Source organism: Marmota flaviventris, chromosome 6, assembly GCF_047511675.1.
Source record: "Marmota flaviventris isolate mMarFla1 chromosome 6, mMarFla1.hap1, whole genome shotgun sequence".
In the NCBI taxonomy this organism is placed as follows: Eukaryota; Metazoa; Chordata; class Mammalia; order Rodentia; family Sciuridae; genus Marmota; species Marmota flaviventris.
In genome coordinates, this window is record NC_092503.1 from 62,802,397 (window position 1) to 62,863,344 (window position 60,948).

At 35.9% G+C, this 60,948-nt stretch overlaps 2 protein-coding genes across 9 annotated transcripts; one reads left to right on the forward strand and one right to left on the reverse strand.

Annotated features, from left to right (window-relative positions):
• Positions 1 to 19,878: 19,878 nt before the first annotated feature.
• Positions 19,879 to 60,391, forward strand: Ccnc (cyclin C). Of its 7 annotated transcripts, XM_027928113.2 has the most exons (14): positions 19,892 to 20,142; positions 23,855 to 23,961; positions 24,892 to 24,976; positions 25,149 to 25,218; positions 28,124 to 28,175; positions 35,404 to 35,459; positions 36,294 to 36,329; positions 36,991 to 37,082; positions 37,678 to 37,745; positions 40,594 to 40,673; positions 41,549 to 41,667; positions 57,359 to 57,495; positions 59,245 to 59,331; positions 59,984 to 60,391. In XM_027928113.2, exons 1-13 carry the CDS (start codon positions 20,111 to 20,113, stop codon positions 59,259 to 59,261), a joined length of 951 nt encoding a protein of 316 aa, XP_027783914.1. In that variant the 5' UTR covers positions 19,892 to 20,110; the 3' UTR covers positions 59,262 to 59,331; positions 59,984 to 60,391. The 7 variants fall into 7 exon arrangements, with proteins under 7 accessions (XP_071469283.1, XP_027783914.1, XP_027783915.1 ...); XM_071613182.1 differs by lacking the exons at positions 59,245 to 59,331; positions 59,984 to 60,391 and adding an exon at positions 58,285 to 59,233 and having other exon boundaries at positions 19,879 to 20,142; positions 57,359 to 57,431; XM_027928114.2 differs by lacking the exons at positions 59,245 to 59,331; positions 59,984 to 60,391 and adding an exon at positions 58,285 to 58,427.
• Positions 49,583 to 60,079, reverse strand: LOC114086745 (thiosulfate sulfurtransferase/rhodanese-like domain-containing protein 3). Of its 2 annotated transcripts, none has more exons than XM_027928121.2 (4): positions 59,997 to 60,079; positions 51,592 to 51,765; positions 51,350 to 51,509; positions 49,583 to 50,767 (listed from the first exon to the last, which is right to left on the reverse strand). In XM_027928121.2, the coding sequence occupies exons 1-4, from the start codon at positions 60,064 to 60,066 to the stop codon at positions 50,695 to 50,697; spliced, it is 477 nt and encodes a 158-aa protein (XP_027783922.1). In that variant the 5' UTR covers positions 60,067 to 60,079; the 3' UTR covers positions 49,583 to 50,694. The 2 variants fall into 2 exon arrangements, with proteins under 2 accessions (XP_027783922.1, XP_027783923.1); XM_027928122.2 differs by having other exon boundaries at positions 59,927 to 60,008.
• Positions 60,392 to 60,948: the final 557 nt, after the last annotated feature.

Consider the following 60,948-nt stretch of genomic DNA (forward strand, 5'->3'; position numbering starts at 1 on the left):
CATATTCCTCTTCACTCTCATCAACAGAGAAGGACTTAAGGATCATCTTGTTCAACCCTCTCCTCACCATTTTGTAAGAGGAAACCAGTGAGAGGTGCAACCTGCCCTTTGTCTCCCTAGCTTGATCAAAATGGAAGAAGGCGAGAGAAGCAATGTCTCCTTTTCATCCTTGTCCTCTCATGCCTCATCTGGGATGTCTAAGAAGTTGACTATATCCCTAACACCCCTCTGCTGCAAGCAAGAAGGATGCCCTGTATGTACCATCCCCAGTATGGCCACCAGCTCTCCTGTGCAAATGGGGCTGGGCTTGAGTCAATTAGGATAAATCAGGCTCTAAAAGGGCCTTTAGATGCATGCATCTAATTTTAAAAAGAAACTGCTTTGATTCTGGGGTCTGAAACCAAGATAGCATAGTACAGTTTGATTGATCACCTCCTTTGTGCGTCCACTAGTTATTCTCCCATGCTTGGCTGACCTCCCATCTTTAACACAGCCCTACCAAACCCTACCACATCCTAGTGACTAGGCAACTCTTAGAAGTCACTTTTAATTCAACCAACAAAACCAAGTATCTCAGAACCAAAGGAACATCTAGAGTTTCTAGATAACTTAATAAAAATCCAAACCAGTGCAGTGTAGTGCACACCTATTGTCCCAGCTACTCAGGAAGCAGGGACAGGAGATTTGTTTAAACCCAGGAGTTCATGGCCAACCTGAGCAACATGGGGATAAACAATCTCAAAAAAAAAAAAAAAAATCCAAATAGATGTAAGATGCAAGTCAAATGAAGTAAATAGAACTCTTCTGGGTTGCTTAATTAAAATAAATAATTCCAAAGACAGTTTAATCTGATACAGATATTGGAACATCTAAAAGATATAGTTTTTTGATTCTGTTCTCTTATCTAGTATACTGGTATTTGAGTTCCCCTCAACATTTTATTGATACCACAAGTGAGTATTTCTCTGTCATTAGGACAAATAAACTCTACCTCCCCAAAGGGGAGAAAATCCACAAGATCATGTTAAAGCTACCAGAGAGCTGGCATAAATCCAGGACATGTTATTATTTCTAATAATATCTCTCTGTAGAAAAAGTTTTTGGGTAGTCTCCAAGATCTTGGTGTATTTAAGGAAAAAACATCTTAAAGGCTTCACTTGAGAGTAGTGAAATTATTAAAGGGTCATAAAAAGTGATAAATGTTTATATAATAATTAGAAGACAAAGACATATGCTACATTTTCTTGAACTTTACCCCATTTTAAGCAACCGTAGCTATTCAGCCAAGAATAAATAGCCAATGAAACTGTGTAAGATTATTGATATTTAAATCTGGATAACATTGCCCACAAAATTCTAATTTTGATTATTTTAGATGATGAAAATGATGACAGTGGAGAATTAACTAGACTCCACAGAATATTTACAAGAAAAATATAGTGAGTACAATATATGTGTTGAACCCAGAAACCATTCTGATTTCTTTTATCCTATCTATATACTGGAGAACAAGTTTTCAAAACCTTCCTGTTAATAGAATAAAAGGCCAATAAGGTAACTTGTGAAAAAGAAAACCAAATCTTATTTTGACCTCAAGAAGAAAGCTTCACCCTTTGCAAATTGGAAAGAATTGTGAACTAAGAATAGTTGATTTATTTAAAATTCCAATCTCAGCTTTTCGATTATTGGCACAGAAGGCAGTAACATGAAAGTTAAAATTGAGACTATGTCCCTTTTTCATACTTCTAAATCCACTTAAGATTAAGACTATTTAAATCTGGCAAGCTGATTTCATTTAGAAATAATATTTGTACAAAAATGGTTCTGGTCTAGGAGGAAAGATATTTTGCTCTCAGCATCATGAACTTATTTTTTCCTAAACACTTTCTGAATGAAGCATTATTTTCTACCTTGCTTAGTAGAATTGTTTCATCAAAAGGAGATCAAAGAAGGTTTAGCTTAATTATATGATTTAAGAAGAGCCTGTACTTCAACTACTGAAAAGTCCTGTCCTATGGAATGTTTCTGCCCAACTTCTCAAATGAAGGCGATTAGACCTCCACAAAGAATTAAGAAACCTTGAGTGTTTATTTGAATAATCTGACAACAGTTTCTGTAACCTAAATATGGAACGTGGACATTTTGCTTTGCTTCTTCCTTTTGCACAGTGAGGATTGAGGTAGGAGGGGGGATATTACTGGGAGAAGATAAGAGGCTCAGTTTTTAATAAGTTGGTTTCAACTAATTTTTCTGATGTTTTGCTTCCTGTGCTTGCAATTAATTTACCTTTCAGCATTGTTCAGTCTTTTAAAAACTGGTTTGATATTTATTTATTTATTTGTTTGTTTGTTTGTTTATTTATTTATTTATTTTAAGAGAGAGAGAATTTTTAATATTTATTTTTTATTTTTCAGCGGACACAACATCTTTGTTTGTATGTGGTGCTGAGGATCGAACCTGGGCCGCACGCATGCCAGGTAAGCACGCTACCACTTGAGCCACATCCCCAGCCCTGGTTTGATATTTATAACAAATTATAATTCTACCTCCCTTTCTGAAAATATATGCGAACAATTGATTCTCCGTTCTGGAAATACTAAATGTTACAATGAATGCTGGGAACTCGAAAGATTTCTGTTTCTGGAGCAATGCAATTAGTCGGCTTTTACAGTGATCAAATGACTCAACCCTGACAAGAAATGATTGCTCAGGTCATAAGATTTTACTTCATTTCATCAAAGTGACGCTCAAATTCAGAAAGCTGCACACAAAGCGCCCTTTGTCAAACACAAGAGGTGAGAAAGGAATTAAGTGTGAAACTCCATTAGTTTTTCCACTCTGTTCCTCTGCCCTAGTGAGAAACCATCTGACGGGTGGGGGCGGGGGTGGGGGAGAAGCAGACTGGAGTGTCTGGAATCTCTAAGGGCCTGTTCTAGGAGCTGGGGTGACTTGATGCTTGGACCAGAGAATCCAAGGCTTTACCGGACCACCGAGCTCAGGTGCAGGCTAGCGTCTGACCCTTATGCCCAAAAATCTGGGAAAGAGAGGAGCCCCAGCCTCCTCCTGGGCCTGGAAAGCACGAAGCTCCGGGGTCCCTTTCCTTTCCTCTTGGGCATGGACTGTGTAGGCCAGTTAACTCGTTTTCCTGCCTACTCCCCAGTCTCCACCACAATCCTGCCCCGGAACTTTGCCTCTTCCCTGTGATCATTTCCCCAGACGCTCCACAAGGCGCTTTACTATTGAGTTACATCCCCAGTCCTTTTAATTTGTTTATTCATTTTTTTTTTTTTTAATTTTGAGGGAGGGTCTTGCTAAATTGCTTAGGGCCTCACTAATTTGCTGAGGTTGTTCTTGCGATCCTCCTACCTAGGCCTCCAGAGTCGCTGGAATTACAGGCGTGCCACCACGACTGGCTCACTTAAGTCTTCTTCAAGATCGGCTTCCCATCCGTTCCCTTGTCCTGAGAGCCCAGCGGACAAGGCACTCCTGGAAAGCCTCACTCAGTCACAGAGCGGGTCCTAAACTCCGAGTACCCGCGCGCCTCGGGCGGGTTCCAGGAGTGCTCTGGGACCTAGGGCAGGCAAAGCTGGGCGACGACCTCTGAATTTCTTCTTATCCCTAGTCCCACACCATAGCTTCACACTGGTGCTCAGCGCCCTACTCAATGTTCCTACACTGCCTCGCACCCCTGACCGAGCGCCGCTTACTTGCTGGGAGCAATTGCTCAACCAGCTAGACCTTGCGGTAATTCGATACTTGGGGAAGGGGTGAGGGGCAAAGCGGGAAGAAGGTGGGAGAGGAGGACCCAAAATCCCAGAGAGGCGGGTGCCTGCTGTGACTGCACCCGGTTGGCATGGGGCTCCAAAGACAAGAAGCCTTCCAAAATAATTTCTTTAAATGCTTTTTTTCTGGTAATTAAGATATAAAATAACAAGAGAAGCAAGAGCTCACATTCATCTCTAGGAGTGTGTTAATGGGCCTTTTCCTGTGAGCGGGCTCTATTTCATTTATTCACCCATCATTCATGCTTTCCAAGAATACATAAAGATTGCTTTTTATGGGGCAGCTCTACGCAGTTTGACAAGCATCATTCTATACCTTAGCAGGCCCTTCAAATATGGTCTTCCACGTTTTCAGAAGCACTGCAAGGTAACTGTTATATAGTCTTCAAAATGTCTGAAGAACTTGGTGACTGACAGAGATACTGTCACGCACAGAGAAAGACTAGCTATTTCACTGGCACTGTCCCAGGGCTCAATGCAACAGTAAAGCCAAGGTTTTGATGCTCTGAAGAAAATGGACCAATTCCAGAGCTTGTGGAAGTCCCTCACTGCCTTGAGGAAGACCCAGAAGACTACCAAGGACCATTTTTTATAATGGTTGCTTCTTTCAGGAAAATTTGAGGCTGGGGATGTGGCAAGGTGGTAGAGAGCTTGCCTAGCAAATCCAGGGTCCTGGGTTCAATACCTACCTCCCAAAGAGATTCAAATGTCCAAAATGAACTCTGCTTAGTCAGAGAGTTACAGTTTCAGCTGAACTAAATGTGCGATGGAGGTAAGTATTCATACCCTATGGAAAAGTACAGAAAATTGATGACTGTGATTGTAAAAGATAGCAATGGGCTTCTGTGCACATTTGAGCAAATTAATTCTTTATATGAAAGAATTAATTTCATATAAAGAAAGCATGCTTATCAAAAATGAAGGCTTTTTTTTCTTTTAGAAAATATTGTAGGTGAAAATGTCAAAATTGTCAGTTGAGGGGCTGGGGTGCCTAGCATGTGTGAGGCACTGGGTTCCATTCTCAGCACCACATATAAACAAATAAATAAAGGTCCATCAATAACTAAAAAAAAATTTAAAAAAAGAAAAAGAATTTGTCAGTTGAACTATCTGGTGAACTTAACCTTAAATAAAACACAAGTAACAGGATGGAGCAATATCCTCCGTTTATCCTCCCCCCCCCCCCCCCCCCATTTCACCACACAACAATGGCAGGGCTGGCAGTGTTTGGAAATGTCAGGCAAAGGTAATCCGGGTTCAGAGCTCTTTACTTAAGTAAAAAATGGTGAGTACTTTCCCACAGCGTCCCAATCCGGGCTGGCAAAGGCTGACCTCGAGAGCAGAGGACACAGCCCTGTCCTTTTCAGGGGATGCAGCTCTTCCGTGGTGGTCATGCTTCCTGCTCCAGGGCTCTCGCAGCAGTTTAGTGTTTAAAGTACAGTAGGAATGTCAAGCGCTCCCCGCCCCCCACCTCTCTCTCTCTCTGAAGTTTCGGTTGAAACCAGCCTCTGGGCACCAGACATTTCTGGTTCCATCTCAACACGAATCTTGGAGAGGGGGCGGCAGTCCGATCTTGCCTCAGCCCACCGAGGTGAAAACACCTTACAGGGGGCCTTTCAGTCTCCCGGCACCCGCTTGCAGGGGGCGGGCAGCCCTCGATACCACAGTGCCCCATCTGTCCAGGAGGTTTCCCTCTGTGCGCTTTCCTGGAGTTTCAATCCCCGGACTAGAGCGGAGTAGGTGAAGTCGAGAGGAAGCAGCGACCCCGAGGGAAGAAGTTTGTTTCTTTTTTGAGGTTGGGCTGCAGTTCTGGTTTTCAGGCTGGAGCCTCAAGGGGGCGGGGGAGGGGGCTTTGCTTCACTCTATGAAGTCCCACAGGCCTGAGCCGCAGCTGGGCAAATACAGTTGACAGGTGTGTGCAGTCGAACCCTGGGGCACAGGGATGCGGCTAGGAGCCAGGGCTGAATGCCTAGGACGCGTCCGTTGGGAGAAATCATCTGGCATTAAAGTCTCTCCCTGGTGTATTGCTGGCTCCGCAGATCCACCCGCGCAGCAGCAGCCCCGGGGAGGCCAACCCAGCCGCGCCTGACTTTGTAGACGCGGACGCCACCCAGCGCTCGCCTAGAGGTGGTCTCAGCCGGACTTCGTCTTCAGGATTAGAGAAAGCACTTGGCGCACTGATTTTAGGTGTAGACTGTCTGTCTCACAAGGAAGCGCGGTGGACTCTCCTTCTCGATTCCTAGAGCGATTTTTGTCACACAGCAATGCACAGTAAAATGCTGGCTCTTTCACTTAACAAATTGTTTGTTGAGCTTTCACCATGCCAGGCCTCATACAGCCATGAAATCAGCCTCTGACTTCAGGAAGCATACATTTCCAGATGATTGAAAATAAAAATGAAAACGAAACAACAACAACAACAAAAAGAGTTATCAAGAAAAGCTGTGGGATAGATGTCAATTATGGGCCAGTATCCTAGTGGTCACCTCAAAAAGGATAGGAGAGGGAAAACAGGGCAGGGAATTAGAATTAAAACCCTCACCACTCCCTCTGTGAGAATAAGAGTCAGTCCCGTCCCCCAGCCCAGCACCTCTCCCTACCCCTTACTTATGTCTCTCTCTGTGGAGAGTGGGTGGAGGCATATGGGGGGGAAGAGGGGTGACAGATAAGGAGAGAAGAGGGGAGAAGGTAAGGCATGAAAGCATGATTGGAGGGATTTCCTACGGTGATCTGCTCTGTGTTCTACAGAGGAATTACCTACTTTGTAATGGTTATTCTATATATTTCATCTTGGCCTACAGAGGAAGGTATGTCTTTTACAATAAATAAAACCTGTCATTCCAGTCCTGTGAAAGAGGACCCAAAGAATACAAAACTTAAAAAGTGGAGGGAATGAGAAGGGGCACCCAGACAGTCCAATGACTAAAAACAAACAAAAAGAAAGGTAGGGCTAACATCATGTCCTATTTTCCCTTCTCACAAAGCAGCATTATGACTTTGAGACATATGAACTTTTCTGTTTTTTTTTTTTGTTGTTGTTGTTGTTGTTGAGAGCCACAGCTGAAGTGGCCCCAGCAAACTTCCAGTTGATTGGCTCCTCTGCAATGATGCTCATTGGGTTGTTTCCCCGCCCTTTCAGACCAGTGAGCTGCTCATTGGGGGACTCTTTTGGCTCTGCCCATGCGACCCAGTCAATCGGCATGAAGAGCGGGAGGAGTGGGGGTTGAGAGGCTCGCTGGAAGCCGGTGGTGGCAGTTGGGCTCTGAGGGAATTCCTGAAGAGCTCCTGTGGTGCAGTGTGTGTGTGTCTTCTAAAAATAAAGTTCGTTTCTGCTTGACAAGTGGCTCCTGAATTGTGCCCAGCCAGACTGCGGCATTTTTTACTTAGGTAAAAGATTGCCAAAGGAATAAGAATAATAAAATAAATATATTTCGACAATCTCATTCTAAAATGAGAAGTGTGTAATAATACCAGTTACCCAATGCCTCTTACTTCCTCTTACATGGTTTTAGCTTCTGATTTTCGTAAGACCATGTTGGGTCTGGATAAGAGAAAAAGGATGGAGCTTTCTTTGAACAGGATTCCCCTGAGTCTAGCCTCTAAGTGGTATACTTTCTTCTCTTGGATATTTTGGAAAGGAAGCTGATTTATTCAGGTGCTAGGGTAATGGAATCCAATGAAAATATTGGGAAAATAGATCCAGAGAGGTAGAACCAAACTGGGATTCCCAAGATATTATTCAGTCTTATTCTGGAATGTTGAGCTAGGTTTCCTCTATGATCAAGTCTGTGTAATAGAGGTTGAACTAGTTTTTACAAGTTATGGTTCCCTTTCCAATGCACCTCCTTGAACTTGGCATTTGAAACTATAAAACCTTTCATTTGTTCAACAAATTACATTTTTTTCCTTACATGGTTCAAACCTTGGGAATCAGTCCCAGCAGATATTATATTATCCTGATCTAAAAACTAAGCATCAGATAAATAATTTGTACAGGCCACATGGTTAGTTAAATAAAAGAGCCTTTGTTAGCAACTGGGTCTGACACTTAGGTCAACTGTTCTGTCCACTATTTCTAAACAGTATAATTGCATTTCAGAAAAGAAAAAATTTTTAATTACCTAATAAGTATTTACTGAAGACCTCCTAGTACATTAGTACCTTGGAAGGACCTATGGCAGTGTGATATTTATTGGTACTTACTATGTTCTACATCGATGCACACCTAGTATGTTCCTTCTTGGCACTGTCAATATAGTACAGAAATCATGAACACTCCAGGCATATAGACTGGAATTGCTTCCTGTTTTAAACCTCATCAATAAAGGGAATGTAATAATAATACCTACTTAGAACTAAGACTGTAGCTCAGTGGCAGAGCACTTGCCTAGCATGTGTGAGGAACCGGGTTCAATCCTTAGCACCACATAAAAATAAATAAAGGCATTCTGTCCATCTACAAGAATTTTTTTTTAAAAAATAATATCTACATAATAGACTTGTTACTAGGACTAAATCAAATTTTACATGTAATCATTTTTAACTATGGTAACCTTTCAGGAATCTGATATTGCAAGTTTGAAGCCAGCCTCAGTAACTTAGCAAGGACCTAAGCAACTTAGCAAGACCCGGTCTTTTTAAAATAGATACTGTCTTTTAAAAAATATAAAGGGCTGGGGATGTAGCTTAGTGGTTAAGTGCCTCTGGATTCAATCCCTGGTACCATAAATAAATAAATAAAGCTCTAGGATTGGTGTATAGCTTCGTGGTAGAGTATGTGGTTATCATGTGTGAGTCTCTGGGGGGAGTCAATCTCCAGCATAAATAATAAGCAAATAAATACATAAATAAACCCTGGATAAGGTGATACTACTTACCAAATTAAATATCTTTTTGCAACATGACTGAACCATGGCTTTCAAACTACAGAAAATTTTTATTTATTTTTCCATATTTTTAATAATGCATTATGATTATACATAATAGAGGGATTTTTACATATTTGTTCATGCATACTACATAACAGTAAAATTTGGCCAACATCATTCCCCAGTATTTCCCCTTTGCTTGTCCTCCTCCCCACTGGTCCCTATCATCTACTATCAAGGAGAAATTTTAAATCAGTGCATTCAAGGTGCTTCTCTTATTAGTCATATATGCCTATTTCTCTTGTTCCAGTGTTACTTTTACAGAGGAAGATCCACCTGCAGAAGGGAAGTAACCCTCGGGTATCTATGATCACTGGTTGTAGTTCTTGCAATCTTGTGAAGAATTTCACGTGAATCTCAAATAGTAGCAGGCAGGAGTTGATTAGAAGGAAAAGGAAAAAGGGGAAACACTTTCAAAAGAGAAAGGGAGAAAAATGGGTGCTCTCAGAGAGGAAAGGGACTCGTACCCCTCCTACCTTCCAGTTTTATTGGGAGTTGCAGGAGAAGTTTCTAGAATGTACCATCCAGATCCACCTTTCATCTTTTGACTAACAACAGGATTACATCAAGTCCCCACTGCAGCATTGGAGAGTTTACTATTATAATTACATGCTAAAGATCCAAGGCAATTCTGGGTGACTTTGGCCCATGCTGACCAGTTCTAGTTAGAACTTGTTCTTATAGACTTTATGTTTGAGGGCACTATGCTTCTAAACATCCTGTCTCCCCGAATCTGGTCTGTGTAAAGGTTACAGACGTCCCTCCTTTAGGGTTGCTTGTGTTTTTCTTATAAGCAAGGATTATAAGATGGGCCAGCATTTTTCTTGATAACAGGTTGAAGAATGTAGCATACCCTATTGACTTAGGCCAGAATGAGGCCAGAGTGGTCTCAGATAAATTACTTCTTAAAAGGAAGCATATGGGGGTCAGCACAGTAGGCCCAGTCTATAGAGTTATCTCCTCATGTTCCCACTACTCAGGTCTGTCAAATAAATAATTTCCATAAGACCACTTGAAGTCTTCAACTGTACTCTATATGCCTTGATTTCCTTCTCCAATGGCATCAAAAAGAGGAGGAAAAAAGGAAAGAAAAATATGTCAAGTTTCCTCCATTTTCCCATTCTTATTTACCCACTGTTTTAATTAATTGATTGATTAAGTAATGAATCAATCTACTTATTGGTACTAGGGTTTAAACCCAGGGGAACTTTACCACTGAACTACACCCCCAGTTCTTTATTTTGAGACAAGACCTCAATCATTTCCTGAGGGTCTCACTAAGTTGCTGAGACTGGCCTCAAACTTGAGATCTTCCTGTCAACATGACTTCATTGTGGATGGTAGTAACCGAGATTACTTTCAGGTAATATTTGTCTCATGTTTTCACTATAAAGTTACAATTTTTCTGCTTCCCCCATCTGTTCTTTGGAAGTAAGACACTGAATTCAGCCTATACTCAAGGAGGGATGGATCAAGTTCCAATTCATGGAGGAAGGAGTATTTATAATAGTTATCTACAGGGAAATATTCCAAGGTGTGGATTCCAAAAACAGCAAGACAAGCCCAACTCTATGCATACTGTTTTCTCTATATGCATATTAATAATAAAGTTTAATTTATAAATTAGGCACAGAGTTTAACTATGATAATTAATACAATTATTAATAGAACAATATGACAATATACACTAGTAAAGTTATGTGAATGTGGTTTCTCTTGAAAGAGTCAAGATGAGGGCTGGGGATGTGGCTCAAGTGGTAGCGCGCTTGCCTGGCATGTGTGAGGCCCGGGTTCAATCCCCAGGGTTCAATCCTCAGCACCACGTACAAACAAAGATGTTGTGTCTGCCGAAAACTAAAAACTAAATATTAAAAAAAAAGAGTCAAGATGAATGTAAGAATGTTTGAACTGTGATCAACCACAAGTAATTGAAACCATGGAAAGTGAAACTGTGGATAAGAGACCACTGTATATGTATTATTTGAAAGTCTTTAGGAAGGAAGATTCATCTCTTTTTACCCATTTTAATTTATTTATTCAAGAAATCCATATATATTAATATGAATTTAGGTATATTTATTTTATTATTTGGCTTATAATACTACAGTATTTTGTATGGTAATGGTTAATTTTATGTGTCAACTTGGCTTGATTAAGGAATGCCTAGATAACTGGCAAAACACTATTTCTGATGTGTCTATGAAGGCATTTCTGAAAAAGATTAACATTTGACTCATTAGATGGAGCAAAGATAATAATCCTAATTTATGAGGGTGGGTCTCATCTCATCATATTTTAAAGGTTCAAAGAGAACAAAAAAGCAAAACAAGGGTAAATTCCCTTTGTCTTCTGGAGCTGGGATATCCATCTTCTCTTGCCCTTGGACATCCATATATGTTATTCTCAGGACTTCAGGCTTGAAGTAGAACTGGCTTTCCTGGGTCTCTGGCTGCAGACAGAAGACTGGGGTACTTTTTAGCTTCTAAAATCAAGTGAAACTTTACAAATTTCCTGTTCATTATGTTTCTCAGGAGAGCTCTGACTGATATAGTTTATGTTGCTCTAATTGTTCCAGTTTAAGCTATTGGGATCTCTTTCAAGTGTCCTTTTGAAACATTCCCATTCTTTGGTTTTTTGATCACTTCTTTTCTTACTTTCTGGCAGTATAAGATATATCAGACTTACCTTATATTTCCTCTGTCCAGCCTTAGAATTAACCTTTTCTGGGTGATGCTCAAGACAGGGACGAAAAAGTATGTGTGCCCCATGGTACTGGTCAACAGAGAAAGGAGTGTGATCCCAAAGGAAACTTGTGGTTTAGGAAAAATTAAGGGTCCTGGCCTCTCTTAAGGTGGACCTCTTAGATGGAAACAGAAAGGCCTTGCTGGAGGAATGCTATCCAAGTGGGTATGGAAGTGAGGTGGGAGTCATTGGATTGAAGAGAAAGGAGGGAGGGAAAGCCTTCTCACCAGCCCCTGTTCCAGCTGCACCCACCCAGGACTCCTGTCCCTCTCCTTTCTCAAATAAAGAATTTAAAATAAAAAATTATTTTTCTTCAGACATTCCTAGGTGTTTGTTTGTTTGTTTGTTTTTATTGAAAAATGGTATTTAGAAACCAAGATTTGGATGTGAGTGTGCTCATTGCAATAGGGGTATCATTACTTTTAGTCCCTCTCAGCAGATAGCATTAGGAAATATATATGTGTATACCAACACACCTATAAATATTTCTATATTTACTGTGTATATGCTATGGTCTGAATATTTCTGTCACTGTAAAACTTATATGTTGAAATCTAATCCCCAATGTAGCATTAAGTGGGACTTTGGGGAGAGGATTAAGTCACAAGAGTTCCATCCTCATGAATGGGATTAGTGCCCCCATAAAAGATGTCTGAAAGAGCTTGTTCACCCCTTACACAATGTGAGAACATGACTGGAGTGTGCCATCTGTGTGCCATCTGTGAAGCAGAGCATGAGCTCTCACTAGACATTGAATCTGCTGGTGCTTTGATCTTGGACTTTTCTACTTGAGCAATGAATTTCTGTGTTTATAAATTATTTATTCTAAGGCATTTTGTTATAGTGGCTAGACCAAGACAGCATCTATCTATCTATCTATCTATCTATAAAAATTAGTTTATTATATAATCTCAACTCCAATCTATTTCCATGATTTATTCTGTTCTTCCTCCCTTCTTTCTGTGATAGTGAGAAACCTGACTTCCATTATCTACTTACTATACAAGTAAAGCAGGCAGAGAATTATTTATCCATACTTCTGTGAGAAATTTAAAAATTAGGGTACAGTATTTATACACAGTTGTTTTTTGTCTTCAGCATTAAAATTTCCCATAGAGTACTTTTTGTTTTGTTTTTTTGGTACTGGGGATTGAGCCCAGGGGCACTCAGCACTCAACCACTGAGTCACATCCCCAGGTCCTATTTTTTTTTTCTTTTGTATTTTTTATTGAGAGGCGGGGTTTCACTGAGTTGCTTAGTGCCTGGCTAAGTTGCGGAGGCTGGGTTTGAACTTGGGATCCTCCTGCCTCAGTCTCCTGAGCCACTGGGATTACAGGTGCACACCACTGTGCTGGCCCATAAAATACATTTTAAAATCAAATACAAATACAGAAAGTGACCCCACAAAAAATTTGCCCCAAATTTCAAACCCTAACAGTGACTCCGTTGAGTCTATCCCACTAATCCTATTATCTTTTTATTTTATTTATTTGTTTTTGTGGTGCTGAGGATCAAACCACCTAGGCATCACACATGATAAATATGCATTCTACCACTGAGTTACACCCTCACCCCTCCTATCACACATATCCTTCCACTTATGCCTCCTTGCTCAAACATAATAAGCACAAAATGTGTGTATATATTTTTACGTGTATTTGTTTTATAGAAGACATTTGGTCTTGAGGTAGAGTCTGAGAAATGGAACATTTTAGAAGCACCCCACATACCTCCCAAGTACAGTTAAGGTTAAGGATCACTGACCATTCTAAGAAAAGCATGATTTTTCTGATCAGGGCTGCCCCCCTACATGTGTGGGATGCCAGAAAAATTTTTTATGTATGAGGCCCCTATATAAACAAACAAACAAAAGAAATAAGGAGAGAAGGGAGGTAGAGTGGAAATAAAGTTGAAAGTTCATGTTGTAGAGAAATACTAAGCAACGTACAAACTAAAGTTACAATAGTAGAGACTTGTAGTAGACAGAAAATACCCCAAATGAGGAGATAGCATAGGCCAGTTGAAACAAAAACCAAGAAATATACAGAAATATTCTTCATTTCTGGACTCTTTTCCAATCATAATTCTATTGCCAATCATATTTCTATTTATAGTGAATTATAAATTTATGGAACTAACTTTGCAACCTAAAGAAGCTAATAATAACATATAGGTTTGAAATAAGAATAAATGAAAAGGAAAGAAACTGTCCAGTGTTCCAGGGATAATGGATATAAAGAGGGTATCTAGTCCATGTATAGATGGTGAGATCTTCTCTGAACATCATTTTGAAGAGAAAAATGTATCAAAGTCAGATTTCAATAATTTGGGAAGAATACTGAGCAGATGGATTCCCCAGGGTCTGGAGATCTGGCCTTTATTTTTACAGACTCAAAAAAAAAAATGAGCTATTAGTTTACCAGGTCTACATTATCTCCTAGATGTGAATTTACATTAATCAAGCCCACAGAAACTCATATATTAAAAAACAAGTATGAATTTATTGATTTATAAGGATAATAATGATTGCCAAACTTACCAACTACTTTTGTTCACTGCTCAAAATGTTATGCTTCTATAGTCAAATCCATGTGAGAAGCTGAAATATTATGGGAAGAGTTCTTGGTTCTTGGTATATAAAATTAGATCAATAGAAATTGAAGTCCATCCTATCAAATTATAAAAACCATTTCTGTTTTAAGAATATTCCTACCGGGGGCTCTGGCTGTAGCTCAGCGGTAGCATACTTGCCTGGCATGTGTGAGGCACTGGGTTTGATTCTCAGCATCATGTATAAATAAATAAAGGTCTATCAACAACTAATATATATATATGCATATATATGTGTGTGTGTGTGTGTATATATATATATATATATATATATATATATATATATATATATATATTTCTACTGGGAGGCTGAGACAGGAGAATCGCAAGTTCAAAGCCAGCCTCAGCAACAGCATGGCAGTAAGCTGGGGGTGTGGCTCCATGGTTGAGTACCCCCTTAGTTAAGTCCCTGGTACCAAAAAAAAAAAAAAAAAAGAATATCCCTATTGAAGAACCTAGATGCTTGTCTGTGGAGCCGAGCACTGAACAATCTGGACCTTTTGTAGTCAAAGTAATGATTTCCTAAAATGTCCACATCCTCATCCCCAGAACCTATGAATATGTTCTATTACATGGCAAGGAGTAATTAGGGTTCCAAATAAAATTAAGTTTGCTAACCAACGGAATTTAAAATAAGATTATCCTAGATTATTCAGGCGGACTCAGTGTAATGATCACAAAGTTACTTTTAAGTATGGAAGAGGGAGGTGTAAGAGTCAATGTCATAGTAATGCAATGAGAGAAAGATGCTTCCAGCCATTTCTGGCATTGAAGATGGAAAGAGGCCAAGAGTCAAGGAATGTGGGAACCTCTAGAAGCTGGAAAATCCAGAGAACCACTTTATCCTCCAGAAACTTTAGAACTGAACAGACATGTTGACACCTTGTAACCCATTTAGGATTTCTGACCTCTAGAACTGTAAGATAATAAATTTGTGTTGGTTTAAGCCACAAAATTTGTAGTAATTTGTAATAGCAATAGTACAAAAGTAACATCTTGCCAAAATTTGATTTTTCTTACCTCCACTTATAGATTCCATAAATTTCCCTTTCTTAAATTCCATCTTTTAAAAAGCAAAATAATACAATAATTAGGTGCAATATTTTAGTTACAGTCACAATCCAAATAGACTTCCCTATATGAATCACCTTGACTGAATTGCAGATGTTCACCAATTGTGTGGACGTTCCGTGTTCTCGGGAATCTTCTTAGTAATGAACCATATTTTAGTCCTGGGATCTTCTGACAATAAGAATCCTGGGCTCTAGTTCTAAGGTTTCTAATTCATGCATTTTATTCTCTCAAAGGCCATTTTGGACTAAGAACAAAAGGTGAATTCTAGAATCCCCTAAATTCTCTGGGGACTCCAAATCTGGGAGTATATAGGGCAGAAAAAATGCCCAATGGCATGTGTAAAGTTGGCACATTGCAAATCAACATATTTGATTATTTTCTTTGCAGACTACAATTCTGTTATAGTGTCAAAGGTTTGTGGTACGACAGAGCAAATATTTTTTCCCCAAGGTAAGCAGTATCTCTAAAAACAAAGTTCTTCATGATCTACATTATAGAGTCTAGACTTGTTGTAAATAATAAAGAGCTAAAAGTTGTTGAGGTCTTACCATGTACCAGGCACTATTTAAATTTCATTTAATGTTCATTTAAATCTTACAGCATCCACATGACTTACTTAGGTACTATGATTTTCCCTGTTTCACAGATGAAGAACTGAGGTTCAGAATAGCTAAATATTTTAAATCAAGGTTAGACACCTAACCTGTGGCAAAATTATTATTTGAACCCAGTCAGTCTAGTCTAGAGAATGAGTTCTTTTTTTTCCTCCATGTAATTATTTGTTGTTTTTAGATATATATGACAGTAGGATGTATTTTGACATATTATACATACATGGAGTTCAACTCATTACGATTTCGATCTCATTCTTGTGGTTGAACATAATGTGGAGTTACACTGGTCATGTATTCATATATGAGCATAGGCAAGTTATGTCTAATCTATCCTGTCTTTTCTATTCCCCTCCCATTCCCTTCCCTTCATTCCCCATTGTCTAATCCAATTAACTTCTATATTTCCATTCCCTCTCCTCCCTTGTTATGGGTTAGCATCCATATATCAGAGAGAACATTCTGCCTTTGGGTTTTGGGGATTGGCTTATTTCACTTAGCGTGATGTTTCCAGTTCCATCCATTTACCGGCAAATGCCATAAAGTCATTATTTTTTTATGGCTGAGTAATATTTCATGGTATATATATATACACACCACATTTTCTTTGTCTATTTATCTGTTGAAGGGAACATAGGTTGGTTCCATATTTGGCTATTGTGAATTTAATTGTTGTAAACATTGATGTGGCTGCATCACTGCAATATGCTGATTTTAAGTCCTATAAGCTGAGGAGTGAGATAACTGGGTCTAGTGGTAGTTCCTTTCTAAGTTTTCTTAGGAATCTCCATACTTCTTTCCAGACTGGTTGCACCAATATGCCATCCCACCGGCAATGTAAAAGTGAACATTTTCCGCCATATTCTCATCAACATTTATTGCTACTTGTTTTCTTGATAATTTTTATTCTGACTGGAGTGTGATGGAGTCTCAGTGTAGTTTTAATTTGCATTTCTCTAATTGCTAGAAATGTTTAACATTTTTATTTTCTTTCTTTCTTTTTTTTTTTTTTTTTTTTTGGTCATTCGTATTTCTTTTTCTGTGAAGTGCCTCTTCAGTCTTTGCCCAATTATTGATTGGGTTATTTGGGTTTCAAAAACTCAAAAGTTTTTTTCAAGTTCTTTGTATATCCTGAAGATTAGTATAAAGACTGAATTCTTCACTAGTACACTTTACCACAATTTAGGGGTTTAGTCATCTTCAAAAAAATATAGGTATCCAGGAATAAAGAGAGGAACAATGAATGACTAAGTAGAGGAGGGGATATTTTTTACAATAAAGACTAAAAGTACCAACAAAATAATTAAGATCATAGTTTAATTAAAAATGAGAAGACAGTTTCTAACAATAGTTTTTCAGAGAAGTAATTTATACCACACCTGGAATAAATAGTCTTGATAGTTCTATTAAAGCTGTATAGCTGGGTGCAAATTTATTGCACTAAGAATCAGAAGGACTGGATTCTAACTGTGCTTGTTGCTCTCAAAGTCACTTGATAAGGACACTATAAATGTATTCATGCTGTTGGTGAAAGCACTTGAAGAAGAAAAAGGATAAATGTTTTCTTGTCACAAGAGGATAAACACTAGTAAGAATTATTAGGAATTTATTGAACACATCTCTGTTTAAAAAGGAAAAGGTAGATTGAAAATTGGAAAGGATAATATTGATTTATTTATTGTTTAAATTATGTGGATAGAAAGGGTTGAAAAATAATACTCCTAACATTATAAAGAAAAGGTTGAAAATCTGGTCAAAAAAGCAAATCTGTATGGCTCATCAATTCTTTTGCACATAGAATTTAGTTTACAACTTTGTAATTTGCTCTAACAAAGCTATCCTTAAATAATGTTAACTTTTGGGGGGGTTAAATAAGTTTAATTCATCCTATATTTACTGAATGAAGAGTGATTTACTTCAAGGGTAATTTACCCTGTAACTAAGGAAGCCTAAGCCTCAGGTCCCTAACCTGCAAGGTCCCTGCGGGTATTGGGTGCTGCTGGGCATTTACTTTTCTGGATGGAAAGTAGAGCAACAACATTGTAAATAGAAGTTCTATGTTGGACTTCTGGTAAAATGTCTAAAAAAATCTCCCAGAAAGATTTTTTCATAATTCTAATAATTTGCTGTGGTTTCTTTGTGTGTGTGTGTGTGTGTGTGTGTGGTTTTTTTTTTTTTTTTTTTGTACTGGAGATTAAACTCAGAAGTACTCTACCACCAAGCTAGAGCCCTTTTTAAAATTTTAGACAGGAATTTTTATACAGGGTCTTGCTAAATTGCTGAGGCTGGCCTTGAACTCAAGATCCTCCTGTCTCTGGAGAACCTGGGATTACAGGCATGCACTACAGCACTAAGCTGTCACCCTTTCAACCTAGTTTTGTATCTGTAACATTACATTAAAGCACACCAGTTCCTCAAGTGTGATGGCAAATGCCTGTAATCCCAGCTAATCAGGAAGCTGAGACGAAAGGATTGTAAATTCAAGGCCAGCCTGGGCAACTTAGCAAGACTTTGTCTTAAAATAAAAAATAAAAAGGGTTGGGGATGTAGCTCAGTGCTTGCCTAGCATGTGCAAGATCCTGGGTTCAATTCCCAGTAGCACAAACAAACAAACACACACACACCAAACAAAACGAAATGAAACAAAACCCCACACTTTCTCTAATTACGTAAGAATAAGTTTCAAATTCCAGTATTTTCTGTGCCTACTCTGTGTTATGCCCTGAACTAATGAGGATACAGAGATGAATAAGCTGTTTTGTGGAAGAAAGAGTGCAGAATTAGGCATCAAACAGAATTAAGTACAATGACAGAAAAAAATTGTAATTGGAACACATAAACACTAGTAATTTCTCACAGAATCCTCATCTTCTGGATGATGCCAGGCTGACAAAACAAAAACCAAAAAAAAAAACCCCAAAAAATAGAGTTGGAGAAATCTTAAACCTCTGAGAAGAGCCCATAGACTGCAGTTCATTAAGATAATGTCTTTCAAACATTTTGACTATAATCTGCAGTGTTCACAAATATATATTCCCCCACATTTCTCAGCATCCCTGGTAATTAAGTTGGAGGCAGGTGTGTATTCTGGTCAATGTGTCATAAGGATTGTGGTTTCTTCTTCAACGCTTCTGATTAAGAGCCAGTTAAGTCCTCTGTGCTCTCTCTAGAAAGATTTTAAGTTGGAAGCAAAGATTATCAAGATGGAATCAAAGAAGGCAAACCAACTTTATGGGAATTCATAGGAGTGATATAAATGTAAAATACTTTAATGTTAAGCTATGAATATCAGCAATAAGAATGGAGAGTTGTTGCCTTACTTCAGCCTATTCTAGCTCATCAAGACTAATTCACCTAATAATAAATGCATTCGCATCTTGACACAATATTTGTACAACTTAATCAAATTAAAATATACTCTTGCTATTTCTGACATATCTAATAATTCTGTTCCATTTCATTTAGGAAAACGGTTATCTCATTTGGTTAACCATATCCTAATTGATTTCCACCTATCTGAGAAAACTATTGTACAAAACTGCCTCAGAATTCTTCCATGAACAAACTTTAGGTGTTTCCATTTAGAAAAAAATGTTTTAAATGCAATATTACAATGATAACAGAAAGGGAAAACGCAGAAACATTACTTCGTCTTGTACATGTGCATATGTGTTCATAACATGTTTTAGATATTGTGCAAAACTTGCTGTGGCACTGAAACACTGTTGCTCTGAAACTGCTTTCATCACTCTGAAAGAACTCCATTAAGAATACGCCAAGCTTTGTGCTATCAGGAACGCCACTAACATCACTTGATCCAAAATCGTCTTCATTTCTTTCTTTCCAATTGCAGGAAAAAGAAGTGATACCACAAAATCTTATATTTTATTACAATAACAGAATGCTGTTTTGGAGGTCAGGACGATGAAATAACGAGACCTCAAACCAGGACGCTCATTCCAAGGCACAGCAGTCACACAATCCACTTCAAAGGAGAGAAGTCGAGGCCCTGCCGGCTCTTGGCCGAAATCGTCATAAGGTCTCGCGAGAGCTTTCCCACCACCGCGAGCCCACGGAATCACTAGTTCCGGTCTCCTATCTTAGCACTCACGCTTCTCTCCTTCCTCCTCTACTGCTAGCCGCGCCGGAACTTTTGTTGGTAGGAACGGGTTTATACAATTGAGTGTTGCTGGCCGGCATCGAGGAGAATTGGGTGCCGTCCTCTTCCTGTCGCCGTCGTAGCGGCGGAGCGGAGCCGAGCTGATCTGATCCAGGAGCGCGGTTATCCGACCGGCTGGGTCTATGGTCGCTCCGCGAGCCGCTCCGCCGGCTGGTGCTTTTTTATCAGGGCAAACTGTGTTCCATGGCAGGGAACTTTTGGCAGAGCTCCCACTAGTAAGTGATATTCCATGTTCTCGCCCGGGGCGGTTGTTAGTGGGAGGTGAGGACGGGGCCTTGGACTCTCCTGGGCCTGGAACCCAGCCCACGTCCCAAGCGCTGATGAGGGGTGCCCCTCGAGGTGCCCCCGAGAGGCCGCAGAACCAGAAGTGAAATGCACGGTATTGAGGCGACTCTCCTCCCTACACATGCCGAGTTTCTTGGGCGCGGGGCGGTGGTGGATCTGTGAGCAGGAAGGATGGAGAAAGGGGTTCAATATCCTGGAAAAAAGATTCAGGAGTTTTCATTTCGGGTTCTTGGGTTATCTAGGCCTGAGCGTGAGATGAGGTGGGCACAGATATGTGAGGTGTGACTCAGTTTACGGTTGTGAGATTGCCGGTTCCGCATAGTTGTGGCTTGTTTTTGCCTAGGATGCGTTCAGGGAAATGGCTCTTTTGTCATTTACCTATTTTGATTGGTTTTAATATTCCGAGGAGAGGAGGAAGTCAGGCTTGTTTCTGCTTGCTAACCGTTTGCTGCCTTTACAGTAATGCCTTCATGGAGTTTTACCCTCACAAGGTATAGGCCTCTCAAAATTTATTCATTTCTTTGCCGTTTATTTTATATTTTGTTTTAAAAGCAGGCTTTCCATTGATTTTTGTTTACCTGTACATTTAGCCTTTTTCATGTATAGGTTTTTGTTTGTTGGTCACCGTGGACGAGTTGGAGTAATAGTAAAAATATTTACCTCTAAATATATTTGTTTAAGTAGGCAAGAAGGTGCTTGATGGGACTAATTAAACATGGACTAGACTTTAACACCATTTAGTTGAAAGATGAACAGAACTTGATAAAGAAAATATCCTAGTGTGAATAATTTTAATGCCAAGAGCATTAATAGCTAATTTAAATTTTTATTTTGAGTAGGATCGGTTCCTGTTATTCACCGATTTTTTATGTTTGTGTGAGGAAAAAAAAGAAACAGTGGACTTAAACCTGTTTTCCCAAAAGCGTGTCCTTTCTTGCGGTAACATCATTCTGGGGATATGAAGTGCCATAGAAGCTTTCATATGGGCCATATCACTTTTATATTGTATTGCTTTTACTTCTGAAATATTTACTTGGACAGTTGAAATAGAAAGTTCAAATAGTGGAGAAGAAATATTATGATAAACTTTGAAAGAACCTGAGAAATTGACCGATAGCTGCCTGTTGATTGTCAGAGGTTTTTCAGTTTTTTAAACAAAGATCTTGCCTCCCCTTTTAAGAGCATTTTTGTTATGCTTTCACTTACTGTTATTATTCTAAACCATTTTTTTTTCACTTTTCAAATACAAAATTATAAAATTAAATGGGCTTTTCAATAACTATCCTTGCCTCCCAATTTGAATTGACCCAGAGGAAGGGGCTGCTTGGCTTTACTCAAATCCTTTGAGAATCATGGAATTCCTGATCTACCCAAGGTAATAAGTAGGAAAGATATGACAGTTCTTTGAAAAAATGAACAGGGCTGTGGTAGAGGACTTGCCTAATATGCACAAGGCCCTGGGTCCTGTCCCGAGCACAAAAGCAAACAACCACCAGAAAAAAACAAAACAAAACAAAAAAAACCCCAAAGGTCATTGTTTTATGTGAATATGGTGAGAACGGAAAACAGGTATGAAGCATGCTGTATTTCAAGTTTTCTTATTTTACATTAATGTCAGGTTTTTTCGCAGTTGCATGTGAAAATAATTGTGAATCTTACATGTGCTCTTTGATGAAATGGGAGTACTTATAAGTCTTCTAGGTTTATTTTGCAAAGTACTGTGAGAAAAACTATTAAAATATTTGTTAGTGAAATTTATCTTAAAAAAATACAATGACTGTAGAGTTGAAATTATTGCACAAGTCATAGTATATTTTAGAAAGTTGAATTAGAAAAACACATTGTAACCAAAACACAATGAAAGTAGAAGGTCATCAGATTTGCTAGTTGATTGAATGAATGAACAGGTAACAAAAATTAAAATTACAAAATCAACAGCTACCTTATTGTAGCAGAGAGAAAACTTAACCGTAATAATTATACCTAAAAAAAATATGAGATCAACATATATGTGATGTAGTCAAAGCCCAATTTTTTAGAAAATCAACATTTTCCACTCCTGCATAAATGGGAAAGAATATAAATCGCCTTTAAAAATACTGTATTATAAAAGGAACTGTGAAATAAGCCAAAAATACAGAAAGACTTAATAAAATAATATTGAAATCAGTTTATTAAAAGGAAAAAAATGATGAGTTGGTTCTTTAGGAGAACCAAAAGAGAAGAAGGCTAAATCACTGCTAATTAAATCAAAGGAAAAAGAGATGGTAGAAAATTAAGAATGGGAAAAGTAAATAAACTCAGAGTACTTTTGGGTTATTGCTGTGGTAATAAATTTGAAAGCCGAACCAAATTAAGAAAATTACCAGACAGATATCCTTAAAAAACACATTGTTATTTCATGGGTAAATTCTTTCCAATTTTCAAGAGCATCTGCTGTTGAATTTGTTCCAGTTAATGAAGAAAGAAGGAAAGCTATCCAGTTTTCTTTATGAAGCCATGATCTCAATGATAGAAAAATCTAGCAAGGGTGCCTTGCTTTTGCTGAGTCTGGCTTTGAACTTGAGATCCTCCTGCCTCAGTCTCCTGAGCCACTGGATTATAGGTGTGAGCCATCATGCCTAGCCCATTGGCTCTATTTCTAGGAAATTATTTCAAATATATTATTAGCCAAATATGCAAAGATGAATTATAAAGGTATTATTTGAGGGCTGGGGATGTGGTTCAAGCAGTAACGCGCTCGCCTGGCATGCGCAGGGTGCTGGGTTCGATCCTCAGCACCACATAAAAATAAAATAAAAGATGTTGTGTCCACCAAAAACTGAAAAATAAATATTAAAAAAAAAATTCTCCCTCTCTTTCTTCTCTCTCTCTCTCTTTAAAAAAAAAAAACATATTAGTTGAACCATTATTTGTAATAGTGAAAAATAATTTCCTTATATATATGTTAGTAGGGATTAAATAAATACTGATCCTTCCTTAAGGCTGTTAAAAAGATGCTGAATGACAAGTTCTTTGACTTATAAAGACTCCCTGTATATACTGAGCGACAAAAGCAGGTTGTAGAATATATTGTTTTTATTCATGTCAGTTTCATATCTGGTTAAATAGTTTGCTTGACTAGGTAAGAAGAGGGAGCTATAAATGTAATTATGAAACAGCTTTTAACGTGATTGGAATTTGTGAAGTGGGGAAATTAAATATCTTCTTCAATCAGGAACAACTGAGAAAAGCTATACTTCGTCAAATCTAAGGCACCATCAGTTGGTGCAAAATAGTTGTACCATTATTTTGTGTTTTACCAAGAAAGAGTGAGTACACATGCTACCAATTAAAAGACATCACTGATTCTAAGATTCATCTTGATATCAATTTTAGAACCAATGAAATAGAATATAAACTAGTGATAGAAAGATTGAGGAGGATGAGGGAAAAGATGAGAGCAGAATATTTTTCGGGGCATATTTATGTTTTTGAGATAATTTTTACTAGTTTGCATTTCAGGAAATTGTCTTTTAGGATTACTTCTTGCACTTTGTACTGCTCAGAATATGTGTAGCCTCTTTAGTCTTAAAATGACTATGATTTTCTGTGACTTTGTTTATTTTCTACAGCATGTTTTAATATCTTTATTCCTTCTAGTTTGCAATGGATTTTGGATAAACAAGATCTGTTGAAGGAGCGCCAAAAGGACTTAAAATTTCTCTCAGAAGAAGAATATTGGAAACTACAGATTTTTTTTACAAATGGTAAAAATTTTTTAAATTGGTTGAAATATTAGTTACCTTTGAATAAGAATGTTTTTGTATGATAATTTATGATGAACTGTCATAATCTGTACTTAAACATTTTTATTTATATATGTATTCTTACAACTTACTCATTTATCTTTTTATTGATCTGAATAAAGTTTTTGTGAACTATATGTCAGAGACACTGGACAATTTGAAAGTGTTAGTAATCTCCTTAAGCTTTTATAAAGCAACCCACTTTAAGGTTGGCTAAAGCAAAGTACTTTGAGGATAAATGATTCTTGGAATTGGCATCCTGTATTTGTCATTTTTACCTTAGAACTTTGCTTTGGAGGAAAGAGGATTTACTCAGAAGACCTGTAGTATGTCTTGGTATATTTTTGTCACATATTCTTTCTAATCCTCCATTGTTTTGAGGATTCATTATGGATTTTTTTGGTAAAGTATATAAAATGATAGTAATAATGAGTTTGATAGGTAACTTATTTTTTCGTATTTATTATAATGTGAATGTGAAAAGCATCAAAAATATTTAGAATTAAGAGGAGGATTGTCAACCATTTGGCTTCTTTACTGCAAGACCAACTTTTGCAGTGGGACAATTTCTCTTTTTAGTTTATGCATAATGCTCTTTTTTTTAAACAAATTAACGTGTATAAATTTTTCTTTTGTTAAAAGTGAGTGTAGGGGCTAGGGATATGGCTCAAGCGGTAGCGCGCTCGCCTGGCGTGCGTGAGGCCCGGGTTCGATCCTCAGCACCACATACAAACAAAGATGTTGTGTCCGCCGAAAACTAAAAAATAAATAAATATTAAAAAAAAAAAGTGAGTGTAGTTGTGAATTAAACACGTGGAAGTTACTGTTTAAGGTTAATATTATTACAAATAAGGGCAGATGGTACATTTAAAACTCTTTTATTATTTTTAGTTATTCAGGCATTAGGTGAACATCTTAAATTAAGACAGCAAGTTATTGCCACTGCTACAGTCTATTTCAAGAGATTCTATGCCAGGTAAGACTGTTTTATTTTAAGAATATGTTATACCTATTTGTAACTCCTGTCTAATGTTGAGGAGCTTCAGTATAAATGAATCAGTTGTTTGCAATAGAGTTAAATTGTGATTCCCCCTACCCCCTGTGTTTTCTAAGTGGGTAATATTTAACTTTGTTTTATCATATTTTAGGTATTCTCTGAAAAGTATAGATCCTGTATTGATGGCTCCGACATGTGTCTTTTTGGCATCCAAAGTAGAGGTATAAAACAATTTCTGTTCTCTGTCAAAGTGTTATTCAAGTATATTGGTTAATCTTCCCCAGTTTTTACATTGCCTATGTAAGGATGATAATAGATGGTAATTTATGCAAAATATTTTGTACAAAATCGAAATATATGCAAATCTTATCTTTATTTTATGTATTTACTTAACTCTTATATAGCACTTCTTATATTTTAAGGGCTTTGTAAGTTTTTTTTTTTTTTTTTTTTTTTACAAATTCTGACTAAATCTTCATAACAAACTGTAGAATATATAGTAATAGTGTCTGCATTTTATGAAAGAGAGGACTGAGTCATAGAGACAAGTGCCATAGCTTGTCTACTATAACCTGAGAATGTCTCTTCTCCTTACCCATATACTTCTTACTGTCTTTCTTCTCTGCCTTCTGATGTTTGGCTTCCTGTCAAGCCATAGAGAAAACAAAAGGAAAAGCGAGAATTAGGAGATGTTACAGCTGTATAGATTCTAACAAGTAAAAGTTTGAATAATGAGGGTAGAAAAATTAGGTGAGAGAAGAAAGATAGGAACTTGTAGGTGAGATTGAATTTCTGCCCAATTTATATAGTTTTCTTTTCTTTTCTTTTTTTTTTTTAGGTGAGGGCATGGTAGTGGCTGGGGATTGAATCCAGGGCTTCCACATGCTAGACAAGAATTAAAAAGTAGCCACAGTCCCACTTTTAGGTATTTTTGAGTTCAGCTTTCAAGCTATAGTTCAGGCAATTGCAGCAGGTTTTACAAAAACTGCTTGTTTTTCATAACTAATCCATGCAATCATTTTTTAAAAAATATTTATTGTTTAGTTGTAGGTGAATATAATATCTTTATTTCATTTTTATATGGTGCTGAGGATCGAACCTTTTTATATGGTGCTGAGTGTCTCATATATACCAGGCAAGTGCTCTACCACTGAACCACAACCCTAGCCCCGTGTAATCTTTAGTATTACAAAACTTTTGTATTATATTTCTATTTTGACTGGCTTTTTAGAATAGGAATTATGTTCTTGAGAACTGTGATTTTAACCTAGTAAGTTTGCATTCCTTTTGTACCCATTTTGATTGAGTTTTGTTTTAGCCATTATTTAAGATTATCCATGCTCTCTTTCTCTTGCACGCCTGTAATCCCAGCAACTCATGAGGCTGAGGCAGGAGGATCACAAGTTTGAGGCAGCCTTGGCAACTTAGTGGGAGCCTATCTCAAAATAAAAAGGGCTGGGGATGTGGAGGCTTAACAGTATTAGAAATAATATTAAGAAAAGCATTTTAAGGTATAAGGTCTTTTGATTGTGAAAGATTTTCAAGTGTCAGAATTAACTTTGTTTTTGAGTTGTTTAATGGAAAAGAAAGTTTATAAAAGGCCTTTTATTATTGGGTAGTTTTCCCGAATATTATTATGTAATATTTGACTTTGTTTAGAAATGACCATCTAATATTTAATTTTATATATCTTAAACACAACCATTCTGGGGTGCTAAGATAAAAGTCTGTATAAACTTCCACTCTTGTAGATTAATTTTGGGGTTTTAATTTGTTAAATATCTTTTTTTTTACTTGGGGTTGCGGGGGTAGCTCAGTGGTAGAGCACCTAGTTGTAGCGTGTGGAAGGCCCTGGGTTCAATCTCCCCAGTACCACAAAACAAAAATAAAAACAACAATTTTTGTTATTTGATTTACTAAGCAGAAGTCTGTTATATGACTTACTGAGTAAAAGTTTGTGCTTTAAGAATTTTGGAAAATTAGTTATTCCTGGAGGTGGTACAGGGGGAAATGTATCTTTTCAAATATGGTTGCAGCATGTTTTCACTCTTTACTATGATCAAATCTTTCTGTATTTTGCCCAGTTTTATAGCAGTTGTATACAAGTGGTGTTTAAGAGGATGTTTTAGACTCTTAATTTTTTTATTTTCACTTACCATGATTGAAGTTTAAATGTAAATACAAAAATAGACACACATATATTTCCCCCTATACACGCTAAGGATGCGAGTTGAAGATAATTTGAACAGTTTTTAGTTTCTTTTGTTGGATATGAAGCCAATTCTTGACTTTTTTTGGTGTTAAGATGAAGTGAAGGCTTTAGAATCTTATAAGTTTTATTTGAAATTAAATGGGAGAATGTATGTAAAATAGATCATCTGATAAATTTTAGTTGTTTTTATGGTGGTGGTATGTTAGGTTGAAAGAGGAAATGGGAACTAATCTTGGAAGTCTTATACTATATCATTCTTGTTTTTCTATTCCAAAAAGGATGATAGGTGCTTGTTTGGTATTTGGGGTTTTTTTTTGGGCGGGGGGGGGGGCGAGCAGTGATATTCAAGTTTATCTTACTTAAGAAATTTGATTTTTTTAAAAGATAACTTAATTAATTAATTAATTAGTTAGTTAATTATGTGGTGCTGAGAATCTAACCCAGTGCCTCACACATGCTAGGCAAGCAAGTGCTCTACCACTGAGCCACAACCCCAGCCCAAGAGAATTGACATTTATTACTAAATGGCATGACCTTTCTGTTTGTTATCAGGTTCAATCGAATAGAAAGCATACTTAATATTTATTCTTGCAGTTAAGTATAGAATCTAAAAGTTGTCCTGGAAACAAACCTAAGTGCAAAAAAAAGTGGCATTGTCACTTTGGGGCTTGGTTTCTTATTTGGTATTTTTACTGAGATTAAATTATAAAATTATTTAAAAATTTGTCTTGTGATGATCTCAAGGAAAGTTAATATATTTAGAAATTTAAAATATTTTGTGCCTCAAGTAGGTATAAGATGGACAGACTATAAACATGGGGACAGCTTGGAAATACTGTTTTAAATAGACCTCAGGTTTGCTTAGGTCTACTGGGTTAATATGTACCTGATCTCATCTACTTTTCTTTCTCTAGGAATTTGGAGTAGTCTCAAATACAAGATTGATTGCTGCTGCTACTTCTGTATGTAAGTGCAAAAGTATAATCTGCTTTTAGGATGTAATTCTAAAAAAAAAAAAAAAAAAAAAAACTCTCCATAGTATATAGATTTTTTTTAGTTTATAAAATATATGAAAGATGAGTTGGGTTTATTAACAACTCCTGAGTGTGCCTTTATGACTCACATATTTGTAAAAAAAAAAAATTTAAAAAGATGTTTTTGTTTACATTATTATTTCTAGGACATTTCTTTAATGTTAAAAATGAATAGTAAACTGGGCACAGTGGTGCACGCCTATAATCCCAGCAGCTTGGGAGGCTGAGTCAGGAGGAGGATTGCAAATTCAAAGCCAGCCTCAGCAATTTAGCAAGGCCCTAAGCATCTCAGTGAGACCCTGTCTCTAAATAAAATACAAAAAAAGGACTGGGGATATGGCTCAGTGGTTAAGTGCCCCTGGATTCAATCCCTGGTACAAAAAAAGAAAAAGAATAGTAATTATTAATCCATAAATATCAACCCAATGGCTCTTTTATAAAAAGATTAAAGAAAAAAATTATTTCCTAATTTATTGTATTTTAGGGTTTCCTAAGGATTAGCCATTATTTCATTCTTGTGGATAGAATAAACTATTCTTTTAACAACTGTAATGTGTATATTTGCTGGGAATTACATCTTTTCAGGCCTCCAAATCACAAAACATGGTACAAAGCCAGGTACACACATATAATCCCAGTGGCTTGGAAGGCTGATGCAGGAAGATCACAAGTTCAAAGCCAGCCTCAGCAATTTAACGAGGCCCTAAGCAATTCAGTGAGACCCTGGGATGAATGCCCATATGGAAAGTTTTGCCATTAGCCTTTTCCCACTGCACACATTCAGTATTTATCACATATTTCTTCCTGTAAACTTGGACTACTTTGCCAATCTGCTAACTTTTATAGCATCCCTGCACAACCTAAACTTCGTCTCCTTTCAGATGGACGTAGATCAAACATTGTACTTTTGTCTCAGGTCTTTGGAAAGAGGGGAAGACGTAATCTTCCTGTGAATGTGGGAAGGTGCATTGAAATGCCTTTTATGGTTCTTGATTCTGTCAGAAGTCACAATAGGATTGAACTTCATTTTGGCTGCTGCCACTTAAGCGATGGCTGCAAAAGGGAAGAGATATCTTTATTCTTTTTTTTTTTTTTAAATTTTTAATATTTTTATTTTTTAGTTATCGGCGGACACAACATCTTTGTTTGTATGTGGTGCTGAGGATCGAACCCGGGCCGCACGCATGCCAGGCGAGCGCGCTACCGCTTGAGCCACATCCCCAGCCCCATAGATATCTTTATTCTTAAGGGTAAAAGATTAGTAATTAATTTTGCAAAAAAGTTTAATATACCATATATGTCATTGATGAAGTATTACATTGCCTTTTTGGAAACTTGTTTTTCATAGAAAGGCTTGAAAATATATTCATAAAAAGTTTGGTTATCAATGAATAGGTAAATCCTATAGTAGACTATTTCACAAGTTTTTTAGTGTATTATTACATAAGCCCAGACGACTTGGGTTTCAGATTTTTACCTCTGTGATAAATCCTCCAAAGTCTTTTTCTTCATCTGCAATGTGAAGATATTATCTTTGTTATAGGTTGTTGTGAGTCTCAAATGAATTAGTATCTATAAAACTTGGAACAATGCCTTAATTGTATTATTTTGCTGGGGTTACCCTAACAAAATACCACAGTCGGTGGCTCAAACAGCGAAAATTAATTTTTTCATGGTTCCGGAGGCTGGAAGTCCAAAATTAAGGTGCCAACAGATTTGGTTTCTCCTGGAATCACTTGGCTTGGTTTGCAGATAGTCACCTTCTGGCTATTCTTACATGGCCCCTTCTCTGGGCACAAACACCCCAGTTGTGACTTCCTCATCATGTAGGGACAAGCCCCACTCTTATGACCTCATTTAACCTTAATCGCCTCTTTAAAAGACCTTTTTTTCCAAATGTAATCCCATTCTGAGTATTGGGGGTTAGGCTTCAACATAAAAATTTTGGAGGGACGGAGTTTATAACACTTAGTAAACTTTACTAGCAGTTGTCATCATCAATAACAGCATCATTATCTCTGGAAACATTGCCAGGTGCAGTGGTGAGTATCAAAATAAATACAAGGAATTTAAGGACAAGATAATAAGGTGTGCATGTAAAGTATTAACACAGAAGAATATAAGTGGTATAAGGGAGTTATAGGGGAGTTAACAGAGAATACTGTGTTTTGAGTGTTAGAGGAATGAATCTAAATAACATAATTTAAAGAAGAAAGAATTTGAACCTGCAGAAATGTAGGAGAAAAGCAGTCTAGGAACAGTGCATAGTTTCCTCAAAAATAGAAATTGCTAGCAAGTTACATTCAGTAAATGGTGAGTAAGGAAATAGTGGGGGGAAAATCCTTATCTGGCTATTATCAGTTAATAAAGGACCTTCAGTGATAGAGGAAGGGATCTACACTTTGTTTTGGTGATAGTTGTTGTTTTTCTTCCGTATTAGGGATTAAACCCAGGGAAGCTTAACCACTGAGCAACATACCCAGCCCCTTTTATTTTTTATTTTGAAATATGATCTTGCCAAGGTGCTTAGGGCTCATTAAATTGCTGAGATTGGCTTTTTAAAAAAATATTTATTCTTAAGTTTTATGTGGACACAGTATCTTTATTTTACATTTATGTGGCGCTGAGGATTGAACCCAGTGCCTCGTGCATACTAGGTGAGCACTCTACCACTGAGGCACAACCCCAGTCCCCTGAGGTTGGCTTTGAACTTGCAATCCTCCTGCCTTAGCCTTCTGCCTCAGATTACAGGTGTGTGTAATCCCAATGCCATCACACCTGACATTTGTTGTATCTTTAAAAGCTTTATTTATTTTTAAACTTAAATGTGATGCCAGAATTGTGCATTGGGAAAATTGTATAGAATTAGTTAAGATGAATTGGAGGAGGAGGTGGGTAGAATGAGACAGACAAAATTTAAAGTTGTTCGCATTATAACATGGATGAACCTTGAAGATATGATAAGTGACAAATATCAATCACAAAAAGACGAATACTCTGATCCTACTTATATTAGGCTCTTGGAATATTAAAAATAATAAAGATTAAAAGTAGAATGGTAGTTTCTACTGTCCAGAGAGAGTGGAGAATAAGGAATTATTGTTTAATGGGCACAGTGTTTCAGTTTTACAAAATGAAGAATTCTGGAGATGCATGGTGGTATGGTTATATAACAATATGAATATATTTAATGCCACTGAAGTAGATACTTCTGAAAAGAATTAAATTGATATTGGATATTCTAAATGTAAATGTATTAGTAAAACATCCTCTTAAAATGTAAGAACAGTGGAAGAAATTTAGAATTTGACACATTTTAAGAAAAAGACTTGTATAGTGGCTTGTGCTGTATAGAGAAAGCTGTGAATCAAAGAAAGTCATATCTTTGGAAGTGTTATCAGACACTAGAGATAGAGGTAATTGCAAGGAATTAAGAATTTAGTTGGTTCTGAGAAGGAAAATCTTACTGCATTGTATATGAAACAGATTAACCTTAGTGAAGAGTGGATGCTTATCTAAGTTACTGTGGAAATGAATAGATTCTATAAGACTGAATGCAGTAGGATCTGCACATACACATTGTATTTTAGCTGATAAAATTGTAACTCAGACATAGAAGTTACCCGTTCTGATAGTGCTATGCATGCATACTAGAATTGAAAATGTATGACATGTTGAGAGCCAGATTTCTCACTATCCGAGTGAGAATTTGCAGATGAGTAAGAGGAGAAGACCAGAATGGTCCATGTGGTAAAGATCAGAAATGGAAACATGAGTATGAAATAATGTTTACCTTGATATAGACACAGATAGTTACATGTATAAATATTTATAGATAAATGTATATACACGGATTAATAGGTGTATTTCTTGGCTCTGTCAGTTGAGATGGTCTACATGCAATGAAATCCCAGTAGCAGTAAGCTCAGTTAATACCCACATCTTGATTTCTAATAACCATTTTCCAGTAAAAGGGACCAGGGCTCTAGGAGAAATGGCTGGTTCTAGGATTGCAGCAGGATGTACAAGATGGACCTGAAATGTCTCAAGTGTCAGGAAGTAAGGAAGTATTCAAAACCAAAACCTGCATTGGTGGGACTTTGTCAAAAGGACAAAGGAACCCAACTGAAGGAATTCCCAGGAGCCAAAGCTAGAATATTTTGAGCAACAACAGAAGTAATGAATTATAACTCTATAAAATGAGTTTATACTGATATAAATAGAAGTCTGAATAAATCAAATAGAGGGAAGAGACAAATATTCCCTTCAGAAAAATTAAAATAATTTATGTAGCCACTTCTTTCTCAAGTAAGGGAAACATAATGTATTATGGAAATTGAGAAAAGAAGTAACTTTATAGTGCAGAAATCTGACAGAATACCAGCCACATGCTCAAGATGGTAGCAACAGTAATAAAGTACACTAATGGTATGGACCATTGATGTGTTGTGATGAAAACAGTACTTCTGTGGTCTTCTTTCAGAAATCCATAACCTGTGCTGGGGTTGTGGCTCAGCGGTAGAGCACTCGCCTAGCATGTGCGAGGCCCTGGGTTCGATCCTCAGCACTGCATAAAAATAAATAAATAAAGGTATTGTGTCCAACTACAACTAAAAAAATATTTTTTTTTCAAAAGAAATCCATAACCTCATTATGAGGAAAACATTAGACACATTCAAATAGAGGGTGATCTAAATATTTCACTAGTACTCCTAAAAACCATCAAAGTCATCAAAACAAGGAAAGTTTGGAAAAGTCTTGTAATTAAACTGAGTCTAACGAGACATGATGACTAAAATTAATGGACATATTTTGGATGAGTTCCTGGAACAGAAAAAGACATTAAGTGAAAACTAAGATCTGAATAAGCTATGGAATTTAATTAATACTAATGTGTTGGTGTTGAGTCATTAATTATAAAATAAGTGAACTATACTAATGTAAGGTGTTAATATTAGGGTCAACTGGTCCACAGGGCATCATAGTCTGCTCAGCTGTTATAAGAAAATTCCATAGACTGCATGGCTTTAATAACACATTTCTCAAAATTCTCAAGTCTTAGTAGTTCAAGATCATAGTGCTAACCTTGATCAATTCTTTGAATGGTCATGATTCCATGTTATAGATACCTTTTTTTTTTTTTATAAGAACACCAATCCTGTTATGCTGCCTACATATAAACTTAATTACTTCCCAAAGGCCTTACTTTGAAATATCATCACACTGGAAATTAAGGCTTCAACATACGAATTTGCAGGGGTAGGGGGTCACAAAAACATTCAGTCCATAACAGGGAACTCTGTACCATGTAATCACTATTTCTTTTTCTGTATACGTAAAACCTTTCTTTAAAAAAAAAAAGTCTAGTGAAAAAAAAAAAGGTAGAGGAATTTAATTAGGTAGAGTTTGTTTTCTTTTTAGGGAAACTTGAGCATGTTATCAAGTGATGAGACAGATTTACTGAAAGAGGAAAGGTTAAAGATGGGAGTAAAATAGTAGGAATGATCAATTGAATGAACAATGAACAAATCAATGAATAAAACATGTACAAATTATAGGGATAATAAAATAGAGGAAGGATTCATTTTTCTATTCATTGGAAGAATAGGATTAGAAGCTAGAAAATCAGGCCAGGCAGAGGGGTGCCTACCTATAATCCCAGCAACTTGAGAGGCTGAGGCAGGAGGATCACAATTTGAGGCCTGCCTCAGCAATATAGTGAAATCCTGTCTCAAAATAAAATTCCCCAGTCCTGGGAAAAGGACTGGGGATGCTCAGTGGTAGAGTGTCCTTGGGTTCAATTCCTAGTACTTGCAAAAAGGGGTAGAGGGAAGGTGTTATAAAACTCAGAAACATTATTCATTTTTAGAATTAATTAAAGGAAAGGGGAAGATATAATTTTCCTAATATCAATTTTAAATGGTTCTAGGTTTTATGCTTTAGTAGATATTACATATCTAAATTAACTGTAGGATACTTAATTTACAAAACAAATCTTTCTGTAAATATAGTACATAAAATAAGTATTTCCTTTTAATTTCAATGAGGCCATCTTTTTGGAAATATCGTACATAAAATAAGTAGATTTCCTTTTAATCTCAGTGAAGTCACTTGTACAAAACATTCTAGAACCTATCAATAGATTCTTTTTTTAATATATATATTTTTTTCATTGTAGGTGGACACAGTACCCTTATTTTATTTATTTGTATGTGGTTGGTGCTAATGGTAAAATCCAGGGCCTCACACATGCTAGGCAAGCGTTCTACTGCTGAGCCTCAACCCCAGCTCTATCAATAGATTCTTGATGGAATTATATGTTGCGTTATAATGACTTGAATACAATTTTTCACAAATAGTACATAAATGTGTACAGCTCACACCATTTTGAGGAGATAGGGGATCAGTGGTTAACAATGTTTTTTCATGTGCATTTTTTAGTGACTTTTTAGTAACAATTTTTAGCAATAACTCTAGGTGTGTCATATGAAAAAGTCCTAGAGACTTTTGTATATGTATGTAATATTTTTATTAAAATACATCTTTGATAAATCCTTAGTTATTTTGAAAAGTTCAAAAGGTACAGATGAGTAAAAAGAAAAATCCTTAAGTCTCAGAGATGAACATTGCTGATAGGTTTTTGGTGAAATATATTTATAACTTTCTATCCCCTTTCCCTTCCCTTTTCCTTTTCTTTTTCTCCTCCCTCCCTCCCTCCCTTCCTTTTCTCTCTCTCTCCCTTTCTTCATATATGTAACCCCTGTGTTCCCTCTAAGCCAAATCACTGGAGAACACAACAGTTCCATTCTGGAACTAGCAAGACTTTAGAAATGACAAAAGCCAGTGATTGTTTTTCTCAATCTTTTATTTTTTTAAACAGAACCATTTCTTGGTATGTTAATATAAAATTGAAGCTCTCTGATTGTAGTATTGGAAGTATAAATGAGGGCTTAGGGCTTCCCAAAGATACTCAGTCTTTCCCCTCCCTTGATGACAAAAATCTAGGTCCTTAAGCATTGCCTAGAGTGCTTACTGATAATGATTTAGTCCTACTCTCTTAAGATTCTGTACTCTTTTAGCACAATTAAAAGAATGTTGGTTTAATTAGCTTTGACATTTTCTCCATTTAAACTGTTTTTCTCTTTGTTTGTATTCTGCAGTAAAAACTAGATTTTCATATGCCTTTCCAAAGGAATTTCCTTATAGGATGAACCATGTAAGTATATTATGCAAAGTAATCACTTGTTAAAACTGTATATAAACAAACTGAATTTACTAGCCTTTTAGAAATATCAGTTTCAAATATAATATTCCACAAGAATATAGACATTATTTTAAATTAAAGATCAGTAGTTGATCTTTTTAAAAACATTTCATAGAAGTGGTTATCAACCATTTCTGCCCATTGGATTACCTTGGGAACCTTTTAATACTGATGTTGGGTCCTCTCCAGACTGACTAAATCAGAATTTTCAGGCTTAGAGTTCCTGGCATTAGTATTTTTTAAAAAACTTCCAGGTGAGTGATACTAATGTGCATCTGGGGTTGATAACTACTATAATGGATCAGTATTAAATTATATTTGATAAGTTATATTTTTAAAAGATTAATATTTGTCATTTTAATAAGCATGTCTGCCATTTTCCACCTTGCAAGGGAATTGTTCATTCTACTTGGTATTTTTTTTAATTAAATAGAGATAATCTCATTTTGCATTTGTTGAGTAGAAAGGATATTTTAATAGAAGTGAGCTAGGGATACAGCTCAATGATAGAATGTTTGCTTATTAGCGTATGTGAGACCCTGGGTTCAATCTATAGCACCGAAAACAAACAAACAAAATGCTTGCAAGAGGCTGGCTTTTCCTTATAAGGATTTAAATGCTTTATAATTATAGTTGCATGAATTATGCAATAGTAAAAAGTAATTTTATTATATATATTCTAATATAAGCTGTGTTTATTTTCTGTTTTGTAAAAATGTGTGACAAATTACTATAAACTAAGCAGACTTATGTAATTAGGTTTCTTGTTGACTTTTTTTAAAACAGATATTAGAATGTGAATTCTATCTTTTAGAACTAATGGTAAGTAGTTTTTTCCTTTGGTTAATAGAGGAACAGTTATTTTCAAGTTTAATGAAGTCAAATTACTTACAGAAATTATTTATAGGCAGGTACATTTTAAAGTCATCTAAGTGATTTGTGATTTTGAAATCATAGTAACATTACCTGTTTTCTCTCTGAAGCCTGTAAAATAATTTGTATATCCTAGTCTGGATGGAAAAGTTATTCTGTAGTAACTATAACAAAAGGATTACAAGCAAACAAGTCAGGACATTAAACCACTGTAAATTATGTGCACAACTTGTGTATGTGTGTGGTATAATTTAAAAGATAGATTATGTCTTCGGCAGAATTCTCCTCCAATTGGGAATCATGGATTTATAGGCTAATAAGAGGTTTCAGTGTGTTGCAGATGTGACACTTTGAGTCTCTAAGGGAATGAATGGATGCTGACTGACTGCCAACCGATATACCAAGGTATATTCCAGAGAGAGCACTGCCTTCATACTGTAGTAGAGTTTAGGGCTGCTATACTGCTTGCTAAGAGAACAAAAGAGAAGCAAGCATGAGTTACAGAAATTCACTTTGAAATACACTATTAAAAATTAGTTGGGTAATGATAAAGTTTTTGTGTTGTAATAAATCTGTTTTTATACATACACATTTTTTAAACTGTTTCTAGGATTGTTGCTTGATAGTGTATCATCCTTATAGACCTTTGCTCCAGTATGTGCAGGACATGGGCCAAGAAGACATGTTGCTTCCCCTTGCATGGTAATTAGAACAGAAGTTATTAATAGTGTAACATGTTATTAGATAGGAAGATTGCCAACTAAATATGAAATTTGATATTTTTGAAGACATTAAACTAGTGCCCCAAGGTATTTTATGTTAAGCAAAATATCTGCTTGTTGAACTTTAATAACTCTGGTGGTGATTAAAATGATGAGTGCTAAAATGATAAGCATCTTAAATTTTAACTGTTTATTAACTAGTTATAATTTGATTTTATGTTTTTAACATAAAATTTAAGAATGAATTTATCTTTAAAATAATCAGTATACTTTTTGGTAGTGTTCATTTTATTTCTGATTTTTTAAAAATTAGAAGAACATGTTTATAATTTTTTGGAGGGCTCAACGTTCAAAATATGTTTTATTCACTTATTAAATGTACTAATACATACTTAATTGTCACACTCTTGAGTCAATCTTTTTGCTTAAATGTTTTATCTTACTAGCTGTGTTCAGTAATAGAAAAGGGAAATATGTGTGTACAAAGATGGGAAATCTGTCCCTCTCTGGGTGGAAATGTACAATCAGATGAAATAATTCTACTTTCATTAATAATATGATTTACATTTCTATAGGAGGATAGTGAATGATACCTACAGAACGGATCTTTGCCTACTATATCCTCCTTTCATGATAGCTTTAGGTATGTAAGCATGGTGTGCCCTTATTAATTAAATTGTTATAAATCTATTTAAATAGTCATCCTAAAATAAATTTCACCCTATTATACTTTATGTTTTTAAGTTTCCATGAAATAATAGACTAATCTTTGCATGTGAACTTTCAATAATATGAACTGTAACTGTCACAAATCAGGGTTATAGTCCTCCCGCCCCCACCCCTTTTTTTGGTGAGTTTTTATCAAATCATTTAAAACAATTTTAATCAGTGTCTAAATAGAATACTTTTGTTTGGTGGGAAAAGTTCAGAATTAAGCCTGCTAATATTAGTTGTAAGTCTTATAAAATAACTATACCAGATTTTCATTTCCTGAGCCCAGTTAAGTACTCAGAGTTAAACAAAGGAGCATCTAGCTGTCTTGGTAGATGGAGAAGTTACTGCACTCTCTTCCATTATCCATGGAAGAGAGTGCAGTAATGGATTAGAACACAGTCTTTTGAGTTAGATAGTCCTGGGTTTAAACTTTGCTTCCTTTATAATTGAGGGGAAATTGTTTAACTTTCTGAGTTTGTTTCCTTAATTATAAAAAGGAGAGTAAAAACTTCAGGGTGCTAAAAACTTCAGAGTCATTTAAGAGTTAAATGTGATAGCTTATAGAGCACCAAATAATGCCTGCTATATCCTAGGTACTTGTTCCTTTTTGTCCTCCTGTTGATTTCTATGACTATCCTCTTAACCCCTCCCCCTCATACACACCATTCTTTTATCATTCCGGAATTATTTTTACTGTTTTCTCTTTTTTTCAAGTATTCCTTAAATATTGATATTAAAAGTCACCTTTTATCAGGGATGACAGGTTATATTTATTCTTCTGTATCACTGATGACTCTTATACAGTACTGGACTGGGGCGGGGGGGGGATTCTGAAGTTGTATCCAGTCAGTGGGAAGAAGTGCTGGGATATATAGATTAGGAAGGAAGGGATAACAGGACACATGCCATGTCTTTGCCAAACCTGTGATCTTTGTACTTGCTGGCTGAGGCCCAGGGCTTCTGTAGTCTTTTATATGCTGAAACATTTCAATTTCTTTATTTGAGATCTTGCTCCTGAGCAGTTCTTTATATCCATCAACCATATACATAACTCCACTTGACATCTAACTGGCACTTCAGACTCATGATCAGGAGCTCATTGCCTTGTTCTCAGATATCCTCTTCCATTTAATGTTTTTGCTAGCTTGGTAAATAGCAATAGGTATTTGCCTTTGTTGGAAACCCAGCAGTTAGATTCTTTCATTTCCCTCAGTAGCTACATCCAGCAGGTTATCAGTACCTTTCATGCCTTCCTTTCAATTATCTGTCCCTTATATAATATTATAACCATTTTCTCATTTTCAACTAGTTTACCACAGCAGTTTCCTAACTGATTGGTCTCCAGCATTCTTGTGCTCAGAGATCAGAGAGCCAATCTATTCTCCATTCTGTTGAACTACACTGATGGTTCTCAATGGGGAATAATTTTGCCTCCCAGAGGATTCATCAATGTCTGGAGATTGTTTTATTGTCATACCAAGGTGGGATACTACTGTCATCTAGTGAGCAGAAGCCAGAGGTGGTGCTTAGCGTCCTAGAGTGCACAAGACAGTTTCAAAGAATAATCCAACCCAAACAACAGTAGTTCCAAGGTTGAGAAACCCTGAGCTAGAATAAGCTTATTAAAATGTAGAATCTCTCCCAGTTGCTGAATAAAATCTGTAGCCTCTCTATCACTTATGGATAAGCCATTCTCTCCCTTTACTCTGAGATTGGCTCAGATATCACCTTTGTAGTGACACCGCACCTCCCCATTCTCTCAATATTGCCTCAGTCTGGGTGTATGGTGCCTTCTCTGTCTCTGATTTACATGCTCCCCTCTCATGGCATTTCCCACTCTTTTAAGTAACTGTTTTTATTATTATTTTAGTCCTTTGATTTCTCAATTCCTTTTGGACCTAAGCCCTACTCTAGCATCATTTGACTTGGAACAACTAATATATCAGTTCACATTTGAATGGCTGTTTTTTGTGTATTGGGTATGGAATCCAATGCTCACAAATGGTCTGTATGCACTCTTACCACTGAGCTACTTGACCATCTGCTTGAATGGCTGTTTACCCAGAATGTTATTCTTAGCAAAGTCAAACGGTAACCTAAACAGGGAATATAACTTTTAACAAGCTGGGGTGGGATCAGGATAGACAGTCTGTGCAGTAGAAATTGTTTCAGTCAAAACTATGACATACGTCATTGTCTTTGAGCTCTTTTACTATCTTTGTTAGTTTTAATTTTATGTAATGTATATAATTGTATATGATGTGTCCCATTTTTTTATAATCCCTATTTGATTACAACAGTGAATTCTGCACCAGTGTGCTCAGTTGTTAAATAACATCTATCATGTGATAAGACTTTAAAAAGCCAAAATAAAAAAATAGTAGAGGCAATGTTGCTTTTAATTTAAATATAATCAACATTGTTGAAACATCAGTATATTGATTATTTTTGTCAAACTGACCTTTGTGACTATTTTGTACTGCTGTTCAGATTCCTGTTTTAATCTCATTAGATGATTTTTCCTCTCTAATGTGCCCTTTCAGAGCATCTGCACCAAGTAGTAAACCGAAAGGAGCAGATGTCAAGAACCTTAGTGTAGTCTAGTAAATTTTTCTGTCTATATCAAATTAAATTGATGAGATAGTTAGTAGTATTAAATATAGCTTTGTGAGGTTTAAAAACAGTTTTAGAAAATATACGTATGTGAAATTTGTGAAAATCTTTAGTTATGTGACCATGTTTGTAGTTAAGCATGAGCAATTGTCTTTTCATTTCAGCTTGCCTACATGTTGCCTGTGTTGTACAGCAAAAAGATGCCAGACAGTGGTTTGCTGAGCTTTCTGTGGATATGGAAAAGGTATTTAAAATTTTTTGAATTTCAACATTTTAAAATTCATGTCTTATTTTTACTTTCCTTCAGCTTAAAACCTTATGATGCTCACCAGGGTAAGAAGATTGTTGATTAAATATTAAGAAATACATGCTTGATGAAAGGTTGATATTAGTTTTTTTTAAGTTATATTTATCTTTCTGGCTTTAGGTTAAATAGAATGGTAAACTTTTGGCGTGATTTGTTGCAGAGTAGCCTCTAACTTCCAGGATTATCTAAAAAGCTACCTAGTGATCACTAAACACTACCAGGAACTTCTGTAAAACAGCACATTGGTGGCAAAGCCCTATTTTCTACCTTTTCTGCTCAAGTGTTGAAAGCATTACAATTAATCCAACTTTAACTCTGTGTGGGTAGAGAAAAAAGAGCTAAACTTGGCAACTAGATATGACATAATACAGTTGCAGTTTTAGGTCATCTTAACTGATATGTAGAGTAGTTAACAAAACAATGTCTTATGTGTAATACCTCCCCTTAAATTGTTTGAGAAAATTGATATTAAAGGAATACTCAATAGTGGTATATTCCTTCATGATTTCAACCTTTACTGTTTGTACCTTGCTAGTTTGTTTTGGTTTAAGAGGACAGAAATCAACTAGATATGAGGATGGATAGGGCATACATGTTGAAAGGAAAGCGGCTATAAAGCCTAAATAACAGTGTAGTGAAAAATACTGTTATCAAATTTGTTAGGATTATCTACCCTGAATTCTCAAGGACACAGACTCATCTTTTTACCATTTTTGAAGGGTGCCTCATATGTGATGTCTGTTCTTTATAGGTACTAAATATTGCTTTTTTTTTTTTTTGCCACTGAGAACTTTTCAAATATTTTCTTGTAGATTTTGGAAATAATCAGGGTTATTTTAAAGCTATATGAACAGTGGAAGAATTTTGATGAGAGAAAAGAGATGGCAACTATTCTTAGTAAGATGCCAAAACCAAAACCACCTCCAAACAGGTACTTTGTAAACTTTTAATTATTGACTTAATTATATATATATATATATATATATATATTGTACTCATTTATCTTTTTCTTTCTTAGATTTTTGTTTTGTATCTTTTTCTTAACACTTCTATCAAAATTTCTTGATTCATCCTATTTTTTTTAATTTGTAATTTGAGACTCTCATTTTAAAAATACATTAATCTGATCTACTTAATAACTTTTCCAAATGCAGTGGAGGTCTGTTACAGGTATCCCTCAACATATAGCCACATACTGTACATAAATTTAAACAGAACAGTATTAGACAAAGTCATCTGAAATTCAGTGATAAGGAATTCTGCAGTCAGTTTGACTAAGTAACATTCCTCTTCTCCACTTACTGGCTATTATTCTATTTTATGAATTTCAGTAGCAGTTTTTTAAAATTTTGATAAATGATCTGATATGATAAAGATAAGAATTTTGGTTTTTGAGTGATCCTATGAACCACAGCACACAACATACCTTTTCTAAATATTAATCACCTGTGCTAAAGAGTTTTTCTTTTCTTTTTTTTTTTTTTTTTTTAATAGGATCTGTTTGTTTAGTTCTTTGATTCAGCCCTCACAATATATCAGGCCAGATTATTTGAGGTAGGAAGAAAGGTGAGGAGGAAAATAAATGCTACCCATCTTAATAATTTATTTAGAAAGATAATTTGTATAACAGTAAGATAGATTTATAGATTGCTACTGATGAAATGTTACAGTCTGGAAAAAAAAAAATGATACTTATAACAAGGAGCTGTTCAAGGCAGTCATTCAAACAGCTACCTTTGGATGCATTTTTTGCAGAAATTCCCTGAGTGATTCTCCACTAGTGGCAGGGCCTGAAGCTGCAAGATGATGGTGGACAAGATAAGGCAGTAATCCTATTGCCACAGTTACTGGTATTTTCAGCTTTAGTTCTTTTTAAATATTTAGCATTTTCCAGGAAATTACTGAATTTTTTCTGACTTACAAGGTTTGTTGTAATTACATCTGATTTTATTATGCCATTGAACAGCAGATTTTTAGAAAAAAAATTTTTTTTATTTTCCTAAATAGTAGAAATAGGATTTTATATGTAAGATTTAATTTTGTAGGACTTTTGTTCAGAAGTTGTGATCTCTATGTTGAGTGATACCTGTAATAACAATGATATCCCATACCCTAATTTAAATTTTTTGAGTGTATATGAACACTAACTTCCATACTGCTTGTAATGTGTGAGAGTACAAAGTGCATAAGAATAAAAACATAAAACCAAATGTTAGTCTTCTGGATTTTAATTTTTCCACATCTGTGTCTTAATCAGAAATGTCTTTGTACAGTTATGCTGCAGATTCAGAAATTAATAGGCTTATCAGGGTGTTGAAAATGAATCTTTTAATTAGTATAAAATCTCTTTCTTCCCCATTTGAACAGTGAAGGAGAGCAGGGTCCAAATGGAAGTCAGAACTCTAGCTACAGTCAATCTTAAAACATTCCGAAGAATTCCGTAGTGGACCACTTGGAAATAAACCATTGGACAGATTTCAGTAATGTCTTCAGTGGAATACAAATGAAAATGAATAGCTTGTTTCTGTCAAGCATATTGGGAATTGATTTTATTTTTGCAAAATAAGTTTTTTCTTTACCTAATTTGATTCTAGTACATAATTGATAAAAATCTCTTAATTATAAAAGTTTGGAAAGGTTCTATGGGGACCTACAGACAGACATACATAGACATTTCATGATTAATAGCTTTTGATTAGTGTATTTCTTAATTTGGATGAAAGACATTGTAGCTTTTTATTAAGCCAGAGAACATGAAACATAATTTGTTTAAAATTCTGTGGTCATTGAGGGACCAAAAAAAGGACATAAAGTCAATATATGAGGGTTCCCCCCCCCTCTGGAAGTTAAACTTTAAAACTGTATTTAAGGAATAAAATCTTACAAAATCCTGGAAGATTTTGATAATGATGTTGATAATTTCAGGGAAATTAATCAAGTACCTATTGATTTTAAAATGTATTTTATTCAGTAGTTTGGGTGTCTTGCCATGGAAGATACTAGCCCGGCCTATCAGAAAAGTGCAATATGTATAGGATACTTTGACATTTTAAAAGCTATATTAATTCCGTAACCATTTTGAAATGCTGGGCAAACTTTTTTTAAAAAGTGAATCATACATGAAGTTATTTGCAATTAATTCAATTAATGAGACATTTTGAAAGTTTAGTTGGATAAAATACCATAATGAGGTTGAAATTTTGATAAATTTTTAATGTTGATTTTTAATCTGCTGTGAAAAAAATTTTTTTATAAGATACGTGCCCTAGTTTAATTTTGTGTCTTCATGTGGATTTACAGATTTACTGCAGGTATCCTGAGCCAGGAATACAATCAGGTTTCAGGCCAGTTTGAAACTGGCTATTCTTAATTTTCATGAGTGTAGGACCATCAGATTCAATGTTATGTCAGTGGACTGTGCTGTCTGTGGAACTTAATAAATTAATCATTTTCTTCAGACCTGAAGGAGAGTGATAAAACTTGGAGTCATAGGATATTAATGTACAATTTAAGGATTAACAAATTTTCTATAAATAAATTGTGAACTATGGATTATTAAATGTTGACTTCCTTCCTAGTATAAGACTGCAAGAATAAAAGTAAATTCTTCAGCTATATTGACCAGTGTCTTGAATTCATCTTTTTGAATTTACCTTTTGTTTTCTGAAAATCCTTCTTTGATAAGTATTAAAGTCTTCTATATTTTATCAAGGGGATGATTTCAAATGGTTTATAAACAGACTTTAAGTCCTATTTTCTTAGGGAGAGTATTAGATGAGACAGAAAGGGAGACAATGTATAAAATCAGTACCAATGATCAGCATGGATCTCCTAAGCTTATGGTAGGGTAAAAAATAAGAAAACAAACTCTCCTCAGGTCTGAAGGAATTAATGTTGGGTTTGGGATGGCTGGGCAGAGTGATTATTTATCACAATAATTAACTGTAAAGTTTTCCTTTAAACTTAACCTATCTTAAAAAGTTTACTTTTAAAATTAATACATATGCCTCAGTTTTGTTTGCAGCCTCTTATTGTGGAAAACTTAAAACAATATACAAGAACAGATAGAGCAGTATAGTGAATGTCCATGTACCTGTCACACAGCTTCAGCAATTATTAATTCATAGCCAATTTCATTTTATCTAAACTTCAAGCTGTCTTCAGTTTGCATATTATTTTGAAGCAAATCCCAGATATTGTATCATTTCATTTCATCTATAAATATTTTAGGACCTACTCCTAAGAGATAATGGTTCTTTTAAAAAACTGTACAGTATCATGCTATATAGAATTAGTAAAAATGGTTATCAAATACTCAGTTCAAATTTTCAGTTATCTCATAAATATCACAAAAATATTAATTGATTATAGTCAGGATTTAAATAAGGACTACACATTGCAATTCATTGATAAATTCTTTAAGTTGTTTTAAATTTATAAGTTCTTCATCTCACTTTAAAAATTCCCCTTTTTTGTTTTAATTGTCTACTAAAAGTTTCTCATGACATGAATTTTGTTGATTAAATCCTTTACATGCCATTTAACATGTTTTCTCCTATGTATTTTATATAAATTGGTAATTGAATCTAAAGACTTGATTACATTCAGGTTCTTTTTTGGGGTATAGACTACTGTATAAGATGGTAGTCTTCCATCAGGAGGCATGTAATGGCTATTTGTTTCTTCCTGTAATTTACCAACCACTGAAGATATGTATGGTTTAAAAAAAATCAGTTATTATTATAGGATACACTGTCCAGTATGATAGCCACTAGTGCCTATGGCTATTGAACATTTGAAATGTGGCTAATCTGAATCAAGATGTGCTGTAATTGTAAAAAATACATGTTATATTTCAAGTATTTAGTACAAAACAGAAGAATGTAAAATTTCAGTAATTTGTTTTATAAAGATTACATTTTAAATGATAATATTTTGGATACATAGGATTAAATAAAACATTTTAAAAATTAATTTCAATGTTTCTTTAATTTTTTAATATAAAAAATTTTAAATTACATATTCATAAAATCACATAATGATTTGGACAGTTGCATTGGACAGTTTCTTTACCATATAAGGAAAATGTTAATTTCCTGTCCCATTTCACCCACATTTCATTCCTACTCTCCACACTTTAACTTCTCTGCTATTTATTTTGATATTTCTAAGTGACAGGCATTTGATATTGCATTGTTGTAGTTACTGTGTGCCAAGTATATTGTATTCCCTCTGTTTATTAAGTCAATTCTCAGAGCAGTTTTACTTTAGAAATGAGGAGATTCAGAAACAGGAGGGTTAAAGATGTAAATGCCGGAGCTTAGGTTCTTGTTTTTAAAACCTGGGTGTCTGAGCTTCAGATACTTTATGGCCTCCTCTGCTTAGCCTTCTCTCTTTTTTTTAATTCAGTTTTTTTTCAATTGTAAATATTATCTATTAACTTCCTGCTACAGAAGATGAAGATTTTGCTTTCTCATCCATCTCCCTTTGTTCTTCCCTTTTTCCAACCTGTTCCTGTACTGGGACTTCTCCTATCATGTAATTATACAATTTTTGGTAAATTCATATTTAATATATATTAGGCATACTTAGATAATGTCATTTATATTACTCTGATTAAATTTCTTTTAAAATATTTTGTCTTTCTAGAACTAGTGACTGATTAACTCGGTTATAATACGTTTGCTTTACTTTATCTTTCTGTTAATTTATCCCAGAACCATTTGTTACTATTCTTTTATTCCCCAAAATCACTCATGTGGAAATATTTTTCCTGAGCCCTTCATTCTCCAGTCTGGACTGATTACATTGTAGGCGAAAGTAGCACCATTATAATCATAGAACTGATCTATTGGGACTTCCCTTTTTTTTTCTCTTGTATGGTTAGATATCTAAGTCTTTTATGTAGCACCTTGTTCTTGTTTGAGAGTTCAATGTGTTTTTGTTATTATAAGGATATTTAGGGTTTTTGGTTCTTTTGAAATTTTCTTTGATCCCTGTATTAACACCATTTCCCTGAAGTTCCTTTTTTCTATATGATTTGTTCATAATCTTTCATGTTAGAATGCCTTATTTGTCTGAGGATCCTTTATATTAGAGGGGAACAGAGGAAGATGATTGGAAGGTCTCTGTACACAGGTAGGACTTTTCAGTGGTGGGCTTCATTGTAACGTAAAGGATCAACAAAACATTTTCATGGGCCATCTTCTCACCCCACCATCATTTTCTGGTTTTTCTTTGACGGATCAGTTTTTCCAGGTAGGAATCTTCTAGCTTTCTATCTCAGGTGGAGGAAGCTGAATTGTCTGAGATTTTGGAGACAAGATAACTAGCAAGGAGCTAGTTATCTCATTGTTCAATATTCAGAATTTTAGTTTACTTTCCTGTTTTCTCTAAGGGGTTACACTGCCATTCCTGTACCCAGATATTCAGCTGAAAGTTTGACCTATGTTCTCTACCCATAAATGCTAAGTGAACGCCAACAGCAACCCAAAATATCAGCTACCTAGAACCAGATACCATATGGTACAGATTCTCACAGAAATAATAATGATGATTATAAAAAGAGTTTTAAATATTCAGCACCTATTATCTGATACATTTGAATCAGACTCTATTATTATAATGCCTTTAAACATTCCTCCTTTTTCCTTCCTTATGTTGCTCCTGGAGAAACCCATAGCACTGAAAAGTGGTGATGACACTATTTTGCAGTCCTTATAGATATTGAACAGTATTTTTTACCAAATGGTGAGAATAACATTCAAGTTTTTCATTTGTCTTTGATAATGTAAAATTCTTCACAAAGTAGCTGCTGATCATACCTCCATGCAGTATTCTCATGTCATATACATTCTAAATAGCAAAAAGATACATTACCACAGAATCTAAGAGACCCTGCTGAGATCATAAACAGGTAAGAAAGGCAGTGTGAATAAAAGAAACCTGAATCACTGACTCAGAATTCTGTCAATTTTTGCCACGTTTTCTAGGATTTCTCCCTTCTCTTCCATTCTAAGAGTGCTGTAGGGTACATATGGCACTTAAATATATAATCTAGCTTTTCTCTAAAACTTTCAATCTATCCTTGTATTATCAAAGTAAGAGTGATATACTCCCGTGGTTGAAATAAAACAGTTACTTGTTGAGTGGTATATTAAATCATGTTATATTTTTACATTTGAGGTCTTTGATACCACAGACCTCAATAATGGTTTTACTCATTTATCTATTTTTCTTGTGGTATTTTGGGTTGAATTCCAGGACCTCGTGCATGATAGCAAATGCTTTATCACTGAGCTACATCTTCAGCACTTTTAAAAAATTGTATTTTAAGGCAGGGTCTTGGTAAGTTGGCCTTGAACTTGAGATCCTCCTGCCTCACCTCCAAAGTAGCTGGGATTAAAGTGTTAACAATATTGTTAGTGCTTATGTGCCCCTTCCTCTGCCTTCAATGAAAATATCCTAAATTTTGGTATTTTCATAATTTACTCACATTATATATGCCTATATACCTAAGTAATATTATTTTGTATGTTTTAAAATTATGTTGCACAGTGTTTATTTTTTTTTTCCTCAACATTGTGAGAGTCATCCATATTAATACCTATACCTCTATTTTTTTTTCATTTTAACTAATCTTGTCATAAGCTGTGTCTGATCTGCTAAAACCATTTACCATCTGTTAGGTGTTTAATTTCAGTTATTGTATTTTTAAGTTCTAGAATTTTAACTTGATACTTTCTTGTCTCCATTCTCTGATAAATTTTTCCTTTTATCTAAGCTATTAAGTATCTTAATCGTATTTTAAAGTCTGTCTGAAAATTCTAATATATGATAGATCTTCTGTGAAAAGTATTATCTTTATTTTTTTTTCCTTAAATCATGAGCTCCTACTTAATTGTAGGCACCAGTTAAGTTTTGATAGAATTCTGAACATTGTTTATGAAAAATTATAGGGATAATTTGTGACTCTAACTCAGTCAACTACAAACCACACCCATAGGCCAAATCTGGCCTGCCCACTTGTTTTTGTCTGGCCTTGAGCTAAAAATGTATTATTTTTAAATGGTTGAAAAATTATCTAAAGAATAATAATATTTAGCAACACATGAAACTTACATAAAATTCAAACCTAAGGGCCCATACAAAGTTTTTAATAGAATATAATTACACTTAAAATATTAATGTGTTATCTGTGGCTGCTTTTGTTGTGATACAATAGCAGAGTTGAGTAGTTGCTGTACAAACCTAATGACCATGAGCCTACAATATTCTAAACTATTGCCAACCCCTACTCTCACTAGAAAATATTTCTCTCCAGACAAGTTCTACTTCTGATAGGTCCTTAGGGTATCAGGAAGATCACCTTAATTCATTCAGGATTTAATGGATTCAAAGTTTATCTTAAGCTTTTGTGACGGCTGGTCAATTTCTGGCTCACCTATAGTTGGTAGTTCTAACTAAAAGGTTAGAACAGGTTCCTGTTCCTTGTTAGGTCCAGTACTTCAGTGTTGGTTCATTCTCAATAACTTTCCTTCTCCTTGAGATCATAACTTCAAATCCTTGTTGCCTCCAAAATTAACGCCTTTAAACGGACCATATATATTTGTGTATGTGTGTGTGTGTGCGCGTGCACATGCATATGTGCCTTTTCCAACTTTCCTGATTCTTGTAGGGAGTTTAGTCTGTAAGAAACTAGACTGACATTGTCAAAGTTCAAGGTATCACATCTCCAGATTCTGCAAATCTTTCTGTCTCATTTAGGACAGATCAAATCCTTATAGTTAGTCCTAAAGCCTTACATGCTCTGAATGACTACATGGATGAGAGGGTCAGAAGCGGCATAAATAAGAAAGTAGGTTTATTTGCCATCAGTGCACTAGCACCTAACAAGTATAGGACTTAATATTCCAAAGATATACACCCATGGTGTTGGGAGTCACTTATATTTAGACATTTTTATATATTTTCATTATTTTTTAAGTATAATTACTAATAGAAAAACACATTTTTGTCCTTGCTTCAATGAGTTTTGTCAAACACGTATACTTATACCTATGTATACAGTACCTCAGTCGAGGTACAGAACATTTCTGTCACCCTTGGAAGTTCATTCCTTGCCTTTTCCAGTTAAATCTACCCTCCACAGAAGTAATCACTGTTTTGATTTTTATCCCCATATTAATCATTAATTTTTAAATGGCAAATTATAACACTACTATGAGTTGCTGGGTGTTACTGACATTTTCATTATTCATATTTTACCTGCTTATCTACATTTGTTTTTTTCTCCCTGCCTTTTATGTGGTTCTAGGGACCAAATCGAAGGCCTCTCACATTCCAGATAAGTTACCCTACCACTGAGCTATGTCTGCAGCCTTTTTTTTTTTTTTTAAATTTTATTTTAAAGTAAGGTCTAGCTAAACAGCCTATGCTGGCCTTGAATTTGGGATCTACCTGCCTCAGCACCCCCAGTAGCTGGGATTATAGACCATGTACCACCATACCCAAATTGACCCCAGATTCTTTTTTTTTGTTGTTAAGGTCAAATCTGCCTCTTAATGTAGTATTTTAGTTTAAAGCTTCTCTGATGAAAAAAAGTTATACTAACATTAATAGTCACATGCAGTACAGGTATGTAATGTCTAATACAGGTAACTTGGTCTTTTAGAATAATACTGAACTATCCTGAATTAGTAAAAATTAACTTCTAGAATCCAAACTCATATTTCCATGGCAAGTCATATACATTATTCTTAATCCTCAGTAGCCCTTGAAAGTGGATGGGGGGAGTGGTATTCTCAATTTACAGATGAGAAAAAGACTGCACAAGTTGTTGATATATATAATCCCCTTAGAATTAACCAACTGCTTCCAGAAATACATTTTTCTTTTGCTCATTGAAGTACTCCAGGTTGCAGGTACACAAGGAAACAGCCAATTTGTATTCCAAAACTCAATTTCCTTTTTTGTTTTCTGAAAATTCATAGGTTTCCCATTCCTTCCATCCTCCAGCATAGTGTTGAGCCCTGAAAACACAGCAAAGAGTGAATATTCTCTCTTGTTTTATAACAGGGTTTGATAGAAATTTCAGAAATAATGTAATGGAACTCATATTAGACTCTCCAGACTATTTAAAAAATTGTGTCACTTTTGAGTAAGATGAAAAGATAGAGGCTCTTTATCTTGCTATCCTGCACTTACTGACAGTAATTATAAGGAAAAAGAATTTGTTTGATGCTAGGGGATCAAATGCAGGGCCTATGCATGCTAGGCACTTATCTAGAACATTGATCTACTCCTCAAAGTGTCTGTTTCAATAAATGTGTATGAAACATTGCAGTATGTTGAGGGTTTTTTTTTTTGTGTGTGTGTACCAGGGATTGAACTCAGGGGCACTCATCCACTGAGCCACACCCCCAGCCCTGTTTTGTTTTTTATTTAGAGGTAGGATCTCACTGAGTTGTTTAGCACCTCGCCATTGCTGAGGCTGGCTTTGAACTCATAATCCTCTTGCCTCAGCCTCCTGAGCCGCTGGGATTAGAGACATGTGCCACCACACCTGGCACAATATACATTCTTGAATCTATTTCTTCCTTCATTTTACTCACCTGTGAAAGCCCAGAGATATTGCTGTGTCCAGAGCCTTTTTGCTTCTCCTTCCGGCTAAACAAGAAAACACTAGACTGTCGGATTTGGATGGCTTTACTTCATGGTACTTCTCTTTGAAGTCTCTTGGGTTCATCTGGAGAGCTTCACTTACCTCATTCACTGGGGAAAATATGTGAAGAATTTCAATTTTTGATACAGAGTTATTGAGAAAATATATTTCTTAAAGACACATATCACTTACATGGTATATTGACAGATCCTGGGATTTTTCCATATTCAAGTATTTCCCATGTCTCTCTGACATCAATTAGCATAATGTTTTTGGAATTCAACAGGTTTTTGAGTTCCTTATAAGTGACAGCCTTAGAAGTAGCAGTACAAAAATTGTGGCAGCTTTCCTTTATTGACTTCAAATCTGGAAAAAAAAATAAAATAATTTGGGCAATTTTAAAGTAACATCATGCTAAGCACAGTGGTGCATTCCCATAATCCCAGCGGCTAGGGAGGCTGAGGCAGGAAGATCATGAATTCAAAGCCAGCCTCAGTAAAAGTGAGGTGTGAGCAACTCAGTGAGACCCTGACTCTAAATAAAATACTAAATAGGGCTGGAGATGTGGCTCACTGGTGGAGTACCCCTGAGTTCAATCCCCAATACAAAAAAAAAAAAGTATTAAAGTAACATAACTATTAACAGCCAGAAAGAGTAGCTTAAATGTTTCCTCCCTACTGTCAGTCATCTAACTATAGTTGATGTTTTTTTCTTTAAAAAAAAAAACAAAACTATTCATTTTGAATTGTAATGTAATAAATACATTATTTGCTTTCTGCTCCTGCTTCCTAAAACCCTTATAATTTCCTGAATGATAGTGCTAGAAGCATCTTTTGTTCTAATATTTGGTCTTTCACTCTGGTTCTATGCATAGAGCTACTAATCATACTAAGTACCTCTTTATCTGGCTATCCACCTGTACCTTTTATTATAGTATCTAAAATAAATAGATAAATGTGTTTCCCTGAGTTTGCTGATCCATTCAAGCAAATTACTCAATCTGAGAAGGGGTAGTGGGAATCCTTCATTTATAGCCAGTTGTCACAACTGTGGGAGGCCTTTAATTGCCACTTCGTCTGAAGTGAGAGCAGTGTTGTGGGACTGAGTCCTTAATCTATTGTGTTTTCAGTATCTTTGGGTAGTTAGTTCAGAATTAAGTTGTAAGATACCCCGTTGCTCCACAGGGAGTTGAAGAATTGCTTGGTATAGAAAAATCTATGTTTGGTGGTAAAAGTGTTGTGAGCAGAATATAGAAAAATAATTTTTACACTTAATGCTTTCATCCTATCTCTGAGCGGCAGGATGCAGCTCTCCTTTTCCCTGAATGCTTGATGCTAGCATTTTCTCTCCGTATTCTCTCTCCAAGCCCTTCAATTGGCAGGAGCTTATAAATACACCTGCAGCTTTTGGTAACTGAATTATGGAAGTAACTTGAAAATCTTATTCTAATCCAAGTTACAATATTAAAAGAATTTTAATCTCATTTCCCTTTGTAAGCAAATATATTAGATGTAAGGACAGTACATTTTTTAAAAAATATTGTTTAGTTGTCAATGGATCTTTTATTTATTTATATGTGGTTCTGAGAATCGAACCCAGTGCCTCACACATGCTAGGTAAGTTCTCTACCACTGAGCCACAAACCCAACCCCTAAGGACTGTACATTTTAAACTACACTTGTAGATATCTGATGGTACTGCTACTGCTAAGTAAATAGTAATATAATGGTATTGAACAGTAACTCATATCATGTGGTAGTCCACATTGATATAAGTATATTTAAATAAATCAGGAGAAGGAATGATCATATATTAGAATTCCAACTGACAAAAGTAGAATGAATAATGGAAATAGAAAATCACTACAGATGCTCCAGTAATGTTTGTTGCAGGTAAAAAACACTGATGAATACAAGACTTACTGGGTGAAAGTATGATGAGAAATAGAATAATATCTCCCCATAAGATACATGCTAGTTATAAAGGGAAGAGTTGAAAGATCCCGCTGTCATCAGTTATTCAAAGACAAGTTCATTAGTAATAAGCCTTGTTGAAAACAGGCACTTCCTTGAACTCACATGATGCACTGAAAAGAGCACAGCATCATTTCCTTAGTATTCTTGCCAAAAATGCATGCCTAGAGTCTAATCAGAACAAACTTGGTTTACAAAATAACCAGTACTCTTAAAAAGTGTCACTATCCTGACAAAGACTGTGGAACCATCACAGATGGGAGGAGGCTAAGAAAACATTACAATGTAATGTAAATCCTGAATTGGACTGGGACTATAAAAATGACTAGGTGCAGTGGCACATGCCTGTAATCCCAGCAACATGAGAAGCCGAAGCAGGAGGATTGTCAAATTTGAGGTCAGCCTCAGCAATTTAGTGAGGCCCTCAGTGACTTAGTGAGAACCTGTCTCAAAAGAAGAAGGGCTAGGCATATAGCTTAGTGGTGAAGCACTCCTAGGTTCAAATCTAGTACTTAAAAAAAAAAAAAAAAAAAAAAAAAGAATATAAATGGGAAAATGATGAAATTCAAATAAGGTCTGTGAATTAGTATTTTTGTAAATATCAATTTCCTGATTTTAGTAACTATACTATTAGATGATTACATTAGGAGAAGTTGGGTAAGAATAAAGGGAACAACTGTTTTACTTTTCCAACTTTTGTATGGGTCTTTTAGGGCTCAGGTTGTAGCTCAGTTGGTAGAGCACTTGCCTTGCATGTGTGAGGCACTGTGTTTGATCCTCAGCACCAAATATAAACAAATAAATAAAATAAAGGTATTGTGTCTGTCTACAACCTTTTGTATAGGTTTAAAAAATATTTTAAAAATAAAACAACCAAGATATTGTTAATATTTGTATTTCACAAAAACTGACTATTTATAAGAAAGGTAAATAATGCTTTATGGGTAGAAGAAATAATGATTCAAATTTTAAGTGTTAAATATAAAGTGAAATTGATTTAAATATTATAGACCTGGCATAGGAAAAAAGTGTGAAGTTCTAAGTCCAGAAAGAGACCCACAATATAACTTACTGAGAATTCTGTATTTGTGAACAGTGATATTTCAAATTAACAGGGAAATGATATTTTATTTAATAAATATGTAGGACAACTAACTAGGAGAAAACTTTAAGCAACCTATTATCTCATTCCTTTTGTATCTATAAGCTAATATCTTAGAAATACTAATTGAAGACAAGAATGAATAATTTATTGGGGGGATTGAACCCAGGGTTGTTTTACCATTGAGGTACATCCCCAGTACTTTTCATTTTTTATTTTAAAACAGGAACTTATTAGATTGCCCATGCTGGCCTCGAATTTGCAATCCTCCTGCCTCAGTCTTCTGGGTGGATGGGATTACAAGTGTGTGCCACCATGCTGGCATCTATGAATAATTTAAATATTGGGACAGGAAGGCCATTCCAAACATGACACAAAGATCAGAAATCATAAAGATTTGTCCTAACAAAAATGCTAAATTTACATATGGGAAAGTACAAAGAATTTGAAACAAGAGGCAGGCAGGAAGAAAATATCTGTAACATAGCAAAGATAAAAAATGCTAGACATGGTGACCCACACCTAAAATCTCAGCAACTCAGCAAGGCCCTAAGCAACTTAGTGGGACCCTGTCTCAAAAGAAAATTAAAAAGGACTGAAGATGTAGGTCAGTGGTAAAGGACCCCTGGGTCATTCCCCAATATCAAAACAAACACAAAACCCCAGAAAAGATTTTTTAAAAAAAGGACAAATTAATGAGCTCACACAAAAATACCTAAGAAAAGGACAAAAATCAATAGAAAAATGGTGAAAATAAAGTGAACAGGGAATTGACATGAGAAATACAAATGGCCAATGAAATGAGAAAAACTGTCTAACTGCACTACTAATCAAGGAAACTTTGTAATTGTATCAGGCTCATAAAAAAGTAAGAGGGCTGATAATATGCAGTATTGGTGAGGGTGTGAGGAACTGAATACTCTCAGACGTTATTAGTAGTATATAATGTTAACAAACTTTTGAAGGGAAATTTAGCAGTAATAACATTTAAAGTTTGCATCTTTTTTGCCCCATGATCTTACTTTTAGGAATTGATCTTAATATTAGTATGAATAAACACAAATGGAGATATGTTTAAATATGTTCATTGGCATAACTCTATATAATGTTGAAAAAGTAGAAATAAGTTAGACATCCATCTATAAGGAAATTGTTATATTACAACTGGTACATTCTACAATGGTATATTAATGTAAATTGCCCAAAATATAGAATTAAATGGAAAAAACTAGTTGGAAAACTGTGGGTAAACTTCAGGTTCCCAAACTTTCTTAGTTCACAATGCCTTTAATGTCTTGGGATTTTTTTTTTTTTTCAGAAGCCAAAAGGATGCTTAACAGTTCTATTACAGTAGTTAAGAAAAGCCAAAAGTAAGTTGCCAAAAAGGTGTCTGTAAATACCAGACACGTCTCCATTTTCTTTGACATTCTGGATGGCAAAGTGATGGAAAAAAGGACAGATATCTATAATTGTTTTAAAATACAGGTTTTCAGGCCAGGTGAGATGGTGCATGCCTATAATCCCAGCTACTTGGGATCCTGAGCTAGGAGGATTGTAAATATGACGCCAGCCTGGGCAATTAGCAAGAACCTGTCTCAAAATAAAAGACTGGGAACATAGCTCAGTACCCAATGCTTGCCTAGCATGCGTGAGACTCTGGGTTCAATCTTCATTATCATAAAACCAAACAAACAAAATTCACAGGTTTCTATTAATTCCATTCCTAACTATATACTAAAAAATAGAAGACAGAGACTCAATTACTTGAACATGAATGCTCATAGCATTATGCACAATAGCCAAAGATGGAAACAACCTGAGTGTTCATGAACAAATGGGCAAATAAAATGTGGCATATACATATAATGGGATATTATTCAGCCATTAAGAAGGAATGAAGTTACCCAGTGAAACAGTCCAGACACAAAAGGACAAATATATTATTTCATTTATATGAAAATATATTCATAGACAAATTCAAAGACACTAGTTGAAGGCTACCAGGAGTTGGAGGGGGAAGGATAAGGATGTTATTGCTTCCTAGAACAAAATTTCTGTTTGCCATGATAAAATTCTGGAAATAGAAAATGGTGATGGTGGGGCAGGGCTGAGCTCAGGGGCAGAGTACTCGCCTAGCATGAACTAGGTCCTGGGCTCCATCCCCATCACCACAAAAAAGAAAAATAGAAAGTGGTGATGTGGTACAATATTGTGGATGTAATTAATACTACCAAATTGTACACTCAAAAGTGGTTAAGCCAGGTCCAGTGGTACATCCCTGTTTTCTCAGAAGCTCAGGAGGCTGAGGAAGGAGCATCACAAATTCAAAGCCAGCCTCACCAATTTAGCAAGGCCCTAGGCAATTTAATGAGACCGTGTCTAAAAAATAAATAAATAAATAAAAAGGGGTAAGGATGTGGCTCAGTGGGTGTCCCTGAGTTAAATCCTTGGTACAAAAAAAGTTAAAATGGCATATTTTATATGTATTTTAACACAGTAAATAAGTTTTAAAAATACATGTTTCCTATCTTTACATTTTTAAAATTTGGTTCATTTTTGTCTGCAAAATTAGATCTAAAAACACCTGGAATCAAATTACTTCTCATTCAACTATCTGTTTTGTGAATTGGCAGGCTGAATTTATACTTTTTCTACTGTTTATTTTTAGGAAGTAGAAAACTATGCTATTTTGTTTAGAAGAGCTTTATAGTTATACACATTAGTTAGATTCATCCTGAAAACTATGCTAATTTTATAAATTACGTTTAACTCAATTTTGGTATTTAGCTATTGGGAAACATTCACATGAAATAACTTGTGAATAAGATCAGTTATGTTTTTCTTGTAGAGTCATTAAACTGACATTTCATTTTCTATAATTCAGCTTTATACCTGTGGGAAGGCAGTGGAAGGAGGAAATAATCATTGGAGACTGGATTTCCTGCCAATTCCACTCAGTGAGCAAAAGCCTAACGCAAGCATGTTCCCATCATGAGTCTCAGCTCCCCCAAGCCTCTCATGGTATAAGCCTCTACTCAACAGTAGTCACTTAAATCAGTGAACCAATATTTTGGGGGTTTTGTTTTGTACAACATATCCTGTACTTGTAAATCAACCACTTGACCTATTATTCAACCAAGAAACACTGATCTCTTCCTACACTGAAGAAACACTGGCAGTTTGGGATTTGCCAAGAAGTGATATGTGGTTCTTGAGGGATTTTTAAGAGTAATACTAAAGGGTCCAGGTAGAGTGTGTACTTAGCATGCTCAAGTCCCTGGGTTTGTTCCCCTATCCCACCACCAAAAAAAAAAAAAAGTAATACTGACTATATCTGACGTTTACCTTTTTAGCCTAAACTCTGAATAATTTATAATTTTGCTGTTTTCACACCGGTACAATCTAATTTCACCTGGATACTCCTTATAGTGAACATTACAGTATGCAGACTAAGCTCCTTAATATAGTCTATGATGCCCTTCAACAAGTTGTTGTGAGATTTAAATGAAGTGAATGTATATTCAGGATGTGTTATAGTTTCCATATGAGATGTCTCCCCCCAAAAGCTCTTGTGGCAATGCAGGAATGTTCATACGTGAAATGAAATAGATAAGATTATGAAATGAACAGATTATGAGCTGTAAACTGATTAGTGGATTAATCCATATAATGGATTCATAACTTAAATAGGCTACTGGGTGATAAATGTAAGCAGGTAGGGTGTGACTGGAGAAAGTAGGTCACTGGAAGAGTCCCCTTAGGGATTGTAGTTTGTCTCTGGCTCCTCTCTGGCTCTTTCTCTGCTTTTAGGAAAGAAGAGCTGAACAGTTTTCCTCCACCAAGCCCTTCTGCCATTATGTTCTGCCTAACATCTGGCCTAGAGCAAGGAAGCCAGCAGACCATGGACTGAGACCTCTGAAACCAGAAGCCAAAATAAACTTTTCCTACTCTAAGTTGTTCTTGTCAAGTATATTGGTCATAGTGACAAAAAGATAATACACACAGGACAAACAAAATAAATGCTTATTTTTGCTTTTCCTTCAGGATTTACACACACTGTTATTTCTTAAGGGGTTATTTTTTTCCCTCATTTCTACATGGAACACTCTTCCTCTCTTAAGACCCAATTAAATGTTGTTCATCACCTCACAATTCTACTTCTAGGTATCTATTCTAGTAAAGCACTTGTTCATATACACAAAGTGGCAGGCACAATGATAATTACTTAAGAATTATTTATATGCTAGCAAAGCACTGGAAATCACAATATTCATCAATAAATGGTTAAGTAAACTAAGTATATCCATACTATGGAATATATGCAGCATTTAAAAACTTCTGAATACCTAAATGAGACAAAATTACAGAAAAGTATGTACAAATCCCATTTACGTAATTTCATATGTGATATGTACCTTTACGTCTACTGATCAAAAAATGTTTAGAAGGGGTCTGGGGCTATAGCTCAGTTAGTAGAGTGCTTGCCTTGCACGCACAAGTCCCTGGGTTCAATCCCAGCACCACCAAAAAAAAAAGTGTTTAGAAGGATCTGAGGCGGCGATTAGGATAGGGGGATGTATAAAGAGGGACTTACACTGTACTTTTTTTTGGTTTGTTTAAATGAGAATATAATCATAATATTTAGCATTTTTTTTTAAATGAAAAAGACTCTAATATTTTCTCCAACATGGGTAGATTTGTTCTTTCCATAGCAGTTTAACTAGGGTGGGCGGTATATGATGATTGTTTACTTATGTCTGTTTCTCTCAGAAATGGTGAACTCCTGAGCTGCAGAGGCTGTGTCCCCAGCAGAAGGCCTGGGAGATTAGGGGCTCAATAAATGATTGCTGAATAAAGGTAAAAGGAAACAACAATTTGCTTAGAAAAGTGCATCTTAAACTCCAGAGAATGTTAAGAAGGAGTGGGAGGGCAGTGTTACGTTGGGCCCCTGCAGCTGTATCCCCAGATAAAAGTTGATGCTGAAGGAGAGGCAGTATGTAAAGCAAAAACGAAAAAAATGGACTCAAGTCCTGCTCTGAGTTCTGGACCCAACCCCTCCACTAACCACCTTCAATGTCTTCTGCTTCTGTATCTACGACCAGGGAGGTATTTTTATAATTTTAATACGTCATAATCCTGGGTGGCTGTTTCATCCAGCAATGAGCGCTGCTCTTTAGTGGGTCACAACCTGTAACTTGCAAGGCTGGGACTGGCCATCTTGCTGGCTCCTTTGGGTCGCGAATTAACCTTCATTGATCAAACAAGTAACTCTACCATTATAAATGCCCTCCCGACTAGCATCCTGGTGCCATGTTTACCCGTCTCCCCGAGTTCCCTGAGCAGTTCCAGGCCCGCATAGGCTTGGATCTGAAGGCACAAGAAGTGCTAGTGGGTGCCACATACCCAGATTTGCCAAAGAGTAATAATGGCAAAAGTCTAAAGAATCGAGTACCCTCGTTAATGCCATCCTTCCCTGACATCCAAAATTAGGAGTTCTCCCTTTTTCCAGGGGTCAAGCTCACCGCAGAGCTCAGTCTCCACGGACCCGAGGACAGCCCTGCGCGCAGTCCGGAACAGCAGCCAGGGCAGCATCCTCTCCCGCTGGCGCCCGCCGCGCTGCTGACCACTTCCTCCTCCTTTCGTCGCCCCCTCCCGCCCCAGGCGCGCCCCTCCCGGCTCTCGAGCGCCCTCCAGCCAACGGCCGGCAGAACGCAGTAGTGCCGGAAGGCGTAATCGCTGACCTAACCGAGCCGCTTTAAATCATTTGAAAAGAAACTAAGTTTTATGCTTTCTTTTTTGTTTTTGCTTTTCTTTTCTTTTTTTTAAATGAAAAATAGTTTAAAAGTGGAAAGTAGAAAAATATGACAAAGCTTAAATATAAAGATTTAAAGTAAATAAACTGCAACTTATAACATGATTTTTCATACATTGGATTAATTTAAAACAGACTACATGAATTTTTTCCTAATTTTTCTTAACTTAAATACCTTGTTTAGCTGAGGTCAGTATTAAAATAATCTCATAGTGTTATCTCCCCCCCCCCCAAGTATTGGTGATATCTGACTATATATGATCATAGCTTTGTCAGGGTTAGGTTCAACTTTGTAAAGTATAACAGTTCACGTTGCTACAATGACAAATTACTACAAATTTACTGGTTCTAAACACAAATTTATTATGTACAGTTCTGGAGATCAGTAGTCACACTTAGATAAAATCAATGTGTCCACAAGCCTGCATTCCTTTGGAAGACTCTAGGGAAGAACTTCCTGCCTTTTCTGTCTTCTAGTGGATGCCTCATTCCTTGGTTCATGATCCTTCACCATCTTCAAAGCCAGCATCATAGGACCTTTAAATCTCTCTCTGATTCCTGCTTCTGTTGTCAAATCTCTTCCTCCTCTGACCTTCATGTCTCTCTCTTATAAGGACCTTTACATTCTGACAATGACATAATGCAAGATAATCTCCCTCTTA

What these genes read in the sequence shown, in the direction of transcription:
- Ccnc (XM_071613182.1), top strand. Translation starts at nt 20,111, where the DNA reads ATGGCAGGGAACTTTTGGCAGAGCTCCCACTA. An exon ending in ATGTTGCTTCCCCTTGCATG is followed by an intron (nt 37,083 to 37,677) that starts GTAATTAGAACA and finishes ACATTTCTATAG; the next exon opens with GAGGATAGTGAATGATACCT. An exon ending in CCAAAACCACCTCCAAACAG is followed by an intron (nt 41,668 to 57,358) that starts GTACTTTGTAAA and finishes TCTATAATTCAG; the next exon opens with CTTTATACCTGTGGGAAGGC.
- LOC114086745 (XM_027928121.2), bottom strand. Translation starts at nt 60,066, where the DNA reads ATGCTGCCCTGGCTGCTGTTCCGGACTGCGCGCAGGGCTGTCCTCGGG. An exon ending in CGTGGAGACTGAGCTCTGCG is followed by an intron (nt 51,766 to 59,996) that starts GTGAGCTTGACC and finishes TTTTTTTTCCAG; the next exon opens with ATTTGAAGTCAATAAAGGAA. An exon ending in ATATCTCTGGGCTTTCACAG is followed by an intron (nt 50,768 to 51,349) that starts GTGAGTAAAATG and finishes CTGTGTTTTCAG; the next exon opens with GGCTCAACACTATGCTGGAG.